At 35.8% G+C, this 70,722-nt stretch overlaps 6 protein-coding genes and 3 long non-coding RNA genes across 10 annotated transcripts; 5 read left to right on the forward strand and 4 right to left on the reverse strand.

Moving 5' to 3' along the window:
- The first annotated feature begins 7,658 nt into the window (after positions 1-7,658).
- Positions 7,659-8,289, forward strand: LOC113731773 (putative lipid-binding protein At4g00165). The gene has a single exon (XM_027257200.2). It carries the CDS (start codon positions 7,674-7,676, stop codon positions 8,112-8,114), a length of 441 nt encoding a protein of 146 aa, XP_027113001.1. The 5' UTR covers positions 7,659-7,673; the 3' UTR covers positions 8,115-8,289.
- Positions 8,290-11,534: 3,245 nt separating this feature from the next.
- LOC113731772 (flavin-containing monooxygenase FMO GS-OX5-like) lies at positions 11,535-15,795 on the reverse strand. Of its 2 annotated transcripts, XM_027257199.2 has the most exons (7): positions 15,234-15,795; positions 12,987-13,057; positions 12,748-12,897; positions 12,561-12,643; positions 12,292-12,427; positions 11,893-12,066; positions 11,535-11,779 (listed from the first exon to the last, which is right to left on the reverse strand). In XM_027257199.2, exons 1-7 carry the CDS (start codon positions 15,757-15,759, stop codon positions 11,633-11,635), a joined length of 1,287 nt encoding a protein of 428 aa, XP_027113000.1. In that variant the 5' UTR covers positions 15,760-15,795; the 3' UTR covers positions 11,535-11,632. The 2 variants fall into 2 exon arrangements, with proteins under 2 accessions (XP_027113000.1, XP_071936070.1); XM_072079969.1 differs by lacking the exons at positions 12,292-12,427; positions 12,561-12,643 and having other exon boundaries at positions 15,234-15,793.
- A 1,688-nt stretch (positions 15,796-17,483) lies between these two features.
- LOC140037229 (uncharacterized) lies at positions 17,484-20,169 on the forward strand. Its single transcript, XR_011841154.1, has 3 exons — positions 17,484-17,663; positions 19,208-19,267; positions 19,987-20,169. It is a non-coding gene; the product is annotated as an uncharacterized lncRNA (long non-coding RNA).
- A 1,625-nt stretch (positions 20,170-21,794) lies between these two features.
- LOC140037230 (uncharacterized) lies at positions 21,795-24,480 on the forward strand. Its single transcript, XR_011841155.1, has 3 exons — positions 21,795-21,974; positions 23,519-23,578; positions 24,298-24,480. It is a non-coding gene; the product is annotated as an uncharacterized lncRNA (long non-coding RNA).
- A 1,625-nt stretch (positions 24,481-26,105) lies between these two features.
- Positions 26,106-28,791, forward strand: LOC140037231 (uncharacterized). Its single transcript, XR_011841156.1, has 3 exons — positions 26,106-26,285; positions 27,830-27,889; positions 28,609-28,791. It is a non-coding gene; the product is annotated as an uncharacterized lncRNA (long non-coding RNA).
- A 2,173-nt stretch (positions 28,792-30,964) lies between these two features.
- On the reverse strand, positions 30,965-34,269 carry LOC113731770 (SKA complex subunit 1 homolog). The gene is made up of 9 exons (XM_027257196.2): positions 33,961-34,269; positions 33,730-33,854; positions 33,113-33,225; positions 32,933-33,011; positions 32,535-32,602; positions 32,173-32,278; positions 32,058-32,087; positions 31,596-31,709; positions 30,965-31,301 (listed from the first exon to the last, which is right to left on the reverse strand). Exons 1-9 carry the CDS (start codon positions 34,058-34,060, stop codon positions 31,224-31,226), a joined length of 813 nt encoding a protein of 270 aa, XP_027112997.1. The 5' UTR covers positions 34,061-34,269; the 3' UTR covers positions 30,965-31,223.
- Positions 34,270-35,659: 1,390 nt separating this feature from the next.
- LOC113728454 (uncharacterized) lies at positions 35,660-36,862 on the reverse strand. Its single transcript, XM_027252857.2, has 4 exons — positions 36,627-36,862; positions 36,408-36,509; positions 36,226-36,327; positions 35,660-36,143 (listed from the first exon to the last, which is right to left on the reverse strand). The coding sequence occupies exons 1-4, from the start codon at positions 36,753-36,755 to the stop codon at positions 35,820-35,822; spliced, it is 657 nt and encodes a 218-aa protein (XP_027108658.1). The 5' UTR covers positions 36,756-36,862; the 3' UTR covers positions 35,660-35,819.
- Positions 36,863-40,026: 3,164 nt separating this feature from the next.
- LOC140037232 (uncharacterized) lies at positions 40,027-41,101 on the reverse strand. The gene is made up of 2 exons (XM_072081418.1): positions 40,713-41,101; positions 40,027-40,618 (listed from the first exon to the last, which is right to left on the reverse strand). Exons 1-2 carry the CDS (start codon positions 40,839-40,841, stop codon positions 40,271-40,273), a joined length of 477 nt encoding a protein of 158 aa, XP_071937519.1. The 5' UTR covers positions 40,842-41,101; the 3' UTR covers positions 40,027-40,270.
- Positions 41,102-57,216: 16,115 nt separating this feature from the next.
- LOC113731769 (uncharacterized) lies at positions 57,217-60,714 on the forward strand. Its single transcript, XM_027257195.2, has one exon. The coding sequence runs from the start codon at positions 57,874-57,876 to the stop codon at positions 60,331-60,333; it is 2,460 nt and encodes an 819-aa protein (XP_027112996.1). The 5' UTR covers positions 57,217-57,873; the 3' UTR covers positions 60,334-60,714.
- The last annotated feature ends 10,008 nt before the right edge of the window (positions 60,715-70,722 follow it).

Below are 70,722 nucleotides of genomic sequence, written 5' to 3' on the forward strand. Positions count from 1 at the left end.
CGAGGGTTGTCTACAAATTAGCCCGTATATTTCCCTGATATAATCTTGATTATGCCAGTTACCACTAATTTAGAACAATCAAACAATTACGGATTTAATTATTCTAATTGGCTCAGGTTATTGAATTAATCTAGCATCCGGGCCCAGGACAATTGAATAATACAATAACCATAAGAAAATAAAGCAGAAAATATACGGATACCAGAAAATAATAGGAAAGCTAAAATCGATTAGATCTCACAATTTAAATCGAACCAAATCCTCCATTGTTCTTGACTAGAAAAAGGGATTTAGTTCATCCCTATTGAGGAGAACCCACGCCGAATTGTAACAATACTTGTGGCGTACATTGTCGAACAAAAGAAACGCATGAAAAAGGAAAAGAAAGAAAACTAAACTGTTTCTAAACATTCCTCATGCCCTCGTGCGGTCCCCTCCGAAGTCTTTAAAAGAAGTGTACCAAAGGTCTCTAAGCATTCACTCATGCTCCACTCGTGGTCCCCTCGCAATTGAGAGTCCAAGTACAAGAAGAGAGCCTCTGCCAATTCCATTTTTTTCGTTTCCTCTTCATAAGAGGACTTCAAGTTAGCAAGAGGGAAATGGAAGTCCGTTTCTTCTCAGCACTGCGGGCCAGGTTTGTGAAGTTTTTAGAAGTCTTCTATTTTTTCAGAGAGTCCCTCTTTTTTTGTAGGTTTCTACTCCATTTCCTGAAATTAAATCCAAATATCAAATATAAGTAAATATTAATAATTAAAACAATATTTGGCAAGGACAAAGGGGGAAATTAACAATAAAATTACTAACAATTAACACCCTATCAATTCCCCCCACACCTGAATCATGCTTGCCCTCAAGCATGAGAACAACAATTGAACACCAAAATTTGACAATGACTATTGCTCCAACTACCGTATTGCCAAGATACCCAGAAAAACATATATCAAGCATCACAAGTTAAGATCCAAGAAAAATCACCCTGGTTAGCTTCACAACCACCAACTCCTCCAATTTAAAGCAAACTAATCTAAGAAAAAAGGAATGGTTGCTCACATTTATCAGCAAATGGTCCAACTATTAACCAAAATCTCGAAATCAAGATCACAAACCGGCAAGCTGACTTATTCACATACTAACACAATCTTTACTTTACTTTTTTTTTTCTTTTTGTTTTTATTTTTTTTTGAGTAACAAAAGACTTAGTATATAGCCCTTAGAGCCTTTTGACGCGGACTCCAACATTTGTCAGATGAAAGAGTCCGGTTACTCAGCCGCTATCACTAGATGACCACGTACTCATAGAAATCACTACCTTTTGACGCGAGAATCGACACTTTAGATGAAAATCCCCGGTTATTCAGTAGTAACCACTAGCGGAGCACAGTCAACTCTTGTTTACAATCATATAGCACAATATCTAAAAATAACACAAGAATAACAGCAGCCAACCTCAAATTTTCAAACATGAAGAACTAAAATTAATAACTGGATCAATTCACATGAAAAATGCCAACAATTATTCCCTGTGCCTAGTAAAGTTAACAAAAAATTGGAAAAGTTAAGCAATTATTAATATTCACCAAAGAGATGTTCCTGAATTCAACCATATTAACTTGATACCCTTTTATTACTAAAACTTGGCAATATCAGAATTAGAGACAACAACCCCAGATCAAAACTTGGTATTCATATAAGAACTAACCACTAGAAAAAAGAAAAGAAAATAAACGAAAAAGGAGATAAATATCAAACTAAAAACAAATGAAAAACCTCTAGAACCTAGAAACTAAAAATACTAGCACCACTAAGATCCCCCCCACACCTAATTCACACATTGCCCCCAATGTGATAATCTAACAGCAAAAGGAAGGAGAAGGGCAACGATACTTCCTGAAATCACGGGGACCATGGCGGGGCCACAGCAGTGGGTGAGGCGGGAAATGGTTGAGTTGGGTTGGGGTAGGCTGAGATCGAGAGGTTTCGGACCTAGAAGAGGACTTTGATCTCACCATTGTTTCTAACAGGTAACCCAATCAACAGAAACAAAATTGCCAACAAATAGAGGAACAAGTAAATGCAGATAAGTAAAAATCAATATCCTCTAGTGAAGTCAACAATCAACCCAATAAGCACAGGTATCTCTCAATTCAAAAGGGTAATACACAATAAATGGCCCACCAAATTAGCAATGTAAAACCCTGAGCAATTTACTCCCAACAATTCAATCAATACCAGAAAATCGCCACAAACAATGTAACAGTTAAACTCCACGGGCAATGGATGTCCAACCAATTTCACTCGAACAAACTAGGAGCAGTGCGATTGACTAAACAAAGCAACAAATTTCAGCAATTGGACACAAATCCACCCAAAATCTCAACAACTATCTCCAATTGGACAGTCAACTACACAACTCAACTTACTAAAATTAGCAAATGAATCAAGAAATTGACAACTCCAGTAGCAGTAATTTAGAAGTTGGACAAGAACAACTCAACCACAAATGCTCAGTAGTCAATTAGGCAACCAATAACACAAGAGTAACAAATAGTATGTAAACTACCCTCACCAGTACCACTGGTGTATGCACAGGGAAAAAATTAAATCAAATGGCCAACCCACTGCACCTGATAAAGCCGAACACACCAAATAACACAAAAAATGAGCAGAAATCAAAACGAGAAGCAATTGGCAACTAACTCCCAAATCAACCCCAAATAATGCACCAATTTTACTTAACGGGACTAGGGACAGTGCTAGTGTGCTAATAAATCAACAAATGTCTCCAATTTAGGAAACCAACGAGTCAACTCAACAGCACTGAGGAAGCGCACAACGGCTACTGAAATGTCTCACAGAGCAAATAAACCACAGAGCCGTCAATGGAGCCCAAAAATTGACACTAAGAATGCAGTAGACTAAAGGGCAACTTGGCAATAGAAGGACTCAGAGATACCTGCCCACTGCCCAACGGTGTCGTTGGTGGCAGTGGGTGACGGAAGCGGCAACGGCGGGGGCAGTCCATGGGTATGCGCGGTCGCGGTTAGGAGAGGGGGCGTCGACTGCCACTGGCGGGAGAGCTAGCTGGAGAGGCGGGCGTCGACTGCCACTAGCGCGCGAGCTCAGGAGGAGCTATGCGCGATGGAAAAGGAGCCGCGGCGCTCACTGTTGGCTGCACTTGCGGGGGTGTGCGCTGGGGAGATGGCGTCGACGGAAAGTGGAGCGATTTGAGGTGGAGGTGGATAGTGAGGTGGAGAGCGAGAGTAAAAAGTGAGTTGGGGCGAAGGTGAGAGAGAAGGAGAGCTGGGGCGGCGGCGTGCGAGGTTGGTGGTGGCGGCAATGGAGGAAACAAAAGAAAAGGGAAGCAGGGCAACGGGGAAGAAGTAAGAAAGAAAAGAAGAAGTAAGAAAGAAAGAAAAAAGAAAAGAGAAAAAAGAAAAGAAAAGAAAAAGATAGTTTTTGGTTCTTTATTTTTCAAAAAAAAAATGTTTTTTTTCCTCATTTTTCTGAATTTATATTTCAAGATTTGAATTTTTGAAGAGAAAACAAAAAGGAAAATAATTAAAAAATTTTTTTTTGATTTTTTTAAAAATTATTTCATTTGTTTTTGGGTTGTCAAACACTGCGTGGGCACGCCAAGATTGCACTTCCTGCCAACGTCGCGAGATGTTGAGATTTGACCAACATGGGCTGTGGAGTGTGGGCAGGCGACGCGAGGAGGATAGGAGATCTGGGGTGGCGGCATCGTGCGAAAAAAAAGAAGGAAAGGAGGAAACAGGGGAAACAGCGGAGAAGAAGAAGAAAAGAAAAAGGAAGAAAGGAAAGAAAGAGAGAAAGAAAGAAAAAGAAGAAAGAAAGAAAGAAAAAGAAAAGAGAAAAAGAAAAAAATAGTGTTTTTTTTTTAGGGTTTAAAAAGAAAATAATTCTTCCTTTTTTTGCAATAATAACAAAAAAAAAAAAAATATATATATATATATATATATATTTTTTTTTTGAATTCATTTTAGGGTTGTTAAACACCGCGTGAGCATGTCAAGATTATAAAACGTCCACTGACCTTAGGAGACACAAACACCGCGTAAGCACGTCAAGATTGATAAACGTCCACTGATCTCAGGAGACACAAATACCGCGTGGGCACCCCAAGATTGGTAAACGTCCACTGATCTCAGGAGATACAAACACCGCGTGGGCACGCCAAGATCGCATTTCCTGGTCACAGTGAAGGAAAATATTAGGATCGACTACCACCCAACTGAGAAACGACAAAATGAAAGTAATGAACAACGAAAATCAATAAAATCAATATTTGGGTTGCCTCCTAAAAGAGCGCTTTTGTTTAATGTCTTTGGCTAGACATTGTCATGTTTATTCAGGGAGGCTAAAATCTTGTGATTCGTCTTAATGCTTCATCCTCTATATAGTCCGGATAGCCCTCGTAAATAGAGAAATTCTTGGGCACACGAGCTACGGGCTTCCATGAACTAGTAAATGACGCCAACCAAGTCAACGATAATTTGCATTCTCCATTCACTCCTCCTTCACGTGTATTTGTTGGTCCAAAATATCTTGCCATCGCCACTTTTAATTTATTTCTGTAATGAAATTCAAAATTTTCTGGTATAATAAAGCCAATTTCATTAACAGGAATTGAAAAATAAGAGTCAAGAGAATATTGATTAAAGAATGGAGGAGATGTCACCGCATTTGGAAATTGTTCACTGGATTCATTCACTTAAACGAGTTGATACTGGGGTCTCATTTCTTGCACTTCAACTTCCTTTTCAACTGCATTTTTAGATCTGTTTTCTTGAAACTCTTGCAATTTCATGTCATTTGTCCGGATAAATATATCCTCATCTTTTTTAACGTCGACGATGGTCTGTGAGGGCAATTTTTCATAATTTGAAGAATTCAATTTGCTCAGTATAGACGCCAATTCACGCCTTTCATCTTCCATCTCTTTTTGAATTTGATCTTGACTCTTATTCTCCAAAACCGTAGGTCCTATAATTTCTTTTCCACTTTTGAGGGTCATGGCACTCACGTTCTTTGGGTTAACTTCAGGCTGAGATGAAAGTCTTCCTTGGACTTGGGATTCTAGGCGGTTAATTGCTATCACCATCTGACTTACCTGACTCTGCATTACTTGCACCTGTCCCAGTTAATTCCTCATACTTTGTATGTCAGAATCCGTCTTTTGTTGATTAGCAATTAACTGCTTTATCATTTCTTCTAGAGACGGACTTGGCATGGATGATGGTTATTGAGACTCTTGTTGTTGAAAATCCATTGGCCTGGTCGCATAATTAAAATTTGAATCATCCCACCATCCTTGATCATACCCATTTGAATAAGGGTCATACCACGTTTGATATTGAGGTGAAAAATCTCCAAAAGTATCGATTGGAGCACTTAGGTCATCTTGAAATGTATGGTATATGTCAGTTGAACGATCTGAAGCAAAATAACTTTCACAATTTGCAACAACCAACTGATCATTAGAAAAAACACGAGTCTCATAACCCCATTCAGGAATAAAGTCCAGTCTATCATCAAAATACGGAATGTTAGCAGCCATAAACTATATAAAAAAAAATAAGAGAAAAATAAATAAAAAAAATGAAAACAAGATGAACTAAAAAAGAAACAAATTAATTAGGCACCAGTCCCCGGCAACGGCGCTAAAAATTGACAGGTGCCGAACCTGTGCAATAATAAATACCTGCTCAAACAAAATATAATTTCTGTAAACAGTGGTAAGCAGGATCGAATCCACAGGGACTGGGGATATTAGTCTCTTTTAAAGTTCAAATTAACAACGGGGGATTTTAGAAAAATTAATAATGAGCTATACTAATCAAATATTACAATTAAATAAAAATTAAATAGCAAACTATAGAAACTCAAATAGTATTGGACAGCTCTAGTCAAGAAGCAACTTCGGAAATGGTTCTTCTAATTGATCATCGATGCAAGACTATTTCACATACAAACTGATAAACAAGTTATAATTGTCAAACAGACGATGACAATTAATTCCTCCGTAATTATCGATAGTTAAGGTACGACCGTTAACTATTACCCTAATTATAAAATAATTTTAGGTACGACCATAGAATTAAATTTCACAATTGCCTTAAGATTTAGAGAAACCCTGTTCTAACCAAACAACATGCTACGAGGGTTGTCTACAAATTAGCTCGTACATTTCCCTGATATAATCTTGATTATGCCAGTTACCACTAATTTAGAACAATCAAATAATTACGGATTTAATTATTCTAATTGGCCCAAGTTATTGAATTAATCTAGCATCCGGGCCCAGGACAATTGAATAATATAATAACCATAAGAAAATAAAGCAGAAAATATACGGATACCAGAAAATAATAGGAAAGCTAAAATCGATTAGATCTCACAATTTAAGTCGAACCAAATCCTCCATTATTTTTTACTAGAAAAAGGGATTTAGTTCATCCCTATCGAGGAGAACCCACGCCGAATTGTAACAATACTTGTGGCGTACATTGTCGAACAAAAGAAACGCATGAACAAGGAAAAGAAAGAAAACTAAACTGTCTCTAAACAATCCTCATGCCCTCGTGCGGTCCCCTCCGAAGTCTTTAAAAGAAGTGTACCAAAGGTCTCTAAGCATTCGCTCATGCTCCCCTCGTGGTCCCCCCCGGGGCGCAATTGAGAGTCCAAGTACAAGAAGAGAGCCTCTGCCAATTCCATTTTTTTCGTTTCCTCTTCATAAGAGGACTTCCAGTCAGCAAGAGGGAAATGGAAGTCCGTTTCTTCTCAGCACTGCAGGCCAGGTTTGTGAAGTTTTTAGAAGTCTTCCATTTTTTCAGAGAGTCCCTCTTTTTTTTGTAGCTTTCTGTTCCATTCCCTGAAATTAAATCCAAATATCAAATATAAGTAAATATTAATAATTAAAACAATATTTGACAAGGACAAAGGAAAAAATTAACAATAAAATTATTAACAATTAACACCCTATCATCAATCATAGAGGATTATATGTAATTTACCCTGAGAATTTCACTCCTTTGGCTATACGACAATGAGGAAAGAAATTGAATCAGGAGAGAACAGCGAAATTTCCTTGCAGCTACTCAAGATTTGGTGACAAATTTCTCTCTGAACCAATTACATTTTCAATTATCAAAAAATCTGTGAAGAAAAAGGGTGAGAAGTGCATTCAGCAGTTCTCTATGGTAGCTGAGGTGTACGAATGAAATCTGCTCTGCCTTTTACAAAACGGTAAAGAACATTAATTGATTGAATCAAAATAGACAAGAATAGAAAAGGACAACAAATTCTGAGCAGTTATCCCTCATGCACTATATCTCCTGGGAGTATCTTATACTGCACTAACAAACGAACAAGAGCAAAATATCAGCTCAGAAATCATTTCTGATCTAGTAAAATTTTCAGGCAACCGTTATTAGCCACAGAGTGCCATGCGCCATGCGCAAGGGTGGTCCAGAATAGAAGGGTGGTTAGCTTAAGTCAATTTTTGTCAATTACAAGACCAAAGAATATCTGGCCTAAAGATCATTCATGACCACAGAACTTGTTAAGGCACAATTTTTTTTCCTCTCTAAAAATTGATAGATTCAGTTTATCAGTATTAGTATTTACTATAAATAGCATGCATATAGGTACCAATGTTGATGCCAAAAAGTGTGCAGCTAGCAAGCAAGAAAATGGTTGGCTCTAAGGGAATTGCCATCATTATTTTACTTAATCTGATCTTTTTCACTTGTGTTTCATCTTACAAGGTTGTTCCATGTCCTCCTCCCAGAAAACCTGCTCCGTTTACAACTCCCCCTGCTCCCAAGAAACCTGCCAAATGCCCGAAAGATGCCCTCAAATTTGGCGTTTGCGGTGATTGGCTAGGTCTAGTTCATGAGGTTATCGGAGCAAAACCGAGCGGCGAATGTTGTGCACTGATAAAGGGTCTTGCTGACCTCGAAGCTGCAGTATGTCTATGCACTGCCATCAAGGCCAACATCTTAGGGGCGATCGAGGTTAAGATACCAGTTGCCATTAGTATGCTGATCAATTCGTGTGGAAAGAAGGTGCCAGAAGGCTTCAAGTGTGCATAAGCTTATTTAAGCTACTACGTCTAAATTTATGCATGTGATTGTGATTGTGGCTGTCCTCGTGTTCGAATTGATTGTTAAGCTATGTCACGATCGATCGTGGCTTTTGACACGGTCATTGTTTTTATTCCTTAATGGTATGATCAAATAAATAAAACATTTCTAGTTCCTTTACAAAGTTAACTTCTCGAAAGAACCATGGAAGATTATCATAAGAGGCAATCCAGTGATCATTTTCATGGCATTGCTAACAACACTACCTCTGCGCAAGTCGGTTGCTTGCTTGCTTGACTTGAGAAGTGAAGAAATGATGAATCAGGTTGCTTTCCATTTCATTACTTCCATTCTATCATCCAATTGATTAATTTCCATAAATTAACACCGTCAATATTTCTGTAGCTATATATTCTGCGAACATGTCTGTCTAGTCAAGTAGAGACAACATTGATGATCTATATATAAGTTGACTTTGTCCCTCCTACACCAGTAATACTTGGGCTACTGTCTTCTTTATTGTTTTTAGTCGGTCAGGGGGCAGTGGAAAGGTCCCCTTATCAGTTGTCCCTGTAGAGTGGTGGTGGATATCGCGGACTAACAGAGCTTGGTTTAACAAATGTCAAGAGTGTTCACTCGCCCAAAAAAAAAAAAAAAAAAGTGAAGGAATTTGAGAAGAAACTTCGGTAGAGATTTTATGCAAAATATTTCAAGCTTCAAAATTATACTACACGACATAACATAGAGCTGGAAAAGGAAATAAAGCATGTACGACATATAAAATCTTACCACATACATTCTTATTTAGACGTGAAATTTTTCTTAAGACATACATTGTCAAGTACCAGTACATCCTGGATAAAACAGTGATGAATTATTCTTTCTGCCCGTGCTCTGTCGCTGAACGGAAGACATGATCAGATTGACGGTCCTAATACCGGCATGCAAGTGAAACTATTTGGACAGCTTTCTCGACGGTAAGGTTTGCTATAGGTTGCCCCGTGACACTAGACTTGATCACATAGCAAACAAAAGAACAAATATCTGCCGCATTTAGGCCTCGTAAGCCTCTGCAACAAAAGGGCGTGTGGGATCCCGTAGATTCCTCCCGGACTACCAAGAAAAATAGAACAGGCTGCCACTGTTTGCAGATCGAAAGAACAGGAACATCCTGTGGGAGCTGGTGAAATCCATGCAGGTGCCGGGGAACTGTTAGAGCTGGGCAAGGGTGCTGGAGTTGGAGTGTGATAAGCAGTTGGGGCTGATGTCGGTGTAGAAATGCTAGAGCCAGGCAAGGAAGCTCGTATGTTGGAGAGTTTCCCATGACTAAGACAAAGAAGAAAATGTTAAAAAGCAGGAGAGAATACAAAGAATTGATGCTGGGAACCATTTTCAATGCTTGAGAACAAAACTAATTGGTTTTAGCGTATGTTGTGTATCTATAGTGTTGCGAGCACAGGAGACTTGTATGTTGAATTTATATGCAGAGTTTTCAGTCGTAAAACGTTTGGCACTTCAATTTCAAATGTATACATGCGTTGCTTCACTCAAGACACTGACTATGCTGAAATGAAACAGCGGATTATCACTCAAAATTGATAAAACTATATAATGGGCTTTGTAGTTTTCAAGGTTTTTAAATTTACACCATATTTACATCCTTGAATTTCTTAAATTTATTTCCTTTAGTGACATTGCCCCACCCCTTTAAATCTCAGAAATTCCCTTTTCATTATGTATTACTGTCCTCTTAAAGATTAATAAAATTTTGTTCCCCCTTAAAGCACAAAATATTTCTAATAGTTACCTTTGAAAAGTAGGGGACCTAGTCAAAATTAAACATTGACGTCAAAGTAACAAAAAAAAAAAAAAGGCTTTCCATAATTTGCATAGTACTAAAATCTAAGAGAACAATTTACACTTAGAGACTTGTAGGATTTGATGGTTCCCCTCTCCTGGTCTTGGTTTCCAGTTGAGTTGATTTTAGTCAGATTTAGCAATACTTTGCCCTACAACCTTTGTCATTACATCACCAGATGGCCAATAGGAGTCTAATTTTCATGATTTTGCCATATCCATTTTTGACTTCCTTTTCCATGGACTTGTAGAATCCAGTCTTGCCATACATAAGAGACAAGCATAAACAGTTTTTTGTTAGCAGTTGGATTTTTAGAGCCAAAGCAATTTCTCTTGCATTCTATGCAACGTCTCTCATCATTCTCGATGTCTGGTTAATTTTTGTGTTTTCTAGCTTAATCATTGAAGAGTTAAAATCTAACTCTCCCCTGCACCCAATGGTGGAGCCACATTTACTTCAAGTTTTGTGAAATTGTTAAATAGGCTTGTTATTGTGTAGTATTTTCACTTTTAAAACTTATTTGCACCCCCTTAATTTTTTAAAAACGCCTATTGCCCCCTTTGGGTTTTATGAAATTGTAAAATAGCCTTGACATTATGTAGTGTTTTCACTTTTACACCTTATTTGCACCCCCACAAATTTTTTTTTTTTTTAAAAAACTTATTTGTTTGCCCTTTCCATCCCTATAATTTTATAAAGTTACTCATGTTAGACCTTTTAAAATATTTGAATATTTATTTATGTTTCCTCCTTTAAATTTCTAAAATTCTGTCTTTATATATACAAATGCTATATACTGAAGATTCACTTTATAGGAAAAAAATTTCAACATTTTTTTAGTTTAAATACAACTATAATGTTAATTGTAAATCTACAGCAACAATTTGAATATAAGGGTATAACATCATCCATACTGAAGATTTAAGTCAACTACAAATCTATTTTTTGATAAAACTAGTTCCGGCACTGGTCGCACCTCTCCATGTTTCCCCTTTTCACTTTAAGTCTCTTCCGAATGTTACCTTGTTTTTCCTTTGCCTGTTTCACTCTATAGTATATGTTGCCATGATTTGTAGTAACAACTAATAACTCTTACATACGAACTGTTCACTAAACTTTTTCAAAATCTCATTTAGTCCATTATGCTATTTGTCCATTAAGTAAACTTCTAGGAGTAATCAATTGAACCATTCTATTACTTGTTCGATTGAAAGGACACGGGATTTCACAGCAAGTGAGCCATGTACTGTATCTGATAGGGCATGTTTATCCTTTTGCACATCAAAAATTGTACACTGGGCATTTTGGCCAAAGGAGTTATAGGGAAGAAAAATGCTTTTCTAATCAAATTCTGCCATTCACCATAATGCAATCTTTTATTCCTTCCCTATTCCAATATGTCAACTTTTGCAAATACTACCAGGGATAAGGCGGGAGGAATTGCAAGTTAGAGGTCCTAAATTCAAGACTTTTCACTTACATAAAATAAATAAATAAATAAATAAATGCAAGTGCCTGCATTTAGATATTTATATAGTGAATAATGTGTACTAAGGAATAACAACAGGACATTCCTTGGAAAAATCCTGCAAATTTTTATAATCATTATTCGAACGAGCAATGTAAAGAATAATTCAAGCATGATATCCTGCTAAGCCTCATCAAATATTTAGTTTATCCAACTTTCAACATCTTGCTCCCTAAATTTAATCCACGAAGCTCCACAAATGAACTCAAAAAACTTGTGATAAATCTCCAGTAGCTGAGTGTCCACCGGAAATCCGACTTGAGCAGCTACCCAGTTTAAGTATTCAAACTGCAAAGGTTTCATTGCCAAATGGATACGATCATTAAGTAGTCAAACACCTGCAACGTAGTAAATCTAGCGGAACTAACAAACACCCATGAATGATCTGGAACTTTGATTACCGGATCAAGTGGAAGCCGATGAGTATGGTGCTTGGGGATCCTGTTCTCCTCCATAAGCCGGTAATGTTGTTCAACATCATGCAACATTTCTTCCTTTGGTGGTAAAATCACCTTCCCTGATAAAACAGATGCAACCCACTTGGCTTGTACTTCGATCATGAAAAATGTGACAGCCTGTTAATGCACAATATCATCAACTGTCGGGATTAAATTGTTGCTTGCTTGTTTGAAACTGTCAACCAACATCTTACCGTGCAAGTTTTCCTGTATGACTATTATACGAGTTTTTCAATGCAAAGTTTATTTTGCACAACGTGGTATACTTAGGTACCGTTTGAATTAACCTTGGAAAAACGTATGCAAGATATATATGCCAGCTGCAAAGTCTCATAAACTGACCCTATAAGTTAGTCCAACAAAAGAGAGCCCTGGAGCAAGTTCTGGAGGAAAGACGTGCTTGTACAATGGTCCAACACGGTTGTCATCAATAGTTACAGTTCCATTCGTCCTCAAGAAATAAAAATCATACTTGTACCTGTAAAATGTCAAATTCAGCAAAGACGATAAGGGGCTTAGAATTAGCAGGCAACATTTAAGAGACAGTTTTAAGAAGAAGAGCAAACTCTGACATGCAATGCATTCAGTTAACAAAATGAGGAGGTAATTACCCGGTACAATGCAGAATGATATCTGCAGCAACAGAAGTTCCATCCTGGAAAGCTACTAGACCATTTTCGTAGCAATACTCGATCTATGAGAAGTTTCAATTGTTAAATTTCTTTAGTCCGCAAATGTAGGTTTTTCATACTGTGACTCCAGCATGTTCAGTACTCAATGGAAAGCAGGATTACATACTTTTGAATGCTGCCACAAATTGTTGAACATCTCCAACTTTGAAACTTTGATCTCTGGAGATCTTGAAGAAAGATGAACTTCTTTGGCTACCTTGGTGATTTCTTGACCAATATCCATGGCACTAGGTCCAGCACCAATAACAATTACAACCTGTATTTTTCACCAACTTGGACAATGTAGATTTTGCATATAATCTTACCACGTAATTTCCAATCAAGTACAATCTTACAAACAAGTACCTGATCTCGGAATGGTTCAGGAACTCGATAGTTGTGGCTGTGAATTTGTTTACCAGGCCAACTTTTGATTCCTTGAAGGAACCAGAAAGTAAAATTAGCATCCAGTACAAAACTCTGATCAAGTAATTTTACCTTTTCCTCTTTTTGTTGGTAACGAAGGATTCATCCTGATTAATCAACTACCATCAAGTACAAAAACCACACAGCAGGAATTGCACGAGTAAACATGAGGAGACAACTGCCAACAAATCTAAGATTTGTTCAGTAGCAACTGTATTTGAATTTTATAAAACTAAAATAGTTATTCTTCGTAGTAACTCCTTAAGGTTAGGTCAAGGTATCTGTTTGTCTCGGTTGAGTTTCGATGTAGGTAAAATTCATTTTTTCCCCTTGAACTCGTGAATCTAATTTTAATGTCATCATATTTCTATTACATTAATTTGCCTCATGAACTCCTTATTATTTTGTGAGCCAAAATATAGATATCTTACTAGAAAAAACACATAAGGGCACGTTCTGAAGACTAAAGTCCATCTCACTCTTATCAAAGATCATCTTACATACCATAGTTATTAAACCCGGCCCGGCCCGGCGGTCGAACCGGTCAAACCGGTGGACCGGTCATTGGACCGGACCGGGTTTGGAATCAGATCGTTTGTGCAAAGAGATCGTTGACTTAGTCAACGACCCGGCGGTCGAACCGGGTTAAACCGGAAACCCGCCGGTTTTGGCCGGTTTTGTCACTAACCGGATTTTGTGGAAAAATTATATTGCTATTGTTGGAACTCGAACTCCAGACCTCTGCCACAACACTACTGCTTGCTTACCACCAAACTACTTCCAAATATGTTGATATAGTAGCTTTAGTATGATATATAAATGTTTTTTCAATTCTATCTTTTTTTCTCTAAAACAAATTTATTTGGAATCTTTTAATAAAAATTTATTACCCTCCAAACTCTATAAGTTATATAATGGATTCCAAAATAACATATTACATAATTCATTTAAAGACAAATATTATTTTTAATAAATTTTTACACTTAAAATTCATAAATAAGCTAGATAATTACACTAAATATAGATAAAATTTTACACTTGAAGTTTGGTATATTAATAAATAACTTTATATTTGATTGATTCTTATATGAATTAATTATTTTATAACAAATTAAATTAAATGAGCTTTTGTTATGGCATTATTTATTACAATTTATATCATATATCTTATATAAATAATTATGAAATATAATATTTAAATATATGTAGTGACCCACCGGTTCAACTACTCACCCACCGGTTCAACCAGTAACCCGTTGACCTACCTCCTTCGCCGGGTTCTTCCCGGGTTGGTTTTAATAACTATGTTACATACAGAGCTAATGGATGTATCTTGCTCTCAATAGCTTACCTACGTGCTCCTATCCCTGATCTCAAGGGCAAGTTATATATGGTAGCCTTGAATATTTGTTGCAACCTCTTTCTTGGGAATAGGTAGGTCCAGCACAAAAAAAAAAAGCTTGCTACAAAAAAAAGCTTGTGCATAGGTAGGTCCAGCTCAAACTGTGAAGAGAGTGCAACTAGCTATCAGTTCATCATAACCCATTTGTATACATGTATATTATAAATATATTATTATATAATATTAATAAATTTATAATATATATTATATGAATATAATTATATTTAACTAAATAATTATAATATATATTTATATAATGTACTAATATTATAATTATAATATATTATATATATGTATATATTATAATATATAATAAATATAATATATATAAATATTAATTATATCATTGTATAATTATAATATGTAATTGGATTTGTTTATTGGAATCAAACTTGGGAATCGGACAAAACCCACCAAAATACTTGGGAATGGAGAAACACCAAATTTTTAGAAATCATTCCAAGATTTCAATTCCCATTCCAGTGAACCAAACACCATTTATGGGGTTCATTCCATTCCTCGAATCCGATACCTCTTACCAAACGCCCCCTTAGTTTTAATTTCCGAGGATCCAAATGTAGCTAGCTAGTACATATAATAGGTTTAGGACTACGGCCAGCGGATAATCACAACATTAGGCATCATATATAGGGGAAGTTTCTTTCATACAGGATTAAAGGTTCAACAGAAATTAGACTAATTACTAACCAATACAAAGTCCACCGAACTAAACTTATACAGTTAAACAATTAACTTAGGCAAATGACAACATTTCAAGAACTTACCTGGGAGGTCTGCTACTTTTGGTATGGTGTAATGACCATTACAAACCACGACTGCTTCGAATATCTCTTCTGATGAGCTCAATGCATCACATGTTCTCCTTCTCGACTCAACAACCCACTGATCATTTTGTTGCTCAACTCGAACTACTTCGGTATTGAATCGGATAAAGTCAAGGAGTCCAAAATCTTGAACAAAATTGTTCAAGAATTGCAGCACCTCTTGATGTCCAGGAAATGTCCTTAGCTCGCCATTCTTCCTGATGGTAAAAGGGTAGTCTGAAAATCCCATGAGACGTCTAGGAAGATTGGTCTCAAGTGAATAGTAGAGACTGCTGTGAACTATTTCTCTCTTGGGATCAAGGCTCAGAGGATCGGACTCGACTTGAGGACTGTACACCCAAGTCCCACCAATTTGGTTTGATTTCTCGTAGACCACCACTTGTTGGCCTTCTCTTTGGAGCTCACGGGCGGTGACGAGACCGGAAACTCCGGCTCCGACGACTGCAACTTTGAGAGATCGTGCCATGGTTTAGGTGAGCGAGTGAAGCTAGCAGGGGCAGAGTAAGGCAACTTGCTCGAATGGATCGAAGTTTTGATCCCATCATTTATACTAGTTCGATTATTTTGTTTATTAATTTATTTTTTGGGTGGAAAAAGCCAGTAAAAGTCCATCATTTTTTTCAATCAATTTTTTTATATCCTGAATTAACTTTTTTTTTAATTTCACATGCATTATATCATAAAAAATTGTATAATGATGCAATATTATTTCAAATAATTTATCCAAATAATTAACTGTATTACATTGCAAATAAATATGAGTGCTTGGTCAAATTTTGCTGATCGAATTTCATTTCATCATTTAGTATGTACTTTACGATAACTAGGTATTAACATTTTAATTTGTCACATAGAGATTTTGGATTCTAAATTCTCTTGTCCCGTGCCCACTTCTTGGATCCCATCCATTTCTTAATAAAAAACATGTTAATATGCCAAACAGATCAAACCATGAGACTTGTTAACTTCATCTCTAGAGAATTTCCGAGTGTTAAAGTAAGTGGAACAATTCAATGTACCAATTATGGTTCCAAAATCCATCATGAGGCTGTGCAATCGTACACGTTAATACGTTTGGATAGATGATTAATTGAAATATTATTTAAAATAATTATTACAGTACTTTTTATGATATGATTTACTTGAGATAAAAAAAATTAAAAAAATAAAAAAATAATTGAAAAATATATTTATGATGCAATTAAAATAATATTAAAAAATTATGGTATCCAAACACTAATTTTATTTGGTAGGTACCGCTCAGAAGAGAGTTAGTTTGAATGGTAAAGTGAGAGGGATTGTAAGTAAGAGATTGTTGGTTCAAGACCCCATTCACTAGAAAAATTCTTAATGTGCCAACAAATCGAACCATGAGACGTGTTTAACTTTGTGACGCCCCGAAAATTAGGAGATTGTTTGTAAATAAGATACTAAAGTGTATTTCTTTGGGTTTGATTTAAAACTTTATTTTGTTTTAAAAAGATTAGAAACCCTAAAATTTTAATCAAAAACCCTAGTTTACTTGTGATTAACTGGTTTCCTTCAATATCTCATCTTTTAATAGAAACTCTAAATTCAATTTATGGAATTGGAAAATCCCTCATGTTATTTTAAAAATGTCCCTTTATTTGGAAATTATTATTTTTATTAAGGCTTGCTACCCCATTTATTCCACGATAAGTGTAAATGAACCTAGAAAGTAGGTTTTCACCTTTGGTTTTAAGATCGGAGTAAAATTAGGGTTTTCGCAATTTTTCACCGGATGAATTTTCGGTACAAAGTAAGGATTAAATTTGGAGATTAAAAGTGACTTTTAAGTGAGAAATAATATGTGAGTAGTAGCAATGATATAAGGTTAGTGAATGGGAAGAAAAAAAACAGTAGTACGTGAGTTTTTAAGAAAAACGGCGCGAACCGACGGGTCCCGCGCACTACCGATTGAACGCACCACTTGCCTACCATTTTTCTTACCAAACAAACTTATTGACTCTTGGATAAAATATCTCCTTAATTAACATCAGATTTGACCAAGAAATTGAAGTTAGAAAATGCAAGGAAGAAAGAGAAAATTTTGTGGTTGAGATTAAACCAAGTGTTAGCCAAACTTGTGGCTAGAATTAATTCTTATCTTTCCATCTTCTTATAAGACAAACTTAGCTTCATTTCCTTCCATTTCTGCATCATTCCAGCCGACCAAGAGAGAGAGAGAAGTGAGAGCTTGAGCAACCACATTCCTTCTTGATTCACACCAACCAAGTGCTAAGCTAGAAATCTAAACCGATTGATTGCAAGTTTGGAAGCTTGGGAAGCTAAGGAACCAAGAAATTTCAAAGGAAGTGAACTATCACTCATCCAAGCCTTGTTTTTGAGGTATTCAATCTGATCATGGTCCTTGATCTTTTAAATCTTGTGTTAAGATGTTATTTAGCTTAAGTTTTGGCTTGATTTCAAGATGAGCAAGTGATTGTGATGATTATTGGATGAAATAATCAAATCAGGGTTTTGGGGATTTGCTGCCAAACTTGATGTGTGACTCACATATGTTGTAATTAAGGTTATATAAAGGGTTTTGGTAGTGATTAGAACAAGAAATTGAGGAAAGTTACATTAAAAACTGAAAATCCCAGAAATCTGGAAAATTGTTCTTCCATTCTGCCCGTTTTTGTAGCCCTATGTTAGAGGCCGAATTGGCCTTTGGTCAAAACATTAAAGTTGTTCAGAATGGTATTTTATAGGTGCCCACAAAATTTCAGCTCATTTGGAGCATCGTAGCTTGTGAAAAGACGAAAATACCCTCGCTGATCTAGGTCACTTTCCAGAATTCCGCGTGGACAGTTCAGTCCTTTTGATTGAGTTTATTCACTATGATCCGTTTAGATTTATCCTTTCACCGAAACATTAAAGTTTTAGTACCCTGTCTTAGCTTCGTAACGCCTCCAAGAACACCTTAATTGGATCTTGGTAGACTGAGATATGGTCATTTGAGTGAAATGCGGCTGATTAGCCGAATAGTTGAAACCAGGTTACATGAGTTGGGAATTTGATCAGGTTACATTGAAAATTTGACTGAGTGCTCTTCATGAAAGTTGTAGTGTTCTGAAGTAGCTTTAAAATTCCTCTAAGAACACCTGAATTGGATTTTTGTACACTGAGTTATGTTCATTACAGTGTTCTGCGTTTAAACAGCCGACGAATTGGTTTCTGGTTTAGTAATTCGAGAATTTGACCAAGTTACATTAGAAACTGGACTAAGTGACCTTCATGAATATTGTAGCTCTGTATCTTAGCTTCGAAACGGCATAGGTTTCATTTTAATCCGATAAGCGTAGCCTCAGATATGTTATTTCCGCATTTGTACGTCAAATCTGTTTTGAACTAAATTGAATTTCTGCACTTGTACTTAATACGATTCTTGTTATTATGATATTGTGAGCCTATGGAACGGCTCTTGACATGAATTGCTGATATGTATAATGTTGGGTTGTGTTTGAGAAAATCAATGAAGCCTAAAAGGTTGGAAAATTAGGTAAACACAAAGGGCATGCTGCCCGAATTTTTACTCGAGAACTAGAAAACTATATTAGCGACTTGAGTGAAGGTTAAGTATTTATCACTTGAACTAGTAAAGACCTTTGCTACTATGTTTCTTGAGTGTTATATGTTAAGACTTGGTCGAGCTCGTACCTTGAGGAAAAGACTTAATGGCCAATGTAAACTTGTATTTCCATGTACTTTCAACTCAAGTGTTATTTCCAAGTATTTATGCTACAAAACCTTATGATTTGAAAAGCGAGCAAGTGTTTCGCGAGTGTCTTTCAAATGAATTTCAATTGGTCGATTTTTAATGAATGGAATGTTAACGTTTCGAATTCGACTCGTGTTTCAAAGTTCTCAAACTGGAATTTTTATCGCAGATCTGGACTCCAAGCCTGGAGTGTAATTGAACGTGAATACTTGAAGCACTATATCTTTTGGTGAGTGCTTTCAAATACCGAATTGAACTTGATACGTGACCAATATGAGTACATGTTATATACGTGAATTGATAGGGCAAGAGTGTACTTTATCGCACTTGCCCTTACGTGACTTGTACTTGTTTATGGATTGCAATTGACTTGATATACTTGATTGTGGTGCGCGCAATTCCTGGAATTCCAGAAACCCTGTGGCGAGTTACTCTAGTCGAGCCGGCAAGGGCTTGGTCGATTGGGTAACGAACCCTGGGTCTCTTGTATTGTCGAGTGGAGTGATATCTCCTCGACTAATCGGTATACTCGAGTATTACCACCCGTGTTTATTGAGGATTTTGGGCCCAGCTGGGGGTTTGAACGGTGGACGGAGAGTCGTGTAAGTGGTGTTCTACTGGATTGGTTACTTACTTGAAAGTTGACGGAGTGTCAACTACTACGGGATCAAGCTTCTGGTAATGCCATGGGAATTTGGCTCCTGAGAGTCATCCGTATCCTTATACTTTGGAGTGATTATTATTTTTTGGATTATTGTTTCTTTTGAAAAATCTCTACATTCGCTCATTTTAAGATTGCTACTTGACATGTTACTGTTCACATTTATGAACTCTTTATACTCGTTACTTTGCTATATCGAAAACTCGTACTTATAAATAATGGTCAATTTGCTATTTGGAACCTCACTGGGCTTTTAGCTCATTCCACTCCATTTGTTTTCCTTTCAGGGGTACGAGCGAGGTGTGAGATATGTAAAGTCTAGCATAGACTAGTTGTTTGATTTTTTTGACTTGTACTCGCGCTATTTCTCGGATGGAACATGTTGTACTGGGATTGTATACGTTTTGAACTAGTTTGATGTATTAAGACTTTGTACCTTGATTCCTATCAATGTAAATTATAAGCTTGAATTGTGAATGTTATTTATGGTTCATGGATGTGTGTACATGACTCGATTGAGATAGTGAGTGAGTCCTGGCGAGAGCTGGGCAGGCGGTCCGCCGAACCCTTTGGTACGCCTTAGGGGGAGGTGGGGTCGTCACAGATGGTATCAGAGCTCCTATTGAGCTCGTGCCGGGAGAAGGTTCTCGGACTGTGGGGATTGACTTGTTAAGTGTGGAACGATTGTCTATTGTTGGAGATTTTAGATATGTATGCTGGGTAGGAATCTCTAATACGGGTGATTTACTCTTGGGACCGGCCGGCTCGAGTTGTGAATTACCTTATTGTGGATTCTTGTCCCCGAATACCAAAGAGTGACACCTTTACGATAAGCTGAGATCTCACGTAATATTGAGATAAATTTGGATTGTGAAAGCAAAGGCACGGGGAATGTGAATAGTATGGACGTGAAATATATTGAAGATATTCATGGGATTTGGGATCCTTCTTATCCACGTGTTACGAGCCTTGATTAAGTGTAGTACCTGAGTGATACGTAAGATTAATGCTCTATAAGTTATGCGACTTGTTTTGATTAAATGTGTTATATTGCCTATGATTTAGAAGGGTCTAAGTCAAGAGTGCCAGCTAGAATGTACTCCCTGGATCAACAGGCTTTACCTGAACCATTGGAGATAGTAGAAGGTACGATTCGTTTTTACTATTGTTTAACCAAATATTGACTATAGTGAAACCTGAGAGCTGGAAATGAATATATAAGGAAAATACCCTACATTATTTCGAGGTGCATGTATGAATTTCGAGGACGAAATTCTTTTAAGGAGGGGAGAGTGTGACGCCCCGAAAATTAGGAGATTGTTTGTAAATAAGATACTAAAGTGTATTTCTTTGGGTTTGATTTAAAACCTTATTTTGTTTTAAAAAGATTAGAAACCCTAAAATTTTAATCAAAAACCCTAGTTTACTTGTGATTAACTGGTTTCCTTCAATATCTCATCTTTTAATAGAAACTCTAAATTCAATTTATGGAATTGGAAAATCCCTCATGTTATTTTAAAAATGTCCCTTTATTTGGAAATTATTATTTTTATTAAGGCTTGCTACCCCATTTATTCCACGATAAGTGTAAATGAACCTAGAAAGTAGGTTTTCACCTTTGGTTTTAAGATCGGAGTAAAATTAGGGTTTTCGCAATTTTTCACCGGATGAATTTTCGGTACAAAGTAAGGATTAAATTTGGAGATTAAAAGTGACTTTTAAGTGAGAAATAATATGTGAGTAGTAGCAATGATATAAGGTTAGTGAATGGGAAGAAAAAAAACAGTAGTACGTGAGTTTTTAAGAAAAACGGCGCGAACCGACGGGTCCCGCGCACTACCGATTGAACGCACCACTTGCCTACCATTTTTCTTACCAAACAAACTTATTGACTCTTGGATAAAATATCTCCTTAATTAACATCAGATTTGACCAAGAAATTGAAGTTAGAAAATGCAAGGAAGAAAGAGAAAATTTTGTGGTTGAGATTAAACCAAGTGTTAGCCAAACTTGTGGCTAGAATTAATTCTTATCTTTCCATCTTCTTATAAGACAAACTTAGCTTCATTTCCTTCCATTTCTGCATCATTCCAGCCGACCAAGAGAGAGAGAGAAGTGAGAGCTTGAGCAACCACATTCCTTCTTGATTCACACCAACCAAGTGCTAAGCTAGAAATCTAAACCGATTGATTGCAAGTTTGGAAGCTTGGGAAGCTAAGGAACCAAGAAATTTCAAAGGAAGTGAACTATCACTCATCCAAGCCTTGTTTTTGAGGTATTCAATCTGATCATGGTCCTTGATCTTTTAAATCTTGTGTTAAGATGTTATTTAGCTTAAGTTTTGGCTTGATTTCAAGATGAGCAAGTGATTGTGATGATTATTGGATGAAATAATCAAATCAGGGTTTTGGGGATTTGCTGCCAAACTTGATGTGTGACTCACATATGTTGTAATTAAGGTTATATAAAGGGTTTTGGTAGTGATTAGAACAAGAAATTGAGGAAAGTTACATTAAAAACTGAAAATCCCAGAAATCTGGAAAATTGTTCTTCCATTCTGCCCGTTTTTGTAGCCCTATGTTAGAGGCCGAATTGGCCTTTGGTCAAAACATTAAAGTTGTTCAGAATGGTATTTTATAGGTGCCCACAAAATTTCAGCTCATTTGGAGCATCGTAGCTTGTGAAAAGACGAAAATACCCTCGCTGATCTAGGTCACTTTCCAGAATTCCGCGTGGACAGTTCAGTCCTTTTGATTGAGTTTATTCACTATGATCCGTTTAGATTTATCCTTTCACCGAAACATTAAAGTTTTAGTACCCTGTCTTAGCTTCGTAACGCCTCCAAGAACACCTTAATTGGATCTTGGTAGACTGAGATATGGTCATTTGAGTGAAATGCGGCTGATTAGCCGAATAGTTGAAACCAGGTTACATGAGTTGGGAATTTGATCAGGTTACATTGAAAATTTGACTGAGTGCTCTTCATGAAAGTTGTAGTGTTCTGAAGTAGCTTTAAAATTCCTCTAAGAACACCTGAATTGGATTTTTGTACACTGAGTTATGTTCATTACAGTGTTCTGCGTTTAAACAGCCGACGAATTGGTTTCTGGTTTAGTAATTCGAGAATTTGACCAAGTTACATTAGAAACTGGACTAAGTGACCTTCATGAATATTGTAGCTCTGTATCTTAGCTTCGAAACGGCATAGGTTTCATTTTAATCCGATAAGCGTAGCCTCAGATATGTTATTTCCGCATTTGTACGTCAAATCTGTTTTGAACTAAATTGAATTTCTGCACTTGTACTTAATACGATTCTTGTTATTATGATATTGTGAGCCTATGGAACGGCTCTTGACATGAATTGCTGATATGTATAATGTTGGGTTGTGTTTGAGAAAATCAATGAAGCCTAAAAGGTTGGAAAATTAGGTAAACACAAAGGGCATGCTGCCCGAATTTTTACTCGAGAACTAGAAAACTATATTAGCGACTTGAGTGAAGGTTAAGTATTTATCACTTGAACTAGTAAAGACCTTTGCTACTATGTTTCTTGAGTGTTATATGTTAAGACTTGGTCGAGCTCGTACCTTGAGGAAAAGACTTAATGGCCAATGTAAACTTGTATTTCCATGTACTTTCAACTCAAGTGTTATTTCCAAGTATTTATGCTACAAAACCTTATGATTTGAAAAGCGAGCAAGTGTTTCGCGAGTGTCTTTCAAATGAATTTCAATTGGTCGATTTTTAATGAATGGAATGTTAACGTTTCGAATTCGACTCGTGTTTCAAAGTTCTCAAACTGGAATTTTTATCGCAGATCTGGACTCCAAGCCTGGAGTGTAATTGAACGTGAATACTTGAAGCACTATATCTTTTGGTGAGTGCTTTCAAATACCGAATTGAACTTGATACGTGACCAATATGAGTACATGTTATATACGTGAATTGATAGGGCAAGAGTGTACTTTATCGCACTTGCCCTTACGTGACTTGTACTTGTTTATGGATTGCAATTGACTTGATATACTTGATTGTGGTGCGCGCAATTCCTGGAATTCCAGAAACCCTGTGGCGAGTTACTCTAGTCGAGCCGGCAAGGGCTTGGTCGATTGGGTAACGAACCCTGGGTCTCTTGTATTGTCGAGTGGAGTGATATCTCCTCGACTAATCGGTATACTCGAGTATTACCACCCGTGTTTATTGAGGATTTTGGGCCCAGCTGGGGGTTTGAACGGTGGACGGAGAGTCGTGTAAGTGGTGTTCTACTGGATTGGTTACTTACTTGAAAGTTGACGGAGTGTCAACTACTACGGGATCAAGCTTCTGGTAATGCCATGGGAATTTGGCTCCTGAGAGTCATCCGTATCCTTATACTTTGGAGTGATTATTATTTTTTGGATTATTGTTTCTTTTGAAAAATCTCTACATTCGCTCATTTTAAGATTGCTACTTGACATGTTACTGTTCACATTTATGAACTCTTTATACTCGTTACTTTGCTATATCGAAAACTCGTACTTATAAATAATGGTCAATTTGCTATTTGGAACCTCACTGGGCTTTTAGCTCATTCCACTCCATTTGTTTTCCTTTCAGGGGTACGAGCGAGGTGTGAGATATGTAAAGTCTAGCATAGACTAGTTGTTTGATTTTTTTGACTTGTACTCGCGCTATTTCTCGGATGGAACATGTTGTACTGGGATTGTATACGTTTTGAACTAGTTTGATGTATTAAGACTTTGTACCTTGATTCCTATCAATGTAAATTATAAGCTTGAATTGTGAATGTTATTTATGGTTCATGGATGTGTGTACATGACTCGATTGAGATAGTGAGTGAGTCCTGGCGAGAGCTGGGCAGGCGGTCCGCCGAACCCTTTGGTACGCCTTAGGGGGAGGTGGGGTCGTCACAGATGGTATCAGAGCTCCTATTGAGCTCGTGCCGGGAGAAGGTTCTCGGACTGTGGGGATTGACTTGTTAAGTGTGGAACGATTGTCTATTGTTGGAGATTTTAGATATGTATGCTGGGTAGGAATCTCTAATACGGGTGATTTACTCTTGGGACCGGCCGGCTCGAGTTGTGAATTACCTTATTGTGGATTCTTGTCCCCGAATACCAAAGAGTGACACCTTTACGATAAGCTGAGATCTCACGTAATATTGAGATAAATTTGGATTGTGAAAGCAAAGGCACGGGGAATGTGAATAGTATGGACGTGAAATATATTGAAGATATTCATGGGATTTGGGATCCTTCTTATCCACGTGTTACGAGCCTTGATTAAGTGTAGTACCTGAGTGATACGTAAGATTAATGCTCTATAAGTTATGCGACTTGTTTTGATTAAATGTGTTATATTGCCTATGATTTAGAAGGGTCTAAGTCAAGAGTGCCAGCTAGAATGTACTCCCTGGATCAACAGGCTTTACCTGAACCATTGGAGATAGTAGAAGGTACGATTCGTTTTTACTATTGTTTAACCAAATATTGACTATAGTGAAACCTGAGAGCTGGAAATGAATATATAAGGAAAATACCCTACATTATTTCGAGGTGCATGTATGAATTTCGAGGACGAAATTCTTTTAAGGAGGGGAGAGTGTGACGCCCCGAAAATTAGGAGATTGTTTGTAAATAAGATACTAAAGTGTATTTCTTTGGGTTTGATTTAAAACCTTATTTTGTTTTAAAAAGATTAGAAACCCTAAAATTTTAATCAAAAACCCTAGTTTACTTGTGATTAACTGGTTTCCTTCAATATCTCATCTTTTAATAGAAACTCTAAATTCAATTTATGGAATTGGAAAATCCCTCATGTTATTTTAAAAATGTCCCTTTATTTGGAAATTATTATTTTTATTAAGGCTTGCTACCCCATTTATTCCACGATAAGTGTAAATGAACCTAGAAAGTAGGTTTTCACCTTTGGTTTTAAGATCGGAGTAAAATTAGGGTTTTCGCAATTTTTCACCGGATGAATTTTCGGTACAAAGTAAGGATTAAATTTGGAGATTAAAAGTGACTTTTAAGTGAGAAATAATATGTGAGTAGTAGCAATGATATAAGGTTAGTGAATGGGAAGAAAAAAAACAGTAGTACGTGAGTTTTTAAGAAAAACGGCGCGAACCGACGGGTCCCGCGCACTACCGATTGAACGCACCACTTGCCTACCATTTTTCTTACCAAACAAACTTATTGACTCTTGGATAAAATATCTCCTTAATTAACATCAGATTTGACCAAGAAATTGAAGTTAGAAAATGCAAGGAAGAAAGAGAAAATTTTGTGGTTGAGATTAAACCAAGTGTTAGCCAAACTTGTGGCTAGAATTAATTCTTATCTTTCCATCTTCTTATAAGACAAACTTAGCTTCATTTCCTTCCATTTCTGCATCATTCCAGCCGACCAAGAGAGAGAGAGAAGTGAGAGCTTGAGCAACCACATTCCTTCTTGATTCACACCAACCAAGTGCTAAGCTAGAAATCTAAACCGATTGATTGCAAGTTTGGAAGCTTGGGAAGCTAAGGAACCAAGAAATTTCAAAGGAAGTGAACTATCACTCATCCAAGCCTTGTTTTTGAGGTATTCAATCTGATCATGGTCCTTGATCTTTTAAATCTTGTGTTAAGATGTTATTTAGCTTAAGTTTTGGCTTGATTTCAAGATGAGCAAGTGATTGTGATGATTATTGGATGAAATAATCAAATCAGGGTTTTGGGGATTTGCTGCCAAACTTGATGTGTGACTCACATATGTTGTAATTAAGGTTATATAAAGGGTTTTGGTAGTGATTAGAACAAGAAATTGAGGAAAGTTACATTAAAAACTGAAAATCCCAGAAATCTGGAAAATTGTTCTTCCATTCTGCCCGTTTTTGTAGCCCTATGTTAGAGGCCGAATTGGCCTTTGGTCAAAACATTAAAGTTGTTCAGAATGGTATTTTATAGGTGCCCACAAAATTTCAGCTCATTTGGAGCATCGTAGCTTGTGAAAAGACGAAAATACCCTCGCTGATCTAGGTCACTTTCCAGAATTCCGCGTGGACAGTTCAGTCCTTTTGATTGAGTTTATTCACTATGATCCGTTTAGATTTATCCTTTCACCGAAACATTAAAGTTTTAGTACCCTGTCTTAGCTTCGTAACGCCTCCAAGAACACCTTAATTGGATCTTGGTAGACTGAGATATGGTCATTTGAGTGAAATGCGGCTGATTAGCCGAATAGTTGAAACCAGGTTACATGAGTTGGGAATTTGATCAGGTTACATTGAAAATTTGACTGAGTGCTCTTCATGAAAGTTGTAGTGTTCTGAAGTAGCTTTAAAATTCCTCTAAGAACACCTGAATTGGATTTTTGTACACTGAGTTATGTTCATTACAGTGTTCTGCGTTTAAACAGCCGACGAATTGGTTTCTGGTTTAGTAATTCGAGAATTTGACCAAGTTACATTAGAAACTGGACTAAGTGACCTTCATGAATATTGTAGCTCTGTATCTTAGCTTCGAAACGGCATAGGTTTCATTTTAATCCGATAAGCGTAGCCTCAGATATGTTATTTCCGCATTTGTACGTCAAATCTGTTTTGAACTAAATTGAATTTCTGCACTTGTACTTAATACGATTCTTGTTATTATGATATTGTGAGCCTATGGAACGGCTCTTGACATGAATTGCTGATATGTATAATGTTGGGTTGTGTTTGAGAAAATCAATGAAGCCTAAAAGGCTGGAAAATTAGGTAAACACAAAGGGCATGCTGCCCGAATTTTTACTCGAGGACTAGAAAACTATATTAGCGACTTGAGTGAAGGTTAAGTATTTATCACTTGAACTAGTAAAGACCTTTGCTACTATGTTTCTTGAGTGTTATATGTTAAGACTTGGTCGAGCTCGTAGCTTGAGGAAAAGACTTAATGGCCAATGTAAACTTGTATTTCCATGTACTTTCAACTCAAGTGTTATTTCCAAGTATTTATGCTACAAAACCTTATGATTTGAAAAGCGAGCAAGTGTTTCGCGAGTGTCTTTCAAATGAATTTCAATTGGTCGATTTTTAATGAATGGAATGTTAACGTTTCGAATTCGACTCGTGTTTCAAAGTTCTCAAACTGGAATTTTTATCGCAGATCTGGACTCCAAGCCTGGAGTGTAATTGAACGTGAATACTTGAAGCACTATATCTTTTGGTGAGTGCTTTCAAATACCGAATTGAACTTGATACGTGACCAATATGAGTACATGTTATATACGTGAATTGATAGGGCAAGAGTGTACTTTATCGCACTTGCCCTTACGTGACTTGTACTTGTTTATGGATTGCAATTGACTTGATATACTTGATTGTGGTGCGCGCAATTCCTGGAATTCCAAAAACCCTGTGGCGAGTTACTCTAGTCGAGCCGGCAAGGGCTTGGTCGATTGGGTAACGAACCCTGGGTCTCTTGTATTGTCGAGTGGAGTGATATCTCCTCGACTAATCGGTATACTCGAGTATTACCACCCGTGTTTATTGAGGATTTTGGGCCCAGCTGGGGGTTTGAACGGTGGACGGAGAGTCGTGTAAGTGGTGTTCTACTGGATTGGTTACTTACTTGAAAGTTGACGGAGTGTCAACTACTACGGGATCAAGCTTCTGGTAATGCCATGGGAATTTGGCTCCTGAGAGTCATCCGTATCCTTATACTTTGGAGTGATTATTATTTTTTGGATTATTGTTTCTTTTGAAAAATCTCTACATTCGCTCATTTTAAGATTGCTACTTGACATGTTACTGTTCACATTTATGAACTCTTTATACTCGTTACTTTGCTATATCGAAAACTCGTACTTATAAATAATGGTCAATTTGCTATTTGGAACCTCACTGGGCTTTTAGCTCATTCCACTCCATTTGTTTTCCTTTCAGGGGTACGAGCGAGGTGTGAGATATGTAAAGTCTAGCATAGACTAGTTGTTTGATTTTTTTGACTTGTACTCGCGCTATTTCTCGGATGGAACATGTTGTACTGGGATTGTATACGTTTTGAACTAGTTTGATGTATTAAGACTTTGTACCTTGATTCCTATCAATGTAAATTATAAGCTTGAATTGTGAATGTTATTTATGGTTCATGGATGTGTGTACATGACTCGATTGAGATAGTGAGTGAGTCCTGCCGAGAGCTGGGCAGGCGGTCCGCCGAACCCTTTGGTACGCCTTAGGGGGAGGTGGGGTCGTCACAAACTTCATTTGTAGAAGAAAATTCCGAGCGGACAAGTAGCTAGAACAATTCAAGGCACCGATTATGGTTTAAAATGCTGCGCGATCGCTTAAGATGTCGTGGACAATTTGTTTTAGACAATTTAGATGGAGACCAAGACATTGAAACTCTAACGGGGATCAAGAAATTTAGGTAAATTACACATGACTCCCTGTAGTTTCAACATTATAACATGACTTTAATGTTTTAAAACATTCAATTCACCATTTATGATTTTATGTAAAGTGAAAACTGAATGAAAAATAGTTTTTGTAATATCGTTAGTTGAAATACTAGTATTGCTCTCACTTAGGAACTAAATCATATAACTATCTAACCACTATATATAAAATTATAGAAGAATTATGTGGATAAATGTAAATATTATAGGGGTAAAACGGATATTATGAAAAATTATAGGGAATTAAATGGGTATTATAATTCCATTGACGTCAAAGCAACAAAAAAAAAAAAAAATGGCTTTCCATAATTTGCATAGTACTAAAATCTAAGAGAACAATTTTCACTTAGAGACTTATAGGATTTGATGGTTCCCCTTTCCTGGTCTTGGTTTCATCACTTGCAGCTATAGTAACTATCCACATTTTGTAAAGCCCATCATACTGTTTCAATAACCCCATACTTGAATCAAGTAAGTAATCGAGTATCTATGCTGGCAATAGAAACCATACTCGATGATGCAAAATTTGCACTCCCAAATAAACCCTTTTCACAAAACTGAATACTTCCATCTATTAAATTTACCCGAAAAGTATATCTGAATGCACAAGTGATGTGAATGAATCTAGTCATAGGCTTACAAAATTTGCGCACTACTGTGCTAACGAGTGACATGAAATGGGAAGCAATTTCCCTGCGTGGCTCAATGAGACTGCGCAGAAAGATTTGATGGCACAACTGTTTTGTAACTTAGCTCTTGAACTATCTAGATCTAGTATAATATATAAGAAAAATAAAAGAACCTGCAAATACAAATTTCGACATTAGAACACAAATGAGAACATTTCAACCATCAATCGTTTTACTTGGTTCGATTTTCTATCTTGTCAGGTTCAAATGCTGAAACCGTGGAGGGTGTGTCTAAAAATCAAAGGCTTCATAACATACAGAGTGGTTTATCTCATATAAATCGTGCAGCAGACGAGATAAAAAGGTGTATAAAATGTTCTGCAGGATTTTGCATGCATTAGGCAGCCGAGTAGTATTGGCAGCCCTTTTTTGGTTTGTTGATTTTGTATTGGAGAGTTTTATGACAAATATTTTCCTCAGTAGAAAAACGGACAAGAGCATAGAGACACAGTGAGGAAACTTGTTTCAAGCCACATTTTTCCCACGAGGCTAGTTGCCTAGTTCACATTTCATTTTGGGCAATTAGGTAGTAGCTAACTACATGAATTCTAAAATGTATCTGAACACAATCTCCGGGGCTGTGCTATTAGCAAATTATGCCAACCTAGGGAGATAGACATAACACAGACATAGACTTTGTCGGTCAAACTGGTCCAAGGACAGGACAGCGCATACCGATCACTGCTACTAGTCCATATTATGTATGACACATTCATGTGTCGAGTCGAGTCGAGTTCCAGAAACAATTCTCAGGCTGGCGAAGTCGTGTGCTGTGCTTACACAGACTAAAGAATGACTGAATTTTAAGAGAGACGATATCAAGTTGACATGAGTAATGCTACTTAGCTATTGCACTTGAGTTCCTTTCAAAATCTTTAGACTTTTTTCTTGGTTTTAGAAATGGAGATTTATTTGCTCAACCCATGGTCCAGATTGAGTAGTAGTATTTTCTGAAGAGTCCCAAGCTCTTAATGATGTCTCACACCTAATTCTTTGCACCTGAATGGCTCGATGATGAAATGATCCAAATCACAAGCAGAACTCCATTCTCTGAAGCACCATAAACAATGGAAAGAACAGAGAGTGGGGTAGTTGTCTCATATTTGGATTTGATTATCAAGAAGCTTCTAAAGCAGTAAAACTTGCAACTCATGATTCTAAGGTGAATGATCCTTGAATAAACTTTGGAAGTTGTCGCACTAATGAAATTCCGTGTAAAGATCCTTGAATGATCCAGCTCATTTAGGCCTTGTAATCCTCTGCAACAAAGGGCTCAGAGAATACTCAATTTTGATAAAGGAAAAACGTTAAAATATTGTTCAATCCAAATTCCATGGCTTCTGCTGGCCTTATGACGTGCTAGTAAGGTGAAGAATTCCAGTTCAAAATAAGCAAATCTAAGTGCTGCAATCTACTGAGGCCTCAAAAGAATGATTACACGATGATGCCCAATTCTGTCTTCGGTAATGCGACCAAGATGTCGAAGGACCTGCAATGCAATCCTCAAGGTTAACCTATAAAAATGCAATCTAAAGACCTGCCTCATTTTTGTTTCTATAGGTACTTGTCTCAAGATCATAAAATGTTGCAGCCACATGCCATAACAGACAGGCCACACTAGGAGAAAAGGACACGTTTGTTCAGTATCACTTCGTGTTCACTGTCTCTAATCCTAGATATGATAAATTACTTAACTAAAAATTATATCTGGATTTCTCTTAAGTTAATTTCCCCCATTCTAGCAGACAATTTGTTATCAGGAAGTGATTAAATAAATACTCACAGTCAATATTCCTTTTCCTGTAGTGTCAAACTTCAATGTAGGCCCCTTGATATCAGTTTCGAGGAAGAAGTGTTTTCCTTTGATAACCTCTGACGTTGCAATCTCCCTTAGTTCCTGCAGGGCTTTAGCAACATCAGATGTTATGCAAATGAATTCCAAGTAACTTGACACCACTAGGTGCGGGTAAGCATGGAAAGGAACAGAACCAATTTAGAAGATTCAAACTTAGATTTTAACACCAATTTTTTTTCTCCTGTCCTAGATTACAATATATACAGTTACATATACAGAATAGCTCCATTAGCAATTTGATCGTGCCATCTTTTCCAATGACATGCTTGCAGTGAGATTACTAGATAAGGCACTGGTTTTGGACGCCAACATCATCACAGGCAAAAGCATCAATATTTCAATTGAGCATTGATGAATAGAGATAAACTTCTGTGCGAAAGATTTACTCACCAAAGCTCTTTCCAAGGTACTCTCATTCAGCTTCAGAAAAGGAAAACAAAAGCACAATCAGGGTAATTGGCATGAAGATAAAGGTGAATGAGAAAAAGAAAAGATGCAGTGGGACCTTCTTCCGTGGTGCTGCTATAAGTTGGGCATTGGCATCAGCATAGGCTGCCATGTCATTAATGGCAGCATTAACCTTGTCCAGTGTGAGCCTTCCTTTCATGTACCTATATGTTGCTAAGTTAGAAGAATGCATGAATTATACAGCTACAAGATATCTGATTTTTTGAATGTATCCTTCCAGGTACTTCGTTTTCTAGTCCAGAAGCCAGAGAAAATAGAGGGCAATACTTAGTTTCGATGGAGGAGGAAATTTGCAGGAAAGTACTTCTATCAATTAGAGAATTGTTTGTACTAAAGACACAATAAGGACGCAAATAGAATCCTTAACTTATCTGAGTAAATTTTCTGGAATATGCTTACTGTGGCAAGGAAGTCAATTCATCAGCAGTAATATACCAAAGCGGTGCAGATGCACGTCCCTTTTTCTCCTGGATATGAGATTGGAAAAAAGGATGACCTTGTCACTCTTCATTTCAAGCAGAAATGGGATTAACATTAATATTGCCATAATTTAACTAAACCCAACTGATAAAACCCAGTGTGGGTGAATAATCTACATAGTACAATTACTGCAGAATACCATAGTACAGAGCAATGAGCTCTCAAACTCATCTTCTGAGAGGTGACATGGTGTAAATTACCTTGACATTCTATACCAGTTTATTGTGCTGATCGATTCATCATGACATTGATTCCAGGATTGAGTAATACGTGTACGACTTTTTAACAGAACATAAACTAAGAGAAGGATTCCTTACTTTGGGTGCAGCAGGCTCCTCAAGTTTCAAAGACTCAATACTTTGATAGTCTTGGCACTGTGGCGGTACACTGGGGACACTGATGAATACAAAGATAGGTGTACCACCAGGCAAACCATAAGAATACAGAAAGATGAACCTATCCTAACACACAAACACACACAGAAAATGAACAGATACCAATTTTGAGCAATCTGGTTTCTGCTAGTCATCATTTCAGGCAAATAAGCCGGAACACAAGCAGATATACCCTTCAATATCTTCTGTTGCCTCAATGATGCCTTTATCAGTTTCTACAATTACAACAAGAATTCAGAATTACAGAAACCACAAAGCCTCATTCCATACCTTCTCCTATCTCTAATCTACTTGCGCTAAGTCAAGTTGAGAAAAGTTATATTTTTGCAGAATTAAAAACAAAAAAAAAATCTAAAAGAAATACTAAATATCGGATCAAAATTTGTCATTGTGTAAATCTAATGCAAAATCAGATAAATTAGGGATTTCCACAGAAGGTGGGGGAACTTTGTTGCCCTAATTTACAAGTAAACCGAATCAAACTACATAATCACAAATAAATAAATAAATAAAACAATCCAAGATTTTGTGTAGTAAAGAAACATAATCTTAATCATTAACCACAGTTTAGGGATGAAGGTCTTTAAAAAAAAAACCCTATACAGAAATCAAAGAAATTGACACATTATACTATATAAAAAAAGGGAATTTATCGTGTAAATCACATATTACGAGTAATTAAGAAGAGGATGCTGATTGAATTGGATAGAAATAAGTACTTGGGCTTTGGGGATAGCTTGGCGTTCTTCGCGCAAGCGGTCTTTGATTTTGTGAACCTGAAGCTCCATGCCCTTCAATGCTGCATCGATTGCGGTTAAATCGCTGATGTTGCTTGCTGGGTACACTGGAAATTAATGACCCAAAAAAAAAAAAAAAAAAGCAAATGAACCAAAAGATAGTCGTAATATCGGCATTTGATTAAAGAGAGAAAGAGGAACCAAATTACTAACTGTTACGAGCGATAAGGAGCTGTTGGAGCTGGGCTATCCGATTGTTGAAGGACGTCATCAGACACTCCAGTGAAGATCCTGCTTCTTTCGCTTCCTCCATCTCCCTCAAAATTCCTTCTCACCAACTAACTCAAAAACTCCAAAATAGGAGCCCCAGAGAAAATGAAGTGGAATTGAATTCTTTTCTCGTTTTCTGGCGGGAACCCATGATATTTTTTTTTTTTTTGGGAGGGGTGGTGCTGGTGATAGTAGCAGGGGTGATCGCGGGCCCTCTCCGAGGTCAGTCTAACAGACATTCTAGTTCTACAGTTGCTAATAAATTTATTTAATCTATTTATGTTTTTGAGGATTATTCTTAGCCTCAGGGAAGATTTTTTTTTTTTTAAATGTAAGTGAGAGCGGTATAATTTAAGACCTCTAACTTATATTCTCTTTTCCAAATCACTTAACTCATTCCTCCTCCTAATAGTAGGAAAGTTGTATACTTGTTCTCCTATTTTTGAGAATTTTTTGTTAAACTTAACGTTATTGGTCAGTTTGGAATGTGTTAGTAGAAATATTTTATTACAAAAACTTTGTGAAAAGATACATGAAATTAAGTTACTTGAAACAAAATTAGTTGTAGATATGGGATGAGGCCCCTTACTTTTTTTTGTGATAAAATATTATAATTTTATTAAAATTTGTATTAATAGCAAAAGTTAAATGTTATGAAACATACACAAAAGAATAGAAGTAAAGAATGGATACTACAAATTTGACGAATAGAATGGATAAAGCCCTTTCCAATTGCCCACAATTAAAATGAAATAATTAATGACTTAGATTTGGGCCACAATTAAATCGGACTGATTTGGGTTATTCAATTTAAAAAATTTAAAATAAAAAATGCAATTTGTCCTTTTTTCTTGAAAAGTTAATGGTTCGAATCCGAGCCACCTCAATTAAGGTCAATTGGAAACTTTAACAGAGGGAAAGATAGGTTAAATGGTTTGAAAGATGGAGTGTAAGTGAAAGTTTTCGGATTCCAAACCTTCACTTACACTGGGAAAAAAAAATTGGAAACCTTAATAGTGCTGAGCAATTTCCCTTTTCCAAAGACATTCTGTTCATCGTTCTAGCAGACATGTAAAAACTTGTTAGGAGGCAGTCTTCCAATCGAATGTAGCTTGATGGGGCATTAAATCGAGCCTTATGAATATTCTATCTTGACTCTTTGGGCATTTCCTTTGTTCAACTCGAAACCTCTATGAATCATTGATGACATCAGCATAGAGAAATAAAGGTGAGATAGATAAGGTTTTTTTTTTTTTTTTTAATGTATAGTCATCAAAAGAAATTTTGTTTGTTGATGATTTGACAACTTTATCAATTTCTTCAAATGCTGATGAACATCTTCAAATTAACGATTTACTTTGTAGCAATATTTTGGCTATTAATCCAACTAAACCCAAATATAAGTCAATGATTCGTGAGACTTTAATAAGATGGTGGCATGTCATTTATTCCATGTAAATAGAGGACAAGAACTAACGAGTTATGGAACCGCTCGTCTTTGAATTGAGCTGCCCATATTAACCCGAAAAAGGAATAAAGGAAAAGGCGAAAAGCATCCAACACCTCTACAATTAGTACTGTATAGATTTTAGTAATGCCTTGTTGATCTTCCACTTCTTCAACAGATAATTCAACACATAGATGCAGTAACCAAGTAGTAATATATTGAGACAATCGTCTTCATGATCAACTTAGGGATAATTAATAAGGTTCAAATATGATTGAAAGAGCTTTCAATGAACTCATGATCATGAAGCTATATGTCCTTTAGATTTCCGACAGGATGAACATATACATATCAATTAGTTGTGATGTGGAGGATGTGTCCTGACTGGTGCGTAATCGACGTGATACCATGGTCGTTCCTGCCCCAGATGCTCATCCCCGGAACTCCGAGACGCAGGAATCTCGGTTGTATCATCATCATTTGCTTCATCTACCTCAGATGTCTGATCAACTTTCTCCTCATGTTTCTCATCATCAAGATGATCGTTAGCAGATGGCGATTGAATATCATCCTTCACCTTATCATTTTTCAGGAGAGAGCTGCTGCTTTTAGCTGGTGCCCATCTCGGTTTTGGATTTGACCCAATATAAACCCCAGCCGTACTTGACTTCTCTTCATTCTGCACAAAAGTTACCCCCAATAATTGAGTTAATTATGGTTTTTTATTAGCAAATGTCAATTGAATTACATCCTTCATGCACCTTTTCATTTTTGAAGAGAGAGGTGCCGATTTTAGCTGGTGCCCATTTGGGGATTGGGTTCGACACAATATAAACCCCTGCAGGGTTTGACTTCTCTTCATTCTGCACAAAAGTTACCCTCAATAATTAAGTTTATGGTGTTTAAATTAGCAAATGTCAATTGAATGGCATCCTTCATGCACCTTATCATTTTTCAGGAGAGAGCTGCCGATTTTAGCTGGTGCCCATTTGGGGATTGGATTCGATACAATATAAACCCCAGCAAGACTTGATTTCTCTTTATTCTGCACAAAACCCTCGATGAATTTATTGTGCATGCTGTCAAAGTGTCAAGTATGTAGATGCATACACCCTTGGGAACTAAATTAAGATGCATGAAGTTAGATCAATATTTTACTAACCTTGACTGAGGAGAACTGAAAGCTTTTTCCAGGCTCGTTTTCATTGTTGCCAATTGGCCTAGCGATACATGCAGAGAGAGCAAGGCATAGCTGGAGAACGAGAAGGAGAGAAGAGGATGTGCTAGACATGGGAAGAGATGCGCTAGGGCTAATGCATTTGGATGATTGAAAAGGTGGTAGAAACTTGTTGATTTCGTCTGTAATGCTGATAGGGGTATTTATAGTACTAATGCAACTCAAATCATCCTTAGATGCTGAGTTTTTCTTTTTATGGAGCATGCAGATTGTATGGGCGATTAGAGTTTTGAGAAGTTTAGAAGGAAGAACAACTTATGGGTGCTATTTAGTACGTCTGCCTCACATTTCTATTAAAATGAGGACAATGAAGAGAGGTAATTTTGTTTATTTTGCCATGTACATGAAGAGAGATATAAAAGTTTGGCAAGGGAGAATTCCCTTCAAGGAATCAGAAAAAGATCATAAGCAATAAAAGTAAAGCTAGAAGACAGCAACGCAATGCCATAAGAGATACAATCGGTTCAACTTCAAACAATAACTAGAGTTTGGTGGGAAACGTATATTTATTAGAAGGTATTCGCTTGTTCACATGAGTATTATTTATGGAGATACAAGGCAAGGAAACAACACTTTGGAAACTATGCAAAATCCTTCATCTAAAAGATGCACATTATCCATCGAATCAATTGATCAAGTAGGGTGGTTAATTCCTAATCGAGTTTGTAGTTTATATCTTGACAAGCACAATCAATTAGCAAGAGCCTCTGTCCAAACTTTGTTTTTCTCATTTCTTGGCGTGTTTGATATATATATAATATAGGATTAATCTTTCCTACACTGACAGTGTATACACTATCAACGTTAGATGAATGACAACTATGCAAAATTTGAATTTGAAATTTAACTTTTGCACACATGTCATGAATCCAACGCTGATAGTGTATACACCGTCAGTGTAGGAAAGATTTACTCATATATATATATATATATATCTTGGTGTAATACGCTTTGGAGTTGTAAGTAAGACTATTGGATTCGTATTCTTTCTATTACAATAGCTTGACTCTAATTGTACTCCTTCAGCTCTTACATTATACAAAACTTTCGGAATCCAAGTTTTAGTAAGGAGGTTTATGAGATAATACTGGTCCAACTTGTCTTTGCCCAACCGTAATGTCTAGTAGTACTTGCCGTATTGAAGCAAGTGTGTCTTCTGCACTGTATTATGCATATTTTCAATTCTAATGTAAGATTTGTTTGTTCTTTTTTCTTACAAACATCATTCAAATTCTCTTCACTAATAGCAGTGCATATTCACATACAGGTAAGACATCTGCAAATATACACCAGCTATAACATCTTTTGTATGGTAGAACAAAGAATTTTCGAGTTTACAAGTAAATGATGGCATTTTCATTGAGTTATTTTATTTTTAACTTTTTTGAGTAAGCGATGCTCCTAATTCTTGTGGATTCAAAGAATTAAGAATTGGTTTCAAGCAGAAATACCAATATGCAGTATTAAATTAGGGTTTTAACTAAATTAGTGCTCAATCTATAATTTTCGGGATTGCAAAATTTCAGTCTCAAATTTGGGAATGGCTGAAACTCATACTCTTGATGAAACGGCCAGCACTTTCTTGGGATAGAAACTTTGTCCCATTTATCACTACCCATTGCAGCTAGGCAGTTATTTAATTTACTTTTTTTAATGATTAACACCTTAATTTTACTTTTCTTAAAAAGTAACACATAAACCTCACCATAATGACAAATAGACTGCTGCAAAGTGGGGCAGGAAGGGCGACCTCCTCAAGATTTTAAAAATTATTTTATATCTCATTAAAAAAATGAAAGTTTTCATTTATATCCTTATAGAAAATTAGAGTTTGCCTACCAAAAGTTTAAAATATTTTTAAATTTGCATAAAATGGTAAAAGATTTAAATCATATTCTTGTAAAAAAAAATAGTTTTAAAGTATACGTCTTTATTAGTCTTGCCTTCCAAATCTCAATTTGGTTCAACCAACAAAATGCCCATCAATTATCCATTATTAGACGAATCTGAGATGTAAATACACAATCTATTGCCCTAATCAAATCGCCATGTATCTACGACTAAATAGTTTAGTACATCTAAAGAGGCAGAGAAAAGGGTTGCATAACTGTTACTTTGTATTTTATCCTTTGTTGTATCAAATCATAGAATTTAGACATAAAAAATATTCCTAATATTAGAGAAGCTAGGTTAGGCTTAATTTTCTCACAGGAAAATGGTTGGATTGAGTGGTAAAGTGAAATGGATTGTAAGTAGAAGATTTTAGGTTCAAAATCTCCCACTTGACACAAAAAAAAAAAAGGTTTAATTTGCTCACCTTATAATGATCCTAAAATCTTTGCAGTGGTCCATGAGAATTATTTCAATACAATCATATTTAGTAGGTATTGTGTTGAACGGTTTCCATCAATTCGTTATGAAATTTGTTTTTTTTTATCAAAAAAGAAACATAGGTATTGTACGAAGATCTTTGCTGTAATGCATGACAATTATCTCGTAGTGCAACCACAATTAAGTATAAAGAGGTTTTCCTAAGTAGGCTGGAATGCTGGATTATCTTGAACAGCTGATCATACATAGTAGTAGAATTGAATGCTCCCAACTAATCCACCGACCAATCCAAATATCTTCTGCGAAATGTTAATTGACATAAAACTGAAAGTGCCGACAGCAACCCATAACGACATTCTCGGAATGAATCAATGAATACTTAACCACCAACCCCAAAAGCTAAAGCTGCCAACGAACATGGAAGATATAGGAAATATCCCTGATTATCGTTTTTCTCTTAATTTGGCATTCTCCAAATATAGTTATTGATTTACAAGCAGGATACATTGATGAAAAAGGGCCTTGTTTTTATCCACTTTGATCTGAACCAGTGCTTTTTTTTTCCATGCAAGAAATAAGAAGATTGGATTGCATCCTAGTTCTGCGACGATCAATGCATGAATACTTTTGATTACTAGGTTGTAGCTGATGTTTTATTAGCAATTATCATACATATTGACCATAGCAATCAAATTCATAAAATCGACATTGAAACAAGCAAATCCTCTTCCGTGTTTGATTTCCTTCATCCTCTAGTAACGCTGTACAAATCCACTTTGTCGTTTCATGTGGACAAACTCATATATTCATCTTATCTTGCTATCAGTTTCAATTAGTTGAATGATCATGCACCATGAATAGAGGGAATATCAAATTTAGAAACCAAAACATAGAGCTTCTAATGAAGGAAAATGTAGTAGTAGTATGTGGGCTTACTCAGCCTCAATTTCTTCAAAACATAACTCAATTTACAGTAATTGATTAAGTCATTTGACGGGACATCATTAGAACATCAAGTTCATGGTGCGATGTTAAAGTAACTACACTACAAACTGTTAAGGCTGTTAAACAGATCATGTCGATAGTAATGAGCACTGATCATGAATCATGATCATCAGGGGATCAGCCCAGAATAACAAAGCTAACTTCTCAAAAACTTATCTGCTTTCAGAAAGGTGGTAGAATAGTTATCGTCAGATACAGCAGAAAATGATGGATGAGCAGCTCAACATATATTGCTAGTTGTGAACTGGAGGATGTGTCTGGGGTGGATCATAATCCAAGTTGAACCCCGGTTGCGGCTCTTCTCTTTTCCGGTGAGGCAACATCCAAGAAACAGTAGCCATAGACTCTGTTTGAGCAGCATGATCATCATCTCCATCTTTAATTTTCTCATCATGATCACCATCTTTCACCTCATCTTTCTTTTCTGCAAGCTTCTGAGCTTTTCTCCCTTGATTGTTCTCATTCACCCCATTTTCCGCAGGGGAGTTCAGGCCTTCTTTGGGTGCTTCTGATTTGTTTTGGATCGAGGGTTTTTCATTTGAGGAAACAGAAACCCTAGCAAGACTTGACTTCTCTTCATTCTGCGAAAAAGACGGCCCCAAAACTTTTAATTTTTACTATCAACCATATCAAGTTACAAAATAAAGTGAAATCCTCTAAGCAGTATTTACTAACCTTGCTGGAAAAATGGGAATTTTTTGCCATGTTGCTCTGTTTATTGATGGCGCCAATTGGTCGAGCATTACATGAATAGATAGCAACAAATAGAAGTAGAAGAACAATAGAGAAGGACGTGCTTGACATTGGAAGTGATACTAAGTGATGAATCTGACTAATGGTCTAGCAACTGAAAGGAGGAAACAAAATTTGTTGGTTTCTTCTGCACAGCCGGAAATGGTATTTGTAGTACTAAAATAACCAAAATGAGCATTAAATGCTGATCAAATGGTTCTCTTTGAGGAACATGCAAATGTATGGGGGATGAGAAGTAAGTTGGAAGATGAAGATATGGGTGGCCTCTTGTACGTCTCTTTCAGATGTCTATCAAATTGGGACCAAGAGACAGAAACCCCACCAAGGAAAGAGAGGTGGACTAGCTGAATTTTGCCATATATATGAATATGAAGAAAGAAATAAGAGTCCAAAAAGAGAGATTTTTGTTCCTTCAAAGTTCAAAGCATTAAGCAATAAAAGTAGAAGATCATGAGAAGGTAAAAAGAAAGAACAAGAGAAACAAAAAAGCAAGAGCCTGTCGAATTTTTGGGTCCACCGAGGAACCTCATTTCTTGTCGTGTATGAATTTTGTGGTGTTTCATGGCTTGTGGTTCCTGGTTTCTAGCTCTTGCCCACCATATTCCATGAAAATCTTATGAAGATCGATGATTATTCTATTCCAAAGAGCAAAAAAGTAAGTAGCCTTTTTAAGTTGACGAAGCACCAAGATTTGCAGTACAATAGTTTCACTTTGCATGTCCCCTGACCCCTAACTTTTAAATTGAGGGAATGATCGATGAAGTACTAAAAACAAACCTTGGTTCTTGTGTTGCTCGATCAGCTTCAACGCTAATCAAAACGTAATTCGTTAATAGGAGAAGGATTAGAAGGAAAAGGAGAAACTGCAACCCCTCTTTGTATGTTTTCTATGCAAATATAACCTATCCTGTTGACACATGGAAAAAGACATTCTTGTGTATAAAACTGTTACCACCACCCCCAAAAAAAAACCCGCCGGGGCAAAAAAAAAAGAAAGTGTTAATTTTTGGAGTAAGTTCCCTGTATTTTGGTTGGACTTTTTGATGGTTTAGTAAAGGTGTTAGCAATTATCATTTAAACGTAATTTGACCTCTGCTATTGTAGAGCAAGAATCAGCAGCCTATGACTAGTTGACCGAGAGTCGTCACTATGGCAAATATCAATAAACATTTCTGAGACAAGTGTTGTAAAAATTCGTTTATGGAGCGATTAAATATTGAAGTAATAGCCAAATTTTGTTAATCCCTTCACGAAAGATCTGTATGCTAAATGTTGAAATTATAAAGATATGGTTTCTTGAAAGCTAATTATTTGACAAGAGATTCTTTGTTATAATTTTTTCCGTTACACTCGTTATATTATTTAGTTGATTGACACATGTTCCATGCAATAATGAATAAGAATTTGAGTTTTAAAATATTTCTTCTTGTCACTTTAAAAGTTGTGTGATATAATAATGTAACATGAAAATGTGTAACTAAAACCTCAAGTGTAATTATCCTTCTTACTTGTTCATGTAATTGAAAACGTTAAATGAAAATTCAAATAGGCTTCTTATTTTCCTGACACTATGAGAGTTTCAACTGTTCCTTCTCTTTTCCATTTTTTTTCCCCATTTCAAGCAAGAAAATAGAACGCCAATATAAATTAGTTCAATTAGTAAGAACAGTCCACTTTTTGACAAAAGATCTTGTGTTCCAATCCCGCTATCAATGTAAAAACTGTGTTAGTAAATTATGTATAAGAATTTTTACGATCTATAGTCCTAAACCATACTCCGACCCGTGATAGTGATCGAAATCAAGTCCTCACATGTAAACATGGACCTAAAAAGGAAGAAACAGCATGTATACGTGGGGGGTTCCAACTTCCAATTTAACATGGACCTAAAAGGGAAGAAAGGTGAAAGCACGGACAAGACTCTGAGGACAGAAGTCACAGAACGAGACATTATCGTTACATGGCCTATCCCTCCCATGTTACTCTTGTCAGGGACATTGGAGAATGCCCTAAACGGACCATCAATAACGGTCACACCCGCCACGTGGCACCTATCCAGGAGACTCAACTTGCCACGTGGTCATAACCCCACATAGGCCGCCAAATATTTTTTACGCATATATATATATATATATATATATATACGGTAGTAATTCTCTTAGGACTAGGTGGTCGTTTGAAGCAATGTAATAACCATACTAAGAATGGATCCACCGTAGAAATCGTCTATACCTTGTAAGTTAATCATTGAGGGAGGACAAAAAAAAAAAAAAAGAAAGTAAGAAGAAGAAGCATATAGACAAAATTTTGCAAAGAAATAGCTCCTTTGTTTCTCGAGGAGAAGAAGAGATGGTAAATATACACTTATATATGGATAAATAAACAATCGTTCTACTCTTAACTAGTATTTGATGCATGCATGCCTATCTACAGCAGTTATTCATACTAATGCATAATTCTAATTGATCAAGAATCCTCTTTAATCTCAGAAAATAAACAGGAAAAAAGTGAAACCATGCACCAACTCCCTAATTGCTTCTTCGTGTTGATTGATTTGTTTTCTTTCACTTGTTTGTTCCACTTTACTACTTGAAGTTTACAGTTCACAATCACACACACACACACACACACACACACACACACACAAAATGATGGTGGTGGTGGTGGTGGATTAGAGCGGCGGCGGGACAGCAGAGGTTACCGAGGCGGCATTGGGATTCATTTTGCAGAATACTCTGTTTGGCGTTGACAATCGGATCAAGCTCGTGTGTGTCTTGTTAAAGCCAAGCATTCTTGGACGGCTCATCTCCGTTGTCCCCACCCTAAAAAAAAAAAAAAAAAACTAGACTAGAAACCATGCATTAATATTAGTAAAAATATCCATCACCATTCACCACCACCGTTCCAAATTAACCAGTTAATTAAAAAAGTCTTGTACGCGGACACGGGTGAGTGTGAATTTTTCTTGAAGAAAGTTGGGACTTGGGACTTGGAAGCAGGTACAAGTAGCAGTGGTGGTCCTGGTGGATGTCCACAAGGCTTGTCATCCCTCGCAAAAAAAAAAGAAAGAAAAAAATCGATTCCATGTAATTAAACCCTGGAAAGAATTTAGCTATATAACTTGCAATGTACGTTTAATTTTGTAATGTTTGGACCTGTTTGATCCTGATTTCTGTTGTAAAATTGTGGAGTACATTCAAATTAACTGATCTTATTTCTGGTAGTACTAAGCCTACAAAAATATGATCAAATTAGAATCCACTGCACCACCGCCTCACAGTTTTTACGAATGGTAAATCAATACAAGCAGCAGTATGTAATTAGTTTGACATGTAATGTAAGAAAACAGGAAAAAGGAAATGTTTCAGTTGGACAGATTTTTAGCTTGACAGTACCTGATAATTGGCTAGACCGTTTTTATATTCATTATGAGAAAACCAGTCATGCTTCTTAATTTTGTCCGCAACTTTTTTTTTCTAAGGTAATAAACAAAAACAATCAGGTGCGTGCAGCAAGAAAAACAGAAAAAATGAGGCATAATACGAAAGTTCTTAGCTGATTCTTTTGCCCATCCTACTTGTGGGACAAAACTGCACGGCCGGGGTCTAAGGCAGCAAGATACAACGGACTTAATCCACGCATTGCCTTCATGACAAATTTCCAAAGGCAATCTTGCTTAGCTAACAATGTGAGTACCAAAGAAATAGATTACTTGTTAAGTGGTTCTTTCGTAGTAACCAAGAAACATGTATACGTGCTTAGCTTGTCAAACAACTTCAACGGTTCCAAAATCCAAACGATCAGCTCATTGCCTCTTAGGGTGCAAAACATTTTGGATTAATTTTATATATACTGTCAGTGTCAGTGTCAGTATATATAATATCACCATTAAATATATGACATGTATAAAATTTGAATAATTTACTACAAGATTCTTTGAGTTTCGAAACTTATACACAATTAGTACAATGGACTGCTTGAATAAAAATAACATTGATCTAAGAGACTCAATAGGCATAATATCAAAATTTAGAGGCCACAATTGATTTTTTTTTTTTTACTTTGTCATTTGATTGGCATAATAACATTTTGTTTCTTTCTCTTTTTTTATTTTTAAATCAACCCAAATGTTTCTTAATAATAAGTTTCAACCTTTTCTTTCTTTTTTCTCTCTTTTGAAGCAGAAATATTATTGTTTGGCTCACAAATATGGCAGGAAAACTATAATTAGCTCTCACTAAGCGCATACAAATGTTGCTAAACCATTTGTGATGATGCTAATTAAACCATTTGTCATCATTTTTTTCACACTATGTAGAAAAAAATAACCAAAGTTTCCAAGACGTGAAACGGTGAGAGTGAAATCAGCAGTTGTTTTTTCCTTAGGTTTTCTGTAAGGGAAAAGTGGGCAAAAAGTAGCAGCAATGGAAGAAGAAACAAAGAAGGTGAGAAAATAAAGGTCCTTATCAATCGGTACTCGGTAGTGCAAATTGGTCGCTAGTACCTGGGATTCATTTAGAAAAGCATTTTCCATCCAACAAAATTTCCAAAAAGAAAGAAAAATTTACTGAACGAGTCTCTTGCGTTCCTTAGTGTAAGCGCCAGATTTGCTTCTCTAGCTTCTTACTAGATCAACCAAAAGGCCGACTGCATGCCATTACGCACCAAGGAATCTTACTTAAAACGATTAAAGACGTAAAAATTCTGGTACTCTACTAAACTAGTTATGAAACGCAATCAGTTTTCTAATCTCCTAATAGCGCAAATAAGACTTCCCCGCTGTTCTAAGTCATTACCAACAATTTAGTTTCACCCCAAACTTTCTTTTGAGAAACAATTCAGTTGGTCTTTCTCAAGTTTGGTCGCTGTGAACGCTTGGATATTTCTAAGTATGTAACCTAAGGAATGGAGGGAAGGACAGAATAGAAATCAAACGCTCTTAAAAAATACTCGCCATGGTAACAGTGACATAGTGCATTCTAATTAGCATTTTGAAAATTGGATTGGATTGATCATTTCGATCAATTGAACCGTGAACCAATTATGGGCCGATCCGATTTTATATTTAACTTAATTAGGAAGTCAAATAAGTTGGTGAAACCAGATCAAGAATTGATCAAACCAGTTAAAAGCAATAACAAATCAGCCTTTGAATTGATTTTCACTAAATATTTCCTTTCTTTATATATTATTTTTATCCAAATAATTTGATATTAAAATAACTAAATAATTAAAATATTTTTAAAATCGTTGAGCCAGGGTTGAACCGACTATCGGAAACACATCCGATTCATTTGTCAGTTTCGGTTTCAAAGCATTGATTCTAACACTAAAACCAACTATAATAATATTAAGCATGACTATTATCTAATCATATAAATTGGCATTTTTATCTAACATCCCCAACGTATGGGAAATACTAATGGAATATTAATTATTAGACATAATTTTTAAACTCAATCCGGCCAGGCAGGCCAACTTAATAGTTAAACCAAATAAGAAGTCAAACCTATGAAATTGGTCGGCTCAATCACAGTTTAACTACCAATTCTACTATTTCATGGGCCTTTGAGGTTTATAACTTTTCAGTTGGAGGAAATGCAGTAAGTTTGCAAAGTAATTTCCTTCTGTTACTTATGTTTTTCTTTGAAAATTTCAAAATTTATACACGTAAAAACTTAAATATAGTATTTTTCTATGATATAACTATAGTTCAACCAATGAACTTTCGGATGAACTGTTAACTTGTTTAACTTGGTTTAATAACTATGTTATTAGGGTACAAATGTTGAAGAAAATGGTGAGGCCAATTTATACAGGTATACCAAGTTGTACCTTCAATTTGAATTCTTTTTACAACTCCTCAAAAAGTCTTCGAAAGTTGAGTAAAATGCAATTTCGATATTCAAATTTTGACTCTTAAGCGATTATGATATCCAAACTTTAGATGAAAGCAAATCTGATGCTTGATGTTACAATATTTAAGCATATTTGGTATCCTTAACAGATTTTTTCGAAATTTGTACTGAAAAAATATGCTATCACGTGTTTGACAATGAAATCATAAAAAAAAAACTTTCACGTTGTTACCTAATTGAACGATCTTGAAATTGCTACTTCAAGCTCTTCATGTAAAACTAAATTTCACAAATTTTTTTCCCGATTCCATGGTTGAATCAATAAAGGCTCGACTAAAATAAAATGTTCTCAAATTTTTTTTATTAGAGAGTACGGAGAGAAAAGGGGAGTTTTGAGTGTGTATCATTAGCTCAATTGGGTATTTCTAAGTTATTTTGTTCTTAAATGAGTCACCATATTCTATTAGTCCTTAAATTGGGCCATCAGGTTAGCACTTTTTAAAAAATTTTTAAAATTTCGCTGCTGGGCACAGACATCACATGATTTTTTTTTCCAATTGGAATTTGAAAAAATCCGTCAAATGTATTAAATGTGCTTAAATATCGTAAATTGAGTACTAGATTTGTTTTCATCCAAAGTTAGGGTACCAAAATCGCCAAGGGTCAATATTTCAAATACCCAAACTGCATTTTACTCTAGAAAGTTTGAGTCTACTTTAGTTTTACATTTACTAATAATTACAACTTAGCAGAGATGGGGCAACCCGATCTTGGTCCATCCAACCCTATAATTCAAGGGTTGGGTTAGCGTTGTGCATGGGTAGACTTGGGTATGAACTCAAAAAATAGGCTCAATATTAAAGTTAACTGAGTTTGAATAACACTAAGCTCAACCCAATATAAGCTTGGCTGATCCGATCTACCATTTGGCTGATCCTATCCTCACCTTGCGAGTCAGCCATTTTTTGATCATTACCCGCCCTGCATATCAAGTACCCGTTGAGATAGGGTCGGATGTACGGGTACCTGCCCCCGTCCCGCCCCATTTATAATTAAACTCTCTTCTATAAAAATATAAGATCATAATCTTTACAAATGAATCTTGTAAATAAACTAAAGTCTCTCATATTTGTAATGCAATTTGTTCAATGAAATTACTTATTTAGCTCTAAATTATTATTTTATAGTATGTATATAAAAATAAAAAATAAAAAATATATATTCGGCGCGAGTCGGGTATTCGCGAGTTTTTAATTATGTGACCCTAACCCTTCCCGTATTTTAGAGGATACTCAACTCTCTTTTGACTCGATCAAATAATACAAATCAAGTATCATAATTTTCAAATCGGATTGGATCAAATATGACAGATATTCGGATTAGGGGATAATTTTGCTCACCCCTACTCTTTGATTTCAAAAATTTAATGGAAGTTAAGCAGGTCATGGAATCCGAATAAAAGTTCAAGAAACTTGAATATGAAGGAAAGAGAGGAAGGGCTCAACATCTATAAAAGGGCTTAGATGACCATAGACTGTGAATATGTGATTGTCCAAGGTGCCAAGCACTTTGTGGTCCTACTTGGAAGCGTCGGCCTGCTCCAAATTAAAAGGCCCTCTTCGTTTAAGTCAATTTTCTGCTCGTGGCATGGCAAAAGCCGATTCCACCCAAACCGCCTAAATTGGGCAATCAAAAAACAGATAAATTTGTTAACAGGATTTCCTTAAATAGGTTAATAACAGTATTTATGGTGCTATTGCATTCCTATAAATTAGGCATTTGGGCGGGGCAACGTTAAGAGCTTCTTTCCACCGAATAGCAAACTAAGCCACAATGATACATTCAACGCCTGATAGTTGGGGGTGAAAAGGTTATGGGGAGGGAGGGAACCACAATGATACCACCCCTGATTGGAAGGTGAGTTTTTTGGATGTTTGTCTAAAATTTTACTGTAGTTTACTGTAGAAATATTTAAAAAAATTTTTGAAATATGTTTTTTTTGGAATATTTTAAAATGTATAGTTTAAAAATTTTGAAAAATCTTTTGAGATTACTGTAGTTAAAGTTTTTAAAAAACTTGTAACAAACAAACTTGGCAAAAAACTTGGCTAATAAAATTGTACCTGAAGCAAGAAGCAAACTAATGATAATTTGTTCTGATGTGTCCTATTCTGGGCCATCTCTAAGCCCATTTTGTGGTTTCCAGTGCCTGTCTCCATCTGAATCTAATGCGACCGAATGACCACTGTTGTTTCCAGCCCATTACTTGACTCCATGTTTCATCCCCTAGCCTAGTAAGCACATCTTTCCATCTCCAACACCCTAAAAGCCCATGACATGAACAAGAAGGAAAGTGCAAAAACTCTAAGCACTTCCCCAGCCATATGGTTCCTTCCAACTGCTCATTAACACAGACGACCAAGCCAGCGGTCTGCATTGCTGCTTTCTTCCATTTTACAAATGATGCAATGATCAGTTGTATCCATTCTGTTTCTAGTTTGGTATTTTCCTAAAGAAATTAAACTACTTCCCCTCAACGTGGCTGCTTTTATCCCATGCAATGCCAATATGCAATAGAAATGAGCTGCTGCTGCAAAGATTTGAAAGAAAGAACACAAAGAAGATGCAATTACACTAGTACAAAAGCAAAAAAGAATCAAGTCTAATGATCAATCCCATCATAATGTCATATTATTTATTGATCCCATCATGGTACCAACGGGATTACTGGTATTTGTGAATGAAAGTATATTAGATAATAATATATTTGTTAACCAACACCATCACCGTGTGATTCTTTGAAAACTGATGTATCTTATCTGCCTTAAAACATTATATTAAGATATTAACTACTAACAAAGTATGTTTATCACAACCTCATAATGGGGCACCTTTTCGTGCTGCCATTGTTGTCACAATAGCTAATTAAAGATACAATTGTCGTCCTGAAAGCTGAGGCTCAATATCTTGGTAGCAAACTAGCAATACATCTACACAAGCCCTTTTTCAAAAAGTTGAAGCTTGTCGGCCTCCCCTCAGTTGAATTGCATTATCCCTCAATTGCTTTTTCTTCAGTTGGCTTTAACTGCTAAACCTTTACGTACCAGCATAGGCCATGCCTACTTGCCCCTAATCACTTTACTACAATCTCAATAGCTAGAGCAAATTATGCAGTAGTTTATAAAGGTTACAGTTTTGATGACAAGTTCTCTTGTGTGTACTTTCTTTCTCGGTCACTGTCTCGTTGCATGCTCATAGAGGAGGTCTCAGCCGATGACACTTTTTAGATGAGAAACCTTCTATTCACATCAACCACTAGGGAAACCAAGAGAGTTTTAAGACTCTACTTGTGTGTAGATCAAGAGATCAAATCTCTTGACCTGCATTTTAAATCCAGGATTTTTCGAAAAAATTTTGCCACCGAATGCCTACAGAATAGAATCTACCGTGTCAAAAAAAAAAAAAAGAAGATTACTAGGGGAAAATGTGGGGCCAAAAACAAAAAGACTTGCTCTCTGTTTTTCGTGGCAGCCATTCTCCTACCAATGTTCAAAGTAGTAATATATCCAAGTATTTCATAAAAGGAAATGACAGAAGATGGTTAAACTAGAAAACCGTTGCTAATTCTTGTAAAAAAAAAAAAAAAACTTAAAAAAAGGCTTAAGAAAACCAATTATTGAACTAAGGCTTAAAAAAATATTTGGTTCCAGCGCTTCAAAGGTTTGCATTTTCTTCATCCTAGTCTTGTAGCTATATAAAGTATTTGGTAAAGACTACAGGGTGTGTGCAAATGCATGTACCTTGTTAACCTTCAATCTTGATCAATTGTTTTCGTGGGAGCAGTGACAATCAAATGAACCCGTGATCCATATAAGCAGCGATCACCGAAGTAGAAGGATCACTAAGCCTGTTTGATAACTTAACATTTAAATTTAGTGGATTCACATCTTTAGTATGTTCAGACGTGTTTGATAATAAATATCAAAATTTCAGTAGTTAACAATTCAATAATTTAATAAATCTAAATTTTAAATTTCAAATTTTAGACTTCATTTGTATCAAACACACCCTAAGTTTTGATTGTCCTAGTACCCTAATCATTTGTCCTTTAGATGTCCCTACAAGAAAAAAAAAAAAGAAGAACGGGACACAAGGTCAAATTAACAAATATAATAGCTCTATGGAATGGATCAATTAGTTGAAAAAAAAAATACTTCGTTTTATTTATTATATAACGGGGAAGAACTATGTGCAGGTGAAGCGTCCCTGGCTAAAGGCCTTTGAGGAAGTCCGATGCCAGATGGATTGTGAAACATTTTTACATCTATTTGATGGTGAGAAACAGAATGGTTAATGCAAATCCAATAAGTTTCAAGCTTTTTCAAACAAAAAGTGATTTTGTGTTGTAACCATTATGTTTTACTTTTAGTTTGGTGGCTTAGATGAGGAGTTTCTTTCATTTTTTGTGTTGCTTGAGATGTAGGGTGCCTTGAGAAGAGAGAAAAGAACATGTCATCAACCTTTTTAAGCTATTAAACAAATATATATATATATATATATAGAGAGAGAGAGAGAGAGAGAGATGATTAGAGATTGGAATTAGGAATTAAAAATAAAATAACAAGAAGGGTAGGGTCAAATAGGCAAGTAAAGAGGCCCTGTGAGTTGGATTCACTTTCCACTTCATCAAGGAAGAAGAAGTTGTTACCCATCACATGGCTAAGGGCTTAAACTAAACATCTTTTCTGACAAATCCAAATCATGGCATTGCTAAACTATTCTTTCCGGGACTAAGTGTGTCCCCCCTTTCTTTCCCACATACATGCCAAATTTCAATTCTTGTCCAGGCAAGTAGGCAGCTAATTAAACAAGTCATTTGAACCTTTCAACCACGACCCTTGGATTTTTCTTCCATTTTTTTCCCCCCTGTGTTTTGGGTTATTTTCCATTTTTCTTTATCACTGTTTTGGTTTGGGTGAGAGGGTATAGGACAGAAGGGAGAGGAAAGTAACTATTCAAATATACGATTAGGTGTCATAAACCTGCCCTTCCACCTAAATAACCCTTCGGTTTTTAGCTAAAAAGCATAGGGTAGGTAATAAGGCTATGCGCATTATGCATGAGGATTTATCACTAAACTTGTTAGTTTTTATACTGCTTTTTATGGCCAATGATATGTTCCCTTGAATTTGGCCTCCATTTCGATGGTGATGCTAATTTGTCTTCGATCGTCTATAGAAAAAGAAGATGGTTATATATATATATATATACTCTTCTTGTATGTCAACGTTCCATTATCTATCTTGTTGATACTAATGTCGCAATCTGAGTTGAATAATCTTTTCTTTGCTTATTAGGGTTGCAATCTGACTTGACTTGAAAAATGTTTATGAAATGAAGGATGAAAAACAAGCCAAGCACTAATATATGTAACAGTTGCTATTTGCAACAATAGAAACCAACCAGAGGTCGGATGTTAACTAATTAACATACGTACAGTTGAACTTCTTGATGAACCTCAAACCTCACATTTAATATGTATCATCATGACAAATGCATCTAGGATAAAGTCATTGAATCGACTAAATTGAGGGGAAAAAAAATACAGTAAAACCTTTAAATAAGATCGCGAATATTAGCTATAAAGAAGAGAATAATAATGTCCGAAGTCCAACAACAGAAAACGATTTCTAAATCCTAACAAACAACAAGCATCTTTGCACTTAGGCGTTAACCACTACCAATTTGCACAAGACATTCTGGTTATAGTCAACTGGGAGATGAAAAGGCCAAAGATACGGTCAGGAACTGTAAGGGGTACCTTAAACATTCGTGTCGGAAGCTACTGTGCAGTGTGCATCTCTTGTCAAGAAATTCAGGAGGAAGAATTTGTCCTCAAAGTACATGTGCAATCAATCAAGGTTCAGTGTATCAATGCCTGCCCTTATTGCTGTCTTTGGCATTTCGTCTTCTAATTTATTTCTTGTGAGCAGAGTCTTGAAGGGTTTATAAATTTCGATCCATCCTGCCTGCCTGCATGCATGCATGCATGCATGATATCCAGTTACAAGAATTAAGATGTTCATGTTGCAGGAAATCTTGTCGTGATAAATTCTCATGTACAATTGTTTTCAAGAAATGTTGCAATCAATCTTCCTCGTCTCTGACGTTGCGAGTCTGACTATGGACATTCAAGAACCAGAATAAGAAAATGACCACATATCCCATATGGTCTAACCGATTACGTAATTCTTCTACTACTTACTAATTAAAGAGACATTTTACTGCTTTAAGACTGAGGGCTCAATTTACTTGGCTTTCCAATTAAACGCACATACATACTCAATAATTAGAGTAGAGAGACATTTTACTGCTGACTCATGGCTCAAGTTTCCACATCCCACAGTCGCACTTGTTTCACAATTAGGTATCCCAGAGTGCCCAAATCTTGAAAATTTTACATTATCTATAGAATTACAGTTTGGTGTTTCTTTTGGGGTTTGCAACCTGATTTGTACTAATTTCACATCTTGGCGTCATCTGGATTAAATAGTCAGAGTACATGGACCATATGAAAATGAGACGCTAATTATCTTAAAATAATTAATTAGTACATTGTTAAGAATCATAGATGACACCTTCCAAAAAAAAAAAGAAAAAAGAATCATGGATGACACGGAACCGAGAAGGATGACGCTAAAATCAAAATATGAGCGTCGCTTTCTGTATTGTAGAGCTAGTTGTTCGTATTATTATAGTTGAGTGCAAGCAAAAAATATATATATAAAAGTAAAAAACAATTTCCAAGGTTTGAACGTTTAGTTGTTGCCTTTGTGTCCTAATCCTTCATCCCTCCATGATGACAAGTTAAACACGGATAGTTAATTATTGACCAAACCATTTACACATGCGAAAGTATCAAATCATCAATCAAATAAAAGTCATGTTGTAATTGATCATTTTCTCTTTTACCTACAACATAAGTTCGCACTCCAATTTTTGGCCAATGAAGCGCCCTTTTGTAACATCTTGATCAATGTAAAACTTTCTTCTCTAGTTTTATTCGTGCCACAAATCAATGAAATTTAGTCAGTATATATATCAATCAGTTTACACATGTTTGAAATTTCCTAATGTTCCTGCATGGGGAAAAAGAAGGGCCTTTCCAAAAAAGTTGTCCATGGTTTCAAAGACATCAAACATCAAATTCAACCTCGAGTGATTAGTCTTGCATACTTTATGAAGTTGAAAACTAGAAAATTTCCAAAATCCCCCCCCCCCCCTCTTCTTTGTTTACATAGGAGAATGTTCGGATTTAAGAATGAGAGAGAAAGGAAAGAGGATTTAAACTTAAAATCATTATTAATTTTTAAGATTTCAACTATTAGATTAAATCCTTCTCAATTAAGCCAAAGAGAACTTAGCAACCAATTTGGGACATTCTAAGTTTCTCTTCCAGAGTTGAATCAGATGTCAAAGCAAACAATAAGAATTATGCATGCAGATTAGGTGTTGAGAAGTATTTCACAGTCATTAATTCTCAGAGGAAATTTACGTGCAATTTTGCAGCTGAAATCATGGGCTTTCCTGCTCTGTAAGAACAAGTTAATGCTAATCAAGAAACTAAACGTGACTTCCCTTGTGAAGTATCTTTTTCATTTTCATTAAAAAAACCAACATTCCAAAAAATCATTTGATTCTTTTTGTATGCATGAGAAGCACCTAATCCAAAGGTCCAATGCATGTACTATAGTTGAGAATGCATCAAATTTTATCCAAACTACACAAGAAATGCTTAGTGTATATTACTCATGTCTTTTTTCATGTAGATTTATTCTACACCTAATTTACTTAAAGTAATTATCGAATCAGCATGTAGATTTATTCATTTCAATGTAGTAGCAAACTTGTTTAAGATAGAAAATTGATTTCACAGTTAAATATGCGTGAAAATCACCAAACTGGCTCGAGCAAACACTCCATTCCATTCCATTGATAGACCCCAAACATCACCAAGCCAGAAGCCACACTTTACTGCTTTTCTTACCAATCTTCGCTTATCCCTTTTTATCCCACTGTGAATCAGAAAGGGACATTGTATTCAATCAAATAAACCCGGAAATCATTGGTCAATAAATTGGCTCTGTTGAACTCAAAGCCCCCATAAAACTGAAAACCGATTCAGTTTTCTTTTTAGTTTTGGAAAAAAAGATGAAGTATGACCTTACTTTTCCAAAAAAGAAACAAAAAGTAAAGAAATCAACACTCAAAAAAATTAATCAAGTATTGAATCACAGCCTCACGTCCCAATCTCGAGCACATAATGTATCTGCTCCATTAGAAATCCATCTCGACATTCTCAAAACAAATATTTTAATTTATGAAATTGCCGCAATCTTTTACACAGACCAAAGTGCTTGCAGCGCAAGTAGGTCGAGCTCGAGGCATGAGGCTGTTGAAGCACAATTGACCATTCAACTTGTGTCGACATCAAAGAAAATTCAACAAATTTAAAAATTTTAGGAGCCCTGAGAAGGAAAAAGTATCATTAAGTGCTCCAACATAATTTATTGAGATCTTATGAAAAAATTAATCGTGCAGATTAAAGCAGAATTTTATAGTAAAACCTTGCCAATTAAACAGAATGAATACGAATTTGGCACCAAAAAATACAAAAAAACGGATATTTTTAATTATAGAAAAAAGAAAATGTAAAATGGTAGTATGTAGATTTAGCTACACCATTAGATGCATGGGTTCCAGACCTATTATTTAATTCAGCCAGGACAATCTCGTACTAGCATAGAGTGCGTTGTACATAATTATTATAGTAGTGTAATTCATGAAACTGTTATATTGATTTCTTTCTCTTTTTTTTTTTGGTTAATACAACTGATTTTTTCCATCTTTGAATTAGATAACCCAGAATCCATATGAATATATCATGTATTGACTGTCGACTTTTAGTTGTATACGTAGAATTTATGTAGCTAGAATTATCAGGTACTCATGTTTAGACATCTGTCATTTATGAATTATTTAAAATGATTAATGCTTAATATCCATCAAATTACATGAAGGTTGCTACTCATACAGACATTTAAATGTAATTATCCACATATAATTACTCATTTATTGCACATCAAATCCTGTCATTAATGTGGACCCTTTATCTAAATCAGTGCTTTCATGTGATGTTAATCTCTCTCTCGTGTCTAATTCAAGTTAAAATTGTGGCCATCTAAAAGGATGCCCAGAGCCATATGGTTAGAGAGGTAAAGGAATGGGAAATATTTTTAGAAGCGCACCACTTAAAAGCCAAAAGCAATGCATTGAATAAAAGGGGCTGTTAATGGACGGACAAGGATAATTCTTGAGTCCAGTCCACATCTCTCAAACGAATGTTTGTTTCGCTTCCTTTACCCAAATGTAATTGTAATTAATTAAAAATTGCTAAACATATTAGACCAAAAAAATTTAAATTAAAAGAAAATTTAAAAACTAACTTCATCATTAGGTATGTAATTTGTCTCATTGCACTTGAATTTATCCATTTTCTCATTTAGGCATCTCATCATTCATCAAGAAAGCTGGGAGGGGAAAAGACCGGTAAAAATCTTTCTTTGGTAAATTAGTAATATGCTGCCTTTTTGAAGGATTAATCAGGGATAATATCAGAAACCTCCCTTGTAATTTTTCTTAATATCACTTAGCACCTCTAAAATTTTAAAAATTTCACTTATCACCCTTACTTTTGTTATTTGTGTAACAAAAAGTTTTCAGAAACCTTGAACTACCATTTTGCTCATTTTACTAAATAAAATACTCATAAGCCACTTTGTTTATTCCAAAAAAAATCACCATCTAAAAGCGATCTCTAGTAATTCCACCACATCACAAAATTATAGTCCATAAAAATATCAATTTGAAAATAAAAAAGATATTTGTAAAGAAATGCATTAGCACAAATTTAACTCTATACTTTCAAAACCAATTTCTTGTGAACTTTATATATTGTTTTTTCAACTTCTTCTCAACTCGTGGCCCAAGCCTTTAAACTGTACTAATTATTATAAAAATCAACTCAAAATAAAATAGAGAAATTACACCCCATTCTGTCACAATCACAACAAGTAAAAAATAAAAAAAATTAATTTACAAATAAAAATTTGTATAGTCATCCAAAAAAAATGTGTAAGAGAGAACGTTGGAGAAAAGAGAAAGAGAAGAAAGTAACTTTTGTTTCTTTTTTTTTATTTTCATATTTTTTGAACTCCATTTATTTGATATATTGATATGTGAATTATGCAATTGTGAGGGCTTTTTGTAATTACTAAATGAGGTAAGTGATATTTTAAAAACTTTAGAGGCGCTAAGTAATATTAAGAGAAACTTCGAGGGTGGTCTCTGATATTAACCCTATTAATTACTGCCACAGAGAATGAAGTACCGATCCTCCACGCTCGATGGGTGCGAGTGGTGGTTGTGCCAAGGACACAAACCCTAGCTGCAAGATAGATAACTACGTCTCCAGACAAGCCACAAAAATTAACTAAAGGTGCAAAAGCTTTTAAAAAAAATAAAAAAAAGAAAGATATCGAGAGAGAGAGAGAGAGGGGAAGGGATGAATTGAAGGAGGGAGCACTTTAACCACTTTTTTATGTTGCACGCATCCATGGCAGAGAACCGAAGGAAGACAGAAGAGTGCTACAAACTAAGACAGACAGCAGAAGGAGAGGTGAACGAAACTAAACAAGAAAAATATCAGCTCCTTTAACTAATCCATTCTCCTTCCTTCTCTCCACCCCCTATATACCTTAACTACCTATTAGTACAACCAGTCTTGTAGCATTTCCTTTCATCCTCAAAAATAAACAAAAATCATCCGCAGCAAGCGAAAGGCAGCAGCCATCCACTGTACAATTAGCTCTGATTGGGTTGGGGTGTTTTGGTTACTCGTGTAAATAGCTAGCTAGGTGATTTTCATAGATAGTTCTTGAATCTACCTCTTCTTGGGGTGGGCTTCTTGAGTTGCATGCATCACTCTTGATCACTGTCTAGAGAGATTTTGGGTTGGCTTGTCAAACTTAGGAGTCTACATCCTCTTTTGCTTCAATTCGAGATATAATTTTGCATTTCGTTCTCTCTCTATCTCTCTTTTTTGTTTGGTGGTTGTGGTGATTCCAAACTGGGGAGAAATAGTGATTTGGGTTGTTTTTGTTTAAATGAAGGGGATGCCCTTACCCTTTGATTTTCAGGGGAAGGGGGTGTTAGACTTAGACTTACAATTTGTTTCTTCTTCTTCTTCTTCTTCCTCCTCCTCTTTTTGGAACTATAAAAACGCTAGCAATTGTAAGGCAAATTGTCTCTTGAACCGTAATACCAGCATTTCCAGTGATAGTGAGCCCACATCTGTCCTGGATAACATAAGGAGTCAAAGTCCTCCTACATCTTCTTCAACCCTGTCTTCATCTCTAGGAGGAGGAGGAGGAGGAGGAGGAGGAGGCGGGCCCAACAAAAACAGCGGAGGTGCAGTTGCTGGTGGTGGGGGTGGTGCCTCTACAGATACAACCGGGGTGGCGGCGGTTTCAGGAAATTCATCCATCAAATGGCACCAAGATGCCCCCTCCACTACCACCAGCTCAAATGTTGCAGCTGAATCTGAGCTCCAACCTGTGCCACCATCTCTTGAGATGGGTGGTGGTGGCACCACCGCCGCGGAGGAGTGGGAGAGTGTTTTACCGGAGTCCGTGGCTGCTTCCCCCAGCCAAGAGCAGTCTATTCTGCGCTGGATCATGGGGGATGTGGATGACCCTTCTATGGCCAATTTAAACAAGGTTCTCCAAATTGGTGGTGGCCCTGCGGCCGCAGACGACGAGTTCAATCCCGGTTTTGGCGTTGTTGATCAAGGCTTTGGAGCTGACCCTGTTGGCCAAGTGACCAATTTTTTGCCTCCAATGAACACCTCACTGCCAATGGCCAGTTCTGCCAGTTTGTCAAGCAATAGGGTGAATGGTGAAAAGATTGGCTTGTTGGCGAATTCGTCAGGCAGTCCTGCTGTGAATAAGCTATCTAACCCTCAGAATTCGATTTTTCCTGCATTATCGAGCAATCTTGGGGTCCCTATTGCCTTCAATCAAGGGCAACAGCACGTTATCCAACAGACACCAACAGCAGCATTTGAGTGTGCTGAGATGAAACCCCCAATTTTCAATCCACAAATGTTAATAAACCAGCACCAAGCTCAGCACCCGCAGAACCCCTCTTTTTTTATGCCTTTGGCATATGGACAGCAGGAGCAGAATTTGTTGATGCCACCACAGTCGAAAAGACATAATCCAGGACCTATAGGAGGGACTGATCCCGGCTTCCAGATCTCCAAAGCTCCGTTTTCGGATACAGGGCAAGAGCTTTTTGCAGGAAGACAACAGCCACACCAGCAGCAGCAAGCACTGCCTCAGGGGCTATCTCATCAGCTTCAGTTGCTTCCTCACTATCTGCAGCAAAGGCCTGCTGCAACGAGTCCAAAGCAGAAAATGATAGGGGATGAAATGGGGCACTCACATCAGCAACAGCAGCAGCAGCAGCAGCAGCAAGCAATAATTGACCAGCTATACAAGGCAGCAGAGTTGGTCCAGACGGGGAATCCATTACTCGCGCAAGGGATATTGGCGCGGCTCAATCACCAGCTCTCTCCTATTGGTAAGCCTTTCCAAAGGGCTGCTTTTTATTGTAAGGAGGCCTTGCAATTGCTACTCCATACTAACAACTTAAATCCCTGTACGGCCAATTCGTCGCCGTTTAGTCTCATTTTCAAGATTGGTGCATATAAATCCTTCTCCGAGATCTCACCAGTTGTACAATTTGCGAATTTCACTTGCATTCAAGCCCTGCTAGAGGTTTTAGAGGGATTTGATCGAATTCATATTATCGATTTTGATATTGGCTATGGTGGTCAATGGGCTTCTTTTATGCAAGAGCTTGCCTTGAGAAGTGGTGGTGCACCATCATTGAGAATTACTGCATTTGCCTCTCCCTCAACTCATGATCAGCTCGAGCTCGGCCTAATGCAGGAAAATCTAATGCATTTTGCTAGTGAGATAAATATGGCATTTGAGTTTGAAATTGTGAGCATTGATTCTTTGAATTCTGCTTCATGGTCGCTGCCTCTTCACGTCTCAGAGAATGAAGCCATAGCAGTTAATCTGCCTGTCAGTTCTTTCTCGAGTTGTCAATTGCCACTATCTCTGATTCTCCGTTTTGTGAAGCAGTTGTCTCCAAAGATTGTGGTATCTGTTGACAGAGGTTGTAATAGGACTGACCTTCCATTTCCAAACCATGTGATTCATGCCCTTCAGTCTTATTCCAATCTTCTCGAGTCCCTTGACGCTGTAAATGTGAACTTAGATTCCTTGCAAAAGATTGAGAGGTTTTTGCTCCAACCTGGGATCGAAAGAATTCTGTTGGGTCGTTATCATTCCCCTGAAAAGACACAACATTGGAGGACCCTGTTTTTGTCATCTGGCTTCTCCCCATTAACTTTCAGCAATTTTACAGAATCACAAGCTGAGTGCGTCGTGAAGAGGACCCCTGTTCGTGGATTCCATGTCGAGAAGAGGCAGTCTGCGCTTGTCCTCTGTTGGCAAAGAAAGGAGCTCATCTCAGCTTCAGCTTGGAGGTGTTAAGCAAATGATATTTAAGATACTAGTGATTGATTTCATCGATGAAGCTGCCTCTTAAGTCACAACTCACTGGTTTAGTCTCTCGACATTTTGAACTTTTCATGCTTGTGATATATCCTTCTGCTAATTGTCTCTGTGGCTTAGGCAGATTATTCCATTTAAAGAGGAACCAGACATTTTAGTAACTGGATGTTCTAATATAGTTATCTTATTCCATTGTATTATGTTGGACGTAATTATCCATAGTTATGGTGCTGTTATACATTTCTGGGGAATGGCATCATGCTTCTAATTTTATGTTCAGACTGTTGTAAACTCAACAACATTGCAAAGCAGAAATTAACAAGAGGAAAAACATGATGTTACCTCTATATTGATGCATCATTTTGTATGTTTTTTTATAATAGAAAATTCATCTTAGCTTCATCAAGTCTTGACCAGCTGTCTCTTTCCCTCGACTCAAGCTCTTTGGCAGTTATAGTTTAGTGGATTGTTCTGATGTATAAGGTTTGCCAGAATTCAAGCTCTTTTAAGTTTTGCTAGCATGATTTGACCTAGTTTCTTTCTACTTCCAGCTCTTGTCCTCTTTCTGTCAATGGCAAAACATACCAGTTCAGTTGTCTATGGTTGATCTTTGATCTTTGATCAGTTCCGAATGGCAGCTAAAGAATTCTTCGAAGAAGTTTTCCCATCTCTCTCTCTCCCCCCATCCCCATATAACTTCTCTTTACATCTATGCATTCAGAAGGGAGAAGAGAAAGTTCTTAAAAATTTGGTTAGGCATATCTTCAAGGTGTGGTCTCTCGGCCTGTAGGCTATGTCCAATGCTTTTTGGTGATTGAAAGCAGTTTTTTAGCACCATTCTGTTAGCTATGCTAGCATGTCATTGACAGAGCAAAAATAAATTCATCAAGTACAAAACATTCCCATTCATTACTATTTAGAACCCCATAAAGTTTATGCAAACAAACTGATTTTGATGCATCTTGTTACATTAGTAGTTGAGAATTATCTTGCTTATGTTTTGATGAAACATCGAGGAACTCTGAACTTGGGTGCTTTTTTCATTTCTAAGAGAAAGAGGTGGAATATAAAAAATCCCATTTGAGATTTGAGGCATAATGACCATGAAAATGGGGACATAGATGGAGATTGTGGTCCAATTACCTGTGCAATCTATTGTATTAGATGTCTTATGCTAATGGTTTCCCATTCTTCTCTACCTCTTGAGAGTTGGCAGTCGATGACAGTGCCTGGCTATTTACCTCGGAGCAGAAGAATGAACCAACTCAATAGTTTGAAACTTAACTAAAATAGTTTAGTAGTATTATTTTGTGCAAGTTTGGAACCGTCCTTTGAACGACGGTGGGCGTAGAATTCGGGTGTTTGTAGTTATCAACGATCGGATGTTGGCCTGTATTCCATTTAGTACATGCATCCGTAGGGCTATGCTGTTGATTGCAGCAATTTTGAATGATTAAAAATCAATGGTGGGCACATTATACAATCATCCCTCAATGTTTTTAGGTAATCTAGCACGTTACCATGCATGCTAACAACTGTATTTTAATGCATTGAATTTGCTGCTCTCTAGGCTTATGCCAATTTTTATAACGATTGTCCTAATCAAATCACATGGGACTTGTACCATTGGACCCCCGCATGATTAGTTTAAACTCACCCTTTCATCGCCTTGGAAGTCCTTCCCTAAGCATTATTTTAATTATGGTCGCGTTTGAAATTTTTTTTTTGAATTTTTGTTAAAAAATGCACTCGAGCGATTTGATATTTGTAAAGTAAAAATGTGATTGGGAAATGCGTTCACAGAAAACGTAAAAATTTTTTTGTTAGGAAACTAAATGTCTCTATATGCATGTCAATGAGAGAGAGAGAGAGAGAGAGATGGTTTGTAAACTTCTTGTTATTATATATACTACTCCATTCGTCCCACTTTGACAGATTTGTTTTTCTTTTCCATGCGTTCCAAATTATTTCCAATTGAAGAATATAGTTAATTTGTAGTTTCTCTAAAATGTCCTTAGTTAATATAAGTTGTTATTGAGTATAACCTAACTTATATAATATAAAGCTAATTAGTAATTCTCCATTTAATGTAAGGGTATATTAAGAAGATAGTGAGTTAGATTTATTTTTTCAATAAAGGTAACTACTTTTCTTAAACTATGTGACCAAAAAAAAAAATCAAATCTATCAAAATGGGACAAATGGAGTATTGCCTAGAGAAAAGCCTAATATATATATATGATTGGGTGCATGAAATAGTTAGAACTTTTGCAGCCCTACAAAGAGCTTTCTTTTTCCTATTTGAAATTAAGAGCTTTTTGTGATGGTAGTAGTTTAGCTGCTTTTGCATATTTTACAATTTATATTCCTTGGAGGGCTCAATAACCTTTTTACAATTGAATTTTTAATAATGAAGGGCTGTAATAAGTACAGCTACATACATTGGGCATTTCATTGAACATGTATAAACTGCCCTAGGCCAGTGAGAAGAAGCTATAAACTGCCCTCAATCCTCGGGGTGGTGGATTTTTTAATTTTAATGTACATTGTTAATCAGAATGTGTGTGTCTACATACATACATATATATATATTTCTTTTTTTGACGAATACTGTGCGAATAATAATAGAGAGTATCAGAATACTGTTGCATTTCATTGGTGATCATGTGACAGTTGAGGATTATTTGTGCAGCTTTTATGTGAGAAAGTATATCGAAGTAATAATATTGAGACAGATAATGACTTCATTTCCTTTTCACAAGACTTGGGATGTTGAGACATGCTTTTGTCCTAATAAGTATAGTCTTAAATATGACGAGCCATTAGTTGGCTTGTTTAATCGTTGTTTAACGTTGTTGATTACAATAAAGCTTATGTTGATTAAAGTATTTGGGGGGGTGGGGCCATTATACCAATCGATTGTGACAGACTGACATGTCTTCTTTACCTTCTCAGCACTTTTATTTCTTTCTTCATTTCCTCTCCTTTTTTTTTTTTTCCTTTTTAAATCGAAAGTAAACAAACCATCCCTCGCTTTTTAAGGTAATTATACGGAGTACAAGAAAAGCTGAATAGTTTAAATGGTCTTCATAAGTTTGAATGTATCTCTTTCTCGTTCTTAATGTTGATAAAAAAAAAAAAGTAATTTAATTAGTTTCACAAGTTATTAATTGCAAGTATGTTTACATACCATATTGGTCCTAAAACACACTAATCTGATTTGAGAAAATAATTAAGCAAACAGCTAATAAAACTTCAGCCACGTTAGAGAGGGAAAGCACGTTAGTCTTTTGGACAATATAAATGCCTGCAATATGTACGTTCTACTTACAAGTGGCCAATAAACACCATGAATTAGTTTCAGATTAGAGGATGAGGGTATCAAATGAAGTTCTCATTTTGCTAATATAGTAACTATCAATAGTTACTCCTTGTCTTTTCTTCGAGATTAAGGCCTCGATATACTTATTAGTTGGACAAAAGTGCCGTGTCAGGTACATGCTTAGCTGATGAGCCTTTATTTTAGCAGTATCCGTTTGAAAAATTTTATTGTAGCAGTGTATATGAAAAATTTTTACTATAAATATTTTTTGAAATATTTGATATATTGTATGAATGAGATGTTTTTTGAGTTATTTTTATTTGTACGTTACTGTAGCATTATGTTTGAAAAACTTCTTTTTGAAAAAATGGCCAATCCAAACGGATTCGCCCTCCCTATTTCTTAAATCTTATTGCTCGCTTGCTTCTCTTTTTTTTTTTTTTTGAAGAAAGGTACATACCTGCATGTTTAAATAATAATCCATTTAATCCTTTAAAAACAAAACCAAAACAAGCTTAATAGTGATTAATTTAGATTTTTGAAATCTCTACTATAGATCCTTGAATTAGAACCTAAAACTATTTTCTGAAGCTTCTATATCTTTCTTTGTGTTATTGTTTTGGTACTATATTACTTTTGTTTTTTTCTTTTTGTTGGGACAAAAGCCTCGTCTCACTGTTGAGTCTTGTCTTGCAGACATAAGCTGTACTGTTACTTAAAGCCTAAAATAAAATGTACAGTAGAGAACAGAACACTTTTTTGTAATGGTACCTTTCCTTTTCCTTTTTTCTTTTCTCTTAGGCAATCAGTTTTATTCTTGTTCTTCATGCATTTTCTGCGCGTACCTCTGCATGATGATTAAAGCGGGGCAATTGGCTTTCCTTCTTGTACTCCGTTATATATAGATAGGGAAAAAAAAAAAAAAGAAGATAGGGTGAAATAAATATAGGGATTTTTCTTCCTTGAGCCGGAAGAGACTATTTAACGTTTTACTATATTTTTGCTAAAGAAATTGTATATTTCTCTTTAGACAAACTAAAAACAAAAAATTTTATGTCAAAGGAAAGGATTATTGGTAAGCACATTTTGTCCCATAATCAATAGTAATGTAAGTGAAATTAGAAGAAGGCAGAACGTGGACCGGCTGTCTCTTGTCTAAATTTGTCTGCAATGTGTGCCCCATTAGCCTTGCAGTTTAATGGCAACCAGTCCTTAGTCCTGTCATTTTTTTCGTCCCAACTATTCCCCTACAACTTTTTTCTTCTCCCTCCATTGAAAATATGTCTCTTTTGGCTTTTCTCTGGGCTTGATGGATGTTAATATTTACAATTTTTTTAGTTAAACTAAACTTCTATAGAGACTAAAGGACCCTATTTGTAACCTTTATGTATTTTCTGTTTTTCTTTCTTAAATTTGAAAACAAGTCTAAACCAGCGGAGCCCTTCAAATTATCAGCCATTCTGCAGATGTTTTTACCCTTCAAATCATTTCTAACGAACAATCTGTAAGTTTAAACAAGAAAAGTCAGATAAATGTGAATAGCTGGTTCAGAAATGGCATGTTTTTAAAGCTAAAATTAGACTTGTTAATTTTCACGCGTAAATGTTATCCTCTCTAGCTTAAACATAGTAACTAAGAGCATCCACAATGCTATTACACTTTGTGGAGTGTAATACACATGCCACGTCAGCATTCCACTTTCTCCTCTTTTATTACACTTTCACTCACAATGGATTACACTCCACAAGGTGTAATAGCATGAGTCCACAATTAATCAAATATTTATTTTAATAATGCATAACTCATATCCCATAAATAAATAAAGTAATTTTTAAAACTAATTTTGTTATTTTTAAAAAATAAAGTACTAACTTTCGTTAAATTTTGTACATTTTGAATTTTTTTATTTTCTAAAAATGATATTATTAATTTTTAAGTTTGAATAATATATCTTTTTCTATGTTTCAAAAATAATATATTGTTATTTTTTAAAAAATAATTATGTAGGAAATTAAACAAATATTTGATACTTCAAATGCGAAGATATCATAATAATCCATACTTAATTAATAATGAAAATTTTATTAGTTGAACTCCATAACATAATATTACATAAGTTAAATCAAATAAAATACAAATAATAACAAAATGAATACTAGTTTTCATTGTCATTGCCTTCGAATCGTTCCCAAATATGCTCGACCAAGTCTGATCGAAGTTGATGATGTACTTCTCGATCACTTAAAATAAGGAGGTGGAGGATACATGGGAATTGGATATGAAAAATTTGGCAGACTTTGAAAATTTGATGGATGATTGGAAGTGGATAAATTTGGGGGAAATGCATAATTTTGCACATTTGTAGGAATACCAGAAAATGGGTAATTTGGATTTTTTTGGGGGTTTTGATTTTGTAAGGATGATGAATTTTCTATATTTGGAGCATTTAACATATTTGTAAAACTACTCCAATTTTCATCCATAATCACAAAAAATGAATTAAATGAGTGAGAGAGTAGAAGTGTGTGAGAGAATAAAAGAAATAATAGAGTAGAATATTGGGATATGTTTTAGCAAAAAGTGTTGTGTGTTTATATAGAATTCTAAAAATAGTGCCGTTGGATATAACCGTTGGAAATGTTAAATGTGCTTTGTGCTGCAATTTTACCGTTGCCATGGACCCACATTCAATGGATTACACGCATCATATGTATGATGCGTGTAATCTCCATGACACGGCTCCAATGGGGAGCCGTGTCATGGAGCGGTGTAATGGCTCCCCATTACACCCCCATTGGAGCTGCCCTAAGAGTTGTTAATGAGGCATTAAAGAATTTTAAATGAATAATTTCGTTATAACATCATTTTGACATCATAAGAGTGGGAGATGGAAGTTACACAAATGACTCTGTAAAGATTGTTCAGTTTGATGCAATGAAATCTAGTTGTTTTTGCCATTCCAAGAAAAAAAAAAAAAGTAAAAAAGAACTTCCACTATAAGTTTCAAAGTTTACTTTTTGGCATGCTTTACTATAATTTGGATCTCCTTAAAGAATTTTTGGTGAGTCAAATGACCTTTGCTATAATCTATAGCCTGTAAATAAAATAATTAAGAAAGAATAACATTTTCTTGTTATAAATTAGTATGACCTAGAGAGCACCGGAAACCCTAGATGAGCATTGCACAAAAATACTACTGATTTTAGTTACATATTACGATCGTGAGGAGATGACCAAGAGAAGAGCTGCAGAAGAACACAAACACAATCTATATTTTCCTCTTAATATGTCAAATTAATGTATTTAATAAAGAGAATTTCTATATTCAACATCACACGTTATAATCTCGTGCCTGAAAATAATCCAATTTTCCTATTTTTTTTTTTCTTAATGATGAAAATCTTCCATCTCTGCAAGTACTCCGAACATGCAATTTTTTTGATTAACTTAATGCCTCGAAGCACATGAAATCTGATATATATATTTAAAGATTTGCTCTACATGTTATCAACATCGTTACCACTAAATGTCTTGCTTGTTGCATCAGAGGAGCCATTCAAATAATAAATCATTTCGGAAGACATATTGTACCTTTGACTTGACTAGATCATTACTTGAGCTGACAAGTTGATCTAACCAATGCCTAGGAAAGAAGAAGATACAGTAAACTGTTCTGCAGATATAACTTAGAATCATTATTGATTCCAACCACCAAATCCATCCCTACAAAATCTGGATTTGGGGATCCAAGAGTGGTTAGATTTCCTTTGTTTGTTAAGACCATTTACTAAACTGTAAACTCCAAAGATGTAAGATTATACTTAATCCCATCATGGATTATTATTGTTAATAATAATAATAATAATAATAATAGGATTAATCTTCTATACACTGACAATGTATACATTTTCATCATTAGATGCATGACATATAATCTGAATTTGAATTTGAAACATCAATTTTGCAAATGTGTCGTGCATCCGATCATGATAGTATATATACTGTCAGTGTATATAAAATTTACTTATAATAATAATAATAATAATTTAGTATATGGGAAAATATGCAGATCTTTAGGGCACTGTTGATTCTTCTTTTTTAGGACATGATGAATCACATCACTAGGAAAAACTCGAAAGTGCTTTGTATAAAAAGTAAAAGTTCCACAGTTTACCTGAGACTGATATTCAACTAATGATGTAATTAAACACTCGATTTCCCAAAAAGGAAATACCTAATACATGATTGAACTACTTATGCTTAAGTACTTTGGTCTATGCAACTTGCAGTGGAAAACATAATTAAATCACCGAAAATATGTTTAGTAGTATAATATTATCCGTGGACCATAATGCTTTGCCTCCTTAACGCATGCCACGGTTGGATTATTTTCAGTATAATTGCTTGCGTCAAGCAATTGCAAAAGGATTGGGGTATACTTATGCATATCTAATTGCCTTGAGAGCTGGATTAGCAGGAAAAAGAGATTGAAGACAAAATTGATTAATTTAAACAGCTTTCTTACATCGTTCGGATATGCTTAGCTAACTGATTTCCAAGTTTTAGAGGATGAAGACTTCCACTTAAATAATACATTATCGTATGCAGTTAAACCCGATTGAGATATTAATTATCACAATTCTTTCTGTCTTAATTATATATCTTTGTCGATTAAGGAAAAGTGCAGCTAAACCTCAATTCTAATGATGGTGACGGATTTGGCTCATGCAGTATATTTTTTTAGGAAGAAGTAACACGACCGAAATTGACAGCTGTTAACCTTAAAAAACTGCAGTTTTACTAGTTCAGTAGATTTTTTTTTTTTTTTTTTAATCTAGTGACTTGTCCCGTTAGTTGGGTCTTGCCACTTTTGCAGTTACCTTCATAGGTAAAAACAAAGAGAACATTATGAATCACGAATTAATGTCCCGTTTTTGGCGCAAGTAAATTCCTTTTAATGCTCTTCTGCTAAGCTTCATATATACTGTAGTACATTTTCTATTGGCATACTAAATCAAGGATCAAAAATGGAAATTCTCATATTATTATTTAATAGTATTTTAATCAAATTAAAATTTAGTAATGCTATTGGAGTCATAACTATGGTAGCTTTATTATTTAGCAATTAGCATTCTGTTAAAAAAAATTTCGTGCTTGTAAGATTTGGTTACCAAATCTCTAATCTATAAACAGCGAGTCTTATCATTTTGATCAGTTGAGAAAAGTGGAAGATTTAGACTCTTACCCAATGTTTTTAAACTCGGACCGGTCAGTGAACCGGAGAGGTGGCCGGTTCGCGGTTCGACCGGTCCGACCGGTCCAACCGGCCGGTTCAAAGGTTCACTGTTTTTTTTTTTTTTTTTTTTTTTTTTTTTTTTTTGTTAAGTACTAAGCAGGTTTCATTCTACACTTGAACTTTACCAACATAACTTAATTTAAGTTATGATAATAATAAATTTTCTAAAAGTTATACACAAAACATGGAATGATAAATATAATTAAAATATCATAATTCACCACAAGTTTTCATAAATTCATTATAAACATAAATAGATACAATCCAAATGTGCACCAATTATCACAAATAAAAACACAAAAAATAAATAAATTAAATATTGAAATTCTTTTACAACCCTTAAAAAAATCCATAAAAGAGTTCAAGTTAAGACAAATTATTTGAATAGCAAACTTTTATCAGTGGCATGATAAGCAACCACACCACCTTCACAATTTCATCAACTTAAGCTGAAAAAGTTAAAATTTTATTATAAAAATATAAATCTAATTGCTCAAACTAAAAAAAACTAAAAATTTTTGAAAAACAAATATACAGTTAAACACATAAAAAATTAATTGCTACTAAACATTACTAATTAACATGTTATATTAAATTCAATGATCCTATACCATTAATTATTTTAAATTCAATTATCAATAGCTTCGATTATGTGCCAACTACCATATTTTTGACCAACCCAATGTTATTATTTGTAATTCCTACCCAATTCCTACACGGATGTGCACTACTTTTGCAAAAATTTTATCCTTAATTAATCGAATAAAAATAAAACAAAAATGAGGGAAACATATGAAAATTGAGGGGAAAAAGAAGAAAATGCAAAAAATCAACTAAAGATAATAATATAGAAAAAAACCTTGAAAAGAAAAAAATTAAACTTACTAAAATGTTGGAAAACAAGAAAAGTTGAAATTTTCAACTTGTTTACAATCTGCTAAAGATAATAACCTGATAATAATGGTGAAGACTTGAGAAAAATCTTGTTGTGGATATTTGGGTTAAAAATGGTTAAGAAGAAAAAATTGAAAAAAAAAAATAAGAGAAGAACTTGATGTTTTAATATATTTTTTAGTCAAGTAGAATTCTCAACAAACTTAAGTACAGTCTAGCGGTAAGATTGTCATATTTAAACTTGGAGACCCAGGTTCGAATCTTAGCTACACCATTCTTGATATTTTGTTGAAGAATTTAAAAAACCGCCGGTTCACGGTTCATAACGGTTCGCACGATTCGTCCGGTTCGTCCGGGTTTCAACGGTTCTCCATGAACTTCCGGCTTTAGCATTAGACCGGACCGGTGACATGGCCGGTTCGCGGTCCAACCGGTCGAACCGGCCGGTCCGGTCCGGTTCTGAAAACATTGCTCTTACCATTACTGTGTGATTAATGATATATTGATAATATTATCTCTTTACTCCTACACATATTATTATGTGTATAAATTGACTTCCTATATATATATATATATTGATTTAGCGAAATTTATGTTCTCCATATTATAACTTTTTAGTGAATTTTATGGGTTCTGCGTTTTCTCCCCTTTTTTTTTTCCTTTTTTCTTTTGATAAGCGCCCTTTATCTGGTTTTGTTTGCGAATTGTACCCTATCAAATTTATGTACGTCACAAACTCCATAGAATTAGGTGATGACAAGCATGGCAGTTGCTGAATTTATCAACTGATATATATTTTTTTTGTGTAGATGTTTAGACTTTAGCCCTTAAATAAAATAATAATGATAGGATTGCA

This window comes from Coffea arabica, chromosome 2e (genome assembly GCF_036785885.1).
Source record: "Coffea arabica cultivar ET-39 chromosome 2e, Coffea Arabica ET-39 HiFi, whole genome shotgun sequence".
Lineage (NCBI taxonomy): Eukaryota > Viridiplantae > Streptophyta > Magnoliopsida > Gentianales > Rubiaceae > Coffea > Coffea arabica.

Coding starts and splice junctions, on each gene's coding strand:
- LOC113731773 (XM_027257200.2), top strand. CDS start 7,674: ATGTTGATGCCAAAAAGTGTGCAGCTAGCAAGCAAGAAAATGGTTGGC.
- LOC113731772 (XM_027257199.2), bottom strand. CDS start 15,759: ATGGCACGATCTCTCAAAGTTGCAGTCGTCGGAGCCGGAGTTTCCGGT. Junction 13,058..15,233: donor AAAAGTAGCAGACCTCCCAG/GTAAGTTCTTGA, acceptor GGTTCCTTCAAG/GAATCAAAAGTTGGCCTGGT. Junction 12,898..12,986: donor CTGAACCATTCCGAGATCAG/GTACTTGTTTGT, acceptor TGAAAAATACAG/GTTGTAATTGTTATTGGTGC.
- LOC140037232 (XM_072081418.1), bottom strand. CDS start 40,841: ATGTCAAGCACGTCCTTCTCTATTGTTCTTCTACTTCTATTTGTTGCT. Junction 40,619..40,712: donor ATTCCCATTTTTCCAGCAAG/GTTAGTAAATAC, acceptor TCTTTTTCGCAG/AATGAAGAGAAGTCAAGTCT.
- LOC113731769 (XM_027257195.2), top strand. CDS start 57,874: ATGAAGGGGATGCCCTTACCCTTTGATTTTCAGGGGAAGGGGGTGTTA.
- LOC113728454 (XM_027252857.2), bottom strand. CDS start 36,755: ATGTCTAGCACATCCTCTTCTCTCCTTCTCGTTCTCCAGCTATGCCTT. Junction 36,510..36,626: donor TTCAGTTCTCCTCAGTCAAG/GTTAGTAAAATA, acceptor GGTTTTGTGCAG/AATAAAGAGAAATCAAGTCT. Junction 36,328..36,407: donor CTCTCCTGAAAAATGATAAG/GTGCATGAAGGA, acceptor ACTTTTGTGCAG/AATGAAGAGAAGTCAAACCC.
- LOC113731770 (XM_027257196.2), bottom strand. CDS start 34,060: ATGGAGGAAGCGAAAGAAGCAGGATCTTCACTGGAGTGTCTGATGACG. Junction 32,279..32,534: donor GAATTGACTTCCTTGCCACA/GTAAGCATATTC, acceptor AGCAACATATAG/GTACATGAAAGGAAGGCTCA. Junction 31,302..31,595: donor CAGGAAAAGGAATATTGACT/GTGAGTATTTAT, acceptor ATTGCATTGCAG/GTCCTTCGACATCTTGGTCG.